General features: G+C 45.1%; 1 long non-coding RNA gene across 2 annotated transcripts; it reads right to left on the bottom strand.

Moving 5' to 3' along the window:
- Positions 1–19340: 19340 nt before the first annotated feature.
- Positions 19341–47713, bottom strand: LOC120931605. 2 transcript variants are annotated; one of them, XR_005747879.1, is made up of 5 exons: positions 47463–47713; positions 47250–47354; positions 29267–29342; positions 21740–21803; positions 19341–19766 (listed from the first exon to the last, which is right to left on the bottom strand). It is a non-coding gene; the product is annotated as an uncharacterized LOC120931605 (long non-coding RNA). The 2 variants fall into 2 exon arrangements; XR_005747878.1 differs by having other exon boundaries at positions 47250–47713.
- Positions 47714–72089: the final 24376 nt, after the last annotated feature.

Genomic DNA, 72089 nt, shown 5'->3' with positions numbered 1-72089 from the left:
TTTGTGAATCTGGGCAAAGGTACTTAGTGCCATTTCTTCTTGCATAATTAAAACATGACATATCCCAAATTAATAAAAAGGAGAGATTCTCAACTCTTTACCCCTGTTGAAAGCCCCTCCTAAAAAGTACTTATTTCAGTAAAAAAAAAAAAAAACATACTCCCACCTGTTCCCCTCAGGAGTTTTGTCTTTGTGCTTGTAATAGGTGCTCTAGTCCCCTTCCTATAAAATTAAAGCGGGGGTTCACCCCAAAAAAAAATTTCAACATTACATCCAGCATACTGCGCCCGCCGTGTAGAGCTGACTGCGCAGGCGCCGTATAGTGCCGACTCGCAGCTCGGCTATTTCCGGAAATCTGGTGACGCGCATTGTGCGACAGGGGAACTGTTTCACAAGCCGTCAATCATGTAATCCAAGGATAGGAACGCCCAGTCCCGCAGTCATCAGAACCCGGAAGCCCTGGACAAAATCAGAATATAACGGTATGTAAGGAGTAAAAAAAAAAAAGACCTGCATACAGTTAATGTCCTTAGTATGCTGGCTCTAATGTTAGAAATTTGTTTTTAGGGTGAACCCCCGCTTTAAGTATTCAGTGCCATTTCTTCTTGCATAATTAGAACGTGACATATCCCATTTCTTTATTAATTAATAATAAGAAGGAGGGATTCTCAACTCTTTACCCCTGTTGATAGTCCCTCCAAAAAGGTGCTCATTTCTGTGAAAGAAAAATAAGAAGAAAAAAAAGGAGGGGGGACACAAAATCAACCATTTCATAATATCCTTACCCATTAACTATAGTGTTTAATTTTCTCAGTGACTTCCTTCGCAAAAAAAAGAAAAGGAAAAAAAAAGGGGGGGGGCATTGATGCGGAGCGGCGGATCACCTAGTTACTTCCCATACAGTTCACATAAACCTGGGTTTGTCTAAATTCCAACCAACTCCTCCAAGTACTAGCAAATTCTATTTCTGAGTTATTTTGCATATGTATTACCTCTTCCATTAACCTAATTTTGTCTACGTCCCTAAAACAATCCTTTATCGTCGGGACTGCACTTGCCTTCCATTGTTTCGGGATTAATGCCTTTGCTGCATTCAGCAAAAATGTAATAATTGTTGCTCTATATTTCTTCCTTGGCATCCCCGTTCCACGGAACAGGCATTGCCAGGGATCAAGTCCAATTTCATTCCCGCTAATCTTCTTTATCCAGTCAAATACTTCCCTCCAATAAGGTTGTTTTAGGGGACACTGCCACCATATGTGTGCATGCGTTCCGATCTCTCCACATTCCCTCAGGATTGAAGAATGCTAGATCTGTGAAAGTAGTGAGTTTAATATAGTTAACCAAATGTCTAATTGTTTTTTTTTTTATAATGGACAGAACTTAGAAGATAGCGTAACTAAATGTAAATGAGCAGTAAAAACCATCAAGACATATAAGCCCCAGGTGATTGTTCAAAAGCCACAAAATGAACTGAAGGAAAAAAGAACAGACATTTTTATGAATGCAGTGTGAGATAGGAGATGGATGGTATTACAGAAGGTTAAAATTACAGAAGTTATAGGCAGGTGCAATCAATTTTCTTCACTGCAGGTGGCGCTCATCCGCAGCAGCAATGCAGATGGAGGAAGTCAAGAGGAACCTAGTTCCTCTATGGTTTCCTTGGTCACAGGGAGGCAGCTGAAAAAGGGACAAAAAGTAAAAAAAAAAAGAAGCAACGCTTGTGTGGATTCCCTGAGAAGGCAAGTCAGCAGTGCTCTGGCTATTGATGTCTTCCCAACACCCTAACACAGCACGGAGTTGGAGAATATAGTCGGCAACACACTGTCCAAGACAAATACATGATTAAATTTTTCAGCTACATGGCCTTAATCATAGTCTTGACTAGCTATGTTTAAGGGGATATAATTAAAGCTCTGTAGGTGAAATGCGTGAGCCATTGTACATCTGTACTCACCTGAATCAATAAAATTCATTGTGTTGCCAGCTGTATTCTTCAACACAGGGAGGCAACTGAGCTATCCAAAAGAGGGACACCTGCGAGTATGTAGACAAAGGACATACCCCTCCCATCCACATTACTTGGAGAATTAATACGTCAAAAATTATTGGGTAAACTCACAAGTGTTTTTTACCACTACTATTCTTATATATGTAGCACTGGTATTTTTTCTAAAGATTGCATACCACTAGAGGGCGCCAAATACCAATGTGAACAAGGGGCCAGATTCACAGAAGAGATACGATGGAGTATCTCAGATACACCATCGTATCTCTGATTTTTACTGGTCCTATCTATGCACCTGATTCATAGAATCAGATACGCATAGATAGGTCTGAGATCCGACAGTGTCACACTGTGTTACACTGTCGGATCTTTTTTTGGATTTAAAAATGGCGCCGGGGGCGTTCCCGCTGATTTACACTGAATAATATGTAAATCAGCGAGATACGCGAAATTCACGAACGTACGCGGACCCGACGCTGTGTTCTTACGTCGTTTCCGTAGCGCGGTACCCGTCGTATACTTACCCCTGCTAAAAGCAGGGGTAAGTATTGTTAAGTATGGCCGTCGTTCCCGCGTCGATTTTGAAATTTCCTACGTCGTTTGCGTACGCCGATTCACGAACACGCGCGTCGCAAGTCCCGCTCACGTCGCAACCACTGACGTCCTATTGACGTCAGTGGGAGCAATGCACGCCGGGAAATTCCCCGGACGGCGCATGCGTATTTAAATCGGCGCGGGAGCGCGCCTGATTTAAATAGTACACTCCCCCAGCCGTGGAATTAGAATTCCGCCGGGGGAGTTAGGATCCGCCGTCGCAAGTTTGGAGGTAAGTGTGTTGTGAATTTGACACTTTCCTCACAAACTTGCGAGGGCGGATCTTAAAACACATAGGTTACACGGATCTAAAGATCCGCTAACCTTTGTGAATCTGGCCCAAGATCTATATTAACTTACACATGCAGAGCAGAAAATGTTTATTTTGTGAAGAGACTCACTTACCCATAATGCTCACTCACTTACCCATGAACACTAGGTGGCTGAACTGCATGCTGGGTGGGTAATAAAAGGCAGAGTGCAGCCATTTTCTGTCTCTTCTGGATGCATGGTCTGCCTGCAAGGATCTGTGAAGGAGTGTTCAGAAGAGGGCCTACATCGTGCAGAGCAGAACAACATCCATTGACTCTGCCTTACCACAGTGTGCTGGAGAGGCAGTGTGATCGGGTCTGAGGACCCAGGACCCTTGACAGAGCCAAGTGGATGTCCGGTTTGCTTGCGGAGCGGAGCAGCGTGACAGTGCTGACTGGCAGCAGGACTGAGACAGCTGGAGCGGAGGTTCACAACTTTCCAGACCTGGTGTGGTGAGGGGGCTGTCGCCCAGAAGTTATTTAACACCCTTAACACACTTAGACTCATTTCACAGTGTTGCTGGGACCTGTAGTCCTACGGGGAGGTCTCATTCAAATAGACTGAGTTCAATCAGGTTTAAAAGCCTATGCTTCATTGAGGGCTGACTGACAATTAAGGTATACCTACCCCGAAGGCATCTACAAGTGTGCTGTATAGCAGGAATTGTTATCACTCTTCAGTCATGTTACTTCATTACTTGTTAAACCATTGGATTACAAACACTGCAGTATAATCGCTAGCCGAAGAAAAAGAAGACCAGAGACTACACTTCTCACTGGGAGGGTTTGTGCTTTGGATACAGTAAGACAAAAGGCTACCTTATACCTCAGGGGAAGCTCTTGAGAAATTGTATTGTGCTGTGTTGATATCTTTGCATTGGTATGTTTGGCGCGGCCGTACTGGAAGTGGGAAGGTGACCAGTGTCAAGGCATTGTCACTCTGAGCACTAGTCCCACTTGGAGACGCGCCGCAGTAGAGGTTAAAGGGACCTTTAAGTGTTAATAATTTGTGTACACTCTTTGCACTATTGTAGTAAGTTTGTATGTTGATACAGTTATTATAAAACTACTGTCTTTATACTAGTTCCAGTAAACTTACATTTTGGTTGATCACAATTGGTGTGAGGCTTGTTCATTATTCTAACAGGTGGAACGACGGATGCCCAGATAACGGTAAAGGTACACTATATACACATTGTTATGTGGGATTGTTCCGTTTAGTGAAAGCTTCACATCCACACTGTTACACAGCTGTGTCAAGCGGGTTGAGACAAATTATTTGGGGGTAGGAGAGCAGAGTACAGGCCCAATCAATTACCAGCAGCTCCTTCGGGGGTAAGTGCTACATATAATTTAAAAAAATGCAACAATCTAGAGACTGGATGAGGTTTAGTGAATTTTTTAAAGGTATATACATAGCTGAGCCATAAGATATCAGACATGTTTTTTTCAGCACATCCTTGTGCTCCTCAAACCAATCTTGATGTCATGAGACCAGGTCATCTTCTTCCAATGCTCCATGGAGCAGTTTTGATGCTCACGTTCCCATTGTAGCCACTTTTGTCTGTGAACACGGGTCATCATGGGCAGCCAGACTGGTCTGCAACCATACAGCCCCATATGCAACAAACTGAGATGCACGGTGTGTTCTGACACCTTTCTATTGGAACCAGCTATAACGTTTTAAGCATACTGAGCTACAGTCACTCTTCTATTGGATTGGACTACACAGGCCAGCCTTCGATGCCCACGTTCATCAATGAGCCTTGAGCCAATTTCCGGTTCTCCTGTTTTCCGTCCATTGGACCACCTTTGATAGGTCCTGACCACTACAGACCAGGAACATTCGACAAGATGCAAAAAAGGAAGCACTTCTCCAGGTTGGTCTGTCTTTACAGCCCAACTCCCCAGTAACTGCAGGTCCAGCTCATGTCTGTATGCATACAAAGAGAGAAAGTCGAATGACTACACACCAATGTCATATAAAAATCATCTTCTTTTTTAAAACTGTTAAAAGCATTATAATGTTAAACTACATCACAAAAAACTCAGGGAAGTCTATTGACGCATTTCATTCCTCCAGGTGTGTAATCATCAGGGCTCAAGTCCTGCGGGAAGGCGTGGGAACGGAGTCCCTGCACTTTTTTTCACAGCAGGAACGCAGTTCCCTTTGCAGGACTAGAGCAGCCGAGAGCAGCCGAGCCGCCCGAGCCAATCCTTCACTAAGCGGCGATGCCCAGCTCGAGTCACTGTCAGGGGCAGGCGAACCTTAGTAATCCTTTATGTTACTGGCCGCTTCCTGTATATGGATTCATCGGGTACTTGCTTAAAGTTCTTTCTAAATCCCAAGATAACTCACGGCAGACCTCCGCAATGTCTCCTGGGAACAATGACAAAAGCTCCCAGGAGACATTGCGGCATCGAGGAAGTGACGGAATACCCGCACACTACCCGATGAATTCATATACAGGAAGCGGCCAGTAACATAAAGGATTACTAAGGTACAGTGGATCGAAAAAAACATGCGGTTTAGTAATTATGCATATGAGCGTATAATATTTTTTTTTTTGGTGGGGGAGTGGATCTTGGGTGGGAGTTCCCACACTTTTTTCCCCAGGACTTGACCCCTGGTAATCATAACCTATGGTAATGAGTAAGCTCCCTAAAGGAACGGAATAGGCTTCCCTGGGTTTTTTTTGCGATGTGGTCTAATATTATAATGCTTTTAACAGTTTGAATAAAGAAGATGTTTTTTATACGACAATGTGTGGCCATCCCACTTTCTCTCTTTGTCAACATTCCACAAGAGCTGGAGTTTTAGAGATGAAATGACCCAGTTGTCTAGCCATTACAATTTGGTCCTTGTAAAAGTCCCTCAAATCCTTATGCTTGACCATTTTTTATGCTTTCAACAGACCAACTTCAGGACAACATGCTCACTTGCTGCCTAATATATCTCACCCAATTTCAGATGCCATTGTCACAAGATAATCAATGTAATTCACTTTACATGTCAGTGGTCAAAATATTATGGCTGATTGGAGTACATCAGAACAAAATAACGAACAAATGAGTAAAATAAGGACAGAAGGGCTTGGTTCCAAAACAGGAAATGTCTCTCCAAAACAGGGACAGCTGGGAGCTACACTACAGTACTAGAGTAGTTTAAAAATGTTAATAGTTTTGGATAAAATGGAGAAAAGTGTAAGGCCCTGTACACACGATCAGTCCAAACTGATGAAAACGGACTGAAGTTCAGTTTCATCGGTCCAAACCGACCTTGTGTGGGCCCCATCAGTCTGTTATCCTTCGGTCCAGAAATTTAGAACTTGCTTTAAAATTGAACTGATGGACTGGTAACCGATAGGTCAAAACTGATGGTTAGTACGCAAAAGCATCTGTTCCAAACCCGGGCATGCTCAGAATCAAGTCGACGCATGCTTGGAAGCATTGAACTTCGTTTTTCTCAGCACGTCATTGTGTTTTACGCCACCGCGTTGGGCTCGATCGTTTTTTGAACTGATGGTGTGTACGCACATCAGACCATCAGTCAGCTTCATCGGTGGACCGATGGAACTGAACCTCAGTCCGTTTTCATCAGTTTGGACTGATCGTGTGTACAGGGCCTAAGAGAAGCTCAGTACCTGTTAAAATAAGAAGGCGATTACATGCTGATGCTCATAATTCTAAACAAAGGCTCACTGCAGAACGGGCATTAGCACGCAGGCACAAATGTATTAGTGTGTGCACAAAACAGAATGTGTATATTGTATGCACACTCGCGTGCACACACACATCCGGTATGGGGGGACAAACGGCCTATTTAAACTAGACTGTGGCATAAACAGATTGGTGAGTGGTCTTTAGCTATAGTTCCTGTTTAACTTGCATCTTGATCTGCTATATCTACCTAGTGCCTACCTGTGCACGACCCCCTTGCTCTTGACCAGTCTCTGGATTCCTGTCTGCTTGCTGTAACCTCAGCTTGTACTCTGAATGTGCTCCTGTCTTGTGCTCCTGTACCTCGCTTCTTGACTGTGTACCGACCTTAGCCTGATGTTCCTGAGCTTTGCTGCTCGGCTGTTGATGATATTTTGGCTTGTGTCCTGGCTACGCTCCTGCCTGCTGATCAAGTGTCACAGTGCTTAATGCCCAATTGAACTCTCAGCAAATTTTTTTTTTATTTCAGTAAAAATGATGCATACTCTAATGTTCTTTATAATAGAGCCCCCTACATGCCCTCACATACTTCCAGCTGAGTGACAGTTAGTTCTGCAATTAGTAAAGCTCACACTCCCATCTGATTGTAGAGCTGTAGCTGTCACTCAGTTGAGGGCATGTCAGATTTGAAGCCCAATTTTTCAGCTTGACGTGTATCAGTTTTCATTGTTATTAAAATATGCATACAATTAAAAATATATATATATTTTCGTTAGCGGATCAGTTTAATTGATTAATTAATTTAACTTCTGTACACCCATAAAATGTCACTAATGAAAGCAAAGAAATGTGTCTAAAGAAATGATTCCTGGGGTAACCCACTTCTTCAACATTTTGGATTTTACGCTACAATCTCTCAGTGATTTACAGTATCTTTCAAACCATATTATATTTGCTGTGACCCAAATAAATTGAAACACTAAAATCATCAATATAATAGGCAGCAGTAAGAAGACTAGCCTCTCCAGGACATTCAATGAGCTGCAAAAAGTAAAACTGCCACTTTTTGCTATTCTATTACTGAAGATAAAATGGGACTAAATAAAAAGACATTACCTTACTAACCTAACCATCAAAAGTACACACACATTTTCCAACTTGTTGGGAAATATTAGTACAGCTAGGTGCCAATCCTGTTTTCTTTTGAGTATTTTGGTGCATACTGTAAGTAACAAAAAGCTGTCACCTGAGTTTCAAAGCAGATCACAGCGGGTCCTGGCAGAGCAATGACAGGTTGGCAGATAAACAGATGTCTCTCCACCTGCTGTTCTCAGCAAGTCATCTGCTGCCCATGCCCGGCCTAAAGCTGTATATGGCCTAGCAAGTGATTTGAGCTTCATTTGAGACAGCATTGCCTTATAAATGTGGAGTAATTGATACTTCCAGTCATCATAAGCAATATTTAATGCATTGTTAGTCAACTGTATCCTTTCCAGTATAGCAAAATGTACAGAATTTCCATCCTCTGTGCATAGCATGTACCTTCTGAATGAAAAAAAAAACTAAATCAAGGAGTCATGGAGGTATGTGAGTTATTTAAGGATAGGTAAAAGTTTCACTGCCCACTTTTTTTCATAATACATAGTCATCTGATGATTAGACCATGGCATTCACAGGAAAGAGCCATTTTTTAACTGTATACACCAAGCTAACACATACACTATATCAGGGCTCAAAATGTAAACTCCTGAGCCACTAGCCAGACCTTAAGAGTTACTCGCCACCAGTTGCCCCACCCAACCTCTCCCCTGCCCCACCCCTAAGTCCGCCCCTAAACACGCCCTTGTAAATTATCTCATGAAATTACACTGTTAAATGTTTTCAGCAGAATTAAGTTCCAAAAATAAATAACAACGACTTTATTAACATCAAGCATATCAGTACCCATCAAATGCAGCCTCACTGTGCCCATCAAATGTAGCCTCACTGTGCCCATCAAATGCAGCCTCACTGTGCCCATGAATGAACACTCACTGCACCCATCAATGCAGCCTCACTGTGCCCATCAAATGCAGCTTTATGGTGCCAATGATTGCAGCCTCACTATGCCTATAAATGCAGCCTCACTGTGTCCATCAATGCAGCCTCACTGCCCATCCAATGTAGCTTTATGGTGCCAATGAATGCAACCTCACTGTGCCCATCAATGCACTCTCACTGTGCCCATCATTGCAGTCTCACTGCCCGTTAATGCAGCCTCCCTGTGCCTGAACGCAGCCTCACTGTGCCTGCAGCCACTCTGTGCCTGTGAACGCAGCCTCTCTATGCCTGTGAATGCAACCTCTCTGTGCCTGTGAACGCAGCCTCTCTGTGCCTGTGAACGCAGCCTATCTTTGCCTGTAAACACAGCCTCTATTTTCCTGTGAACCCAGCCTCTCTGTGCCTGTGAACGCAGTCTTACTGTGCCCGCAGCCTCTCTGTGCCCTAATAATGCAGCTTGACTGTGAGCCATTAATGCAGCTTTACTGTGCCCCATCAATGCAGCTGTTCTGTGTCCCATCAATGTAGCTTTTTGGTGCCCCATTAATGCAGCTTTACTATGCCCCAACATCAATAGAGACTTATCTTTCTGTGCAAGCCAGTCAAGTTCCTCCACCCCAAACTCACTCATCCATGTCTTTATGGACCTTGCTTTGTGCACTGGTCCAAATCATTTGGTGGAGGGGGGATTATGGTGTGGGGTTGTTTTTCAGATGTTGGTCTTGGCCCAATAGATCCAGTGAGAGGAATTCTTAAGGCGTCAGCATACCAAGACATTTTGGACAATTTCATGCTCCCAAATTTGTGGGAACAGTTTGGGGATGGCCCCTTCCTGTTCCAACATGACTGCACACCGGTGCACAAAGCAAGGTCCATAAAAACACAGATGAGCGAGTTTGGGGTGGAGCAACCTGACTGGCCTGCACAGAGTCCTGACCTCAATCCAATAGAACACCTTTGGGATGAATTAGAGAGGAGACTGCGAGCCGGGCCTTCTAGTCCACATCAGTGTCGGACCTCACAAATGCACATCTAGAAGAATGGTCAAACATTCCCATAGACACGGTCCTAAACCTTGTGGACAGCCTTCCCAGAAGAGCTGAAACTGTTATAGCTACAAAGGGTGGGCCAACTCAATATTGAACCCTACAGACTAAGACTGGGATGTCATTAAGTTTATGTGCGTGTAAAGGAAGGCACCACAATACTTTTGGTAATATAGTGTATATGCAACATCACAGAAGTGGACCTTCTGCTGAGGTACCACATATATGCGCTCAGCTTTGTGCTGATAGTGAGCTCCATAGCATGCTCCCAGCTCGGAGAACTAGCTGTCGCTAACAGCTCTAGGTCTCGTATTAACAATTGGGAACAAAGCAGACTTGTTCTCGGTCACGATTGCTGTGATAGCCTGTCAATAGCACAGTGAGCACTCAATAAATCTTCCCCATACAATTTTTCTCCTCTAAATGGAAGAAAAAGATACAATGTATCTTTTTCTCTTAGTAACAGGAGAATAGTGTAAACAAAAAAGTATATAAAAAATGTAATACCTAAATTTTCAAAGATTAACGGGTTCCCGTCTGGCCTATAGTAGATTGACGGGCAGGTAGGCGGGGCTTTTTGCATTCTGGGTGGATATCATATGACGTCCTCCCAGTCACACCACTCGTGCACACCCCCAGGGGGCATGCAGCGCAGAGATCGGTGGTGAGCTCTGTCCCTTGGACACAGCGCATCACCGAGCAGGGTAAAGAGCCAATGACATTGGCTCTTTACCACTTGATCGGCTGTGTCCAAACGCAGCCCATTACAAATGTAAACAGACAGCGCTAACTTCCTGTTACCGGCTTTTCCTCCTCAAACACCGATCCTGTGTGAGGAGGAGAACCCGGGAGCAGTGAGTTACCGGTTAACCCCTTCAGTACTGTGCACCACACTTCCCTGAATAAAGAGTACGTGTCAGAGCATCCATCAGTGTACCTGTGAGTGCAGATCAACAGTGTACCTGTCAGTGCAGCCTATCATTGCAACCATCGGTGTACCTTTCGGTGCAGCCATTAGTGCACCGGTCAGTGCAGCCCATCAGTGTATCTGTCAGAGCATCCATCAGTGTACTTGTGAGTGCAGCTCAGCAGTGTACCTGTCAATAAAGCCAATCAGTGCAGACAACAGTGTACCTGTCAGTGCAGTCATTAGGGTGCCTGTCAGTGCAGTCATTAGTGTGCCTGTCAGCGCATCCATCAGTGTACCTGTCAGTGTATCCATCAGTGCAGTTGATCTGTGTACCTGTCAGTGCATCCATCAGTGCAACTCATCAATAAACCTGCCAGCGCATCCATCAGTGTAGCCCATCAGTGTACCTGTACCACACCTATTAGTGCAATCCATCAGTGTAGCTGTCAGTGCATCAATCAGTGCAGTTGATCGGTGTACCTGTCAGCGCATCCATCAGTGAAGCCCATCAGTGTACTTGTCAGCGCATCCATCAGTGCAGCCCATCAGTGTACTTGTCAGCGCATCTATCAGTGCAGACCATCAGTGTACCTGTCAGGTCATCCATCAGTGCAGCCTATCAGTGTACATGTTACCACAGCCATCAGCACAGCCTATCAGTGTACCTGTCATAAGTGCAGCCTGATCAGTGTACCTGTCACAGAGCTGACAACGATACCGCCCATCACAGCCGCCCATCGGCAGTTTACCCATCATACAAAATCACAAGAGCCAACACGTCCAAAAAATATACCAGTGAGGAGCCATATCAAAGCTTCAGTATGACGGAAAGCAGAGGGGAGCTCTCACTGTCCTCTTTATATTTGGAATTCAAACCCATCTAAAGTAGTGGATCGGTGACCGAATCGGAGGAAGAATCAGTTCCCCTAAAAAAAATAAGACACTCTGAAGACCAGGCAACCGCCAGCAGTGCCAGACACCCCAATAGTCAATCAGCATACACCAACAGCGCTAGTCACCAGGTTAAAAAACTCAGTACAAGCACTGGGAAATCACACCAGACCCCAAGAATCAGGGCCAAAACATATTTTTCAGACTCTTTGGCGAACCCATTATGTCTGCCTTCCAGCTCAGGGTCAGCTACAATCCCACCTTTCACTGCACAGCTAGGTGTGCAGGCCAACACTGAAAATTGTTTAGAAATAGATTTTTAAAATGTATTTTTCGCTGACAATTTATTTCAATTCATCGTGGACCAGACTAACCTTTTTGCCCAGGAAAATATTGGAAACAACCCCAATTCATCCAATGCTCATCCATTTGAATAGCAACATCTCATCACAGTGGAGGAGTTTAAATTGTTTTTGGGCCTTCCGATTAACATGGGGCTTACAAAAAAATGAATTACATGCTCACTGGTCCACCCACCCCATTACATGGCAATTTATTTTGTTGTAAGGTCCAGGTCATGCTATGAGATGATCGAGCGATTCCTGCATTTCAATGATAATTCATCTGCCATTTTCCCGTTTTTTTTTTGTTTCCTAAAGTTTTTTCTCCATTTCTAATATCTGTGCTGATCATTTGCTTGCTGCCGGAATTGACCATGCCTCTGCCTTCCACTTTAACGATGATGCCTTTGCCTGCCATCTGGATTGTTTCTATACCACATTTCTGCCTTCCACCCAGGGATGGACTGGCCATTGGGACTACAGGGAGTTTTCCGGTGGGCCGATGGCTTAGTGGGCCGGCTTCAGTGACAGTGGACCGCCGCTCCCCTCCGTTCCTCTGTCTCTCCCCCTGCAGCGCTCACCTCCTCTCCCTCCCCGCAGTGCTTACCTGGGGGGAAACAGAGAAGCAGGGGGAGGACCAGAGGAGCAGGGGGGATGACAGAGGAGCATGGGGAAGGGGACAGACAGCTGACTCAACAGCTATGGCCTGGGAGTTTCTCACTTCTGTCTAATCTTGTCCATGGGGGGGCACCGAACTGATTCTTTGCCCGGGAAAATAATGTCTAGCTTCCCCACTGGTACTGCCTAAAAGAGTACCAGTCCCAGACGTTTTACTCTAATAAAGTAGAACGGCCAGTGGCTAGTGAAGGGGGAGAGGGGGCATGGGTGGCTGAGGGGGCATGGGTGGCTGGGGGGGGGGCTGGAGTTGTCCGGCCGCCATAGGAGAGACCTGTCAAAGTGGGCCAGTCTGCATGAAGTCCAGGGACAAATTTATGTCCCAGTTCAGCCCTGCTTCCACCTTAACTGATCCTGGACTGTTTATTGCCGATGCCTCTACCTGCCGTCTGGATTGTTTTTAAACCACATTTCTGCCTTCCACCTGAACTGACCCTGGCCTGTTTACCGACGATGGCTCTGCCTGTCATTTGGATTGTTTCTAAACCACTTTTCTGCCTTCCACCTGCACTGATCTCGGCTTGTTAATCGACCATGTTTTCTGCCTGCCGCTTGGACTGATCTTCTGCCCTGCTACTGTAGTAGTGAGATTAAAGATAGCACAGGGGTCTCACATATGTGGGGGGGCTTCAAAATAGAGAAAACAAGTTTTTGATTTTCTCTGGGTTTTGTAATTCCCATATTGAAGAGGTTGGGTGGGAAGAAGCCTCCTGTGCCAAGATCTTACCTAATCGAGGCCCTAAGTCTGATGTTTCTGCCTGCTCCCTGGACCAATACTTAGACTATGCTGACCATATCTCTGCCTGCTACCTGTAATGACCTAGGACATTTTTTTGGACCATGTTCCTGTCTTCTGCCTGGACCAAAAATTTGGTTGTGCTGACCATATCTCTGCTTGCTGCCTGTATCGATCCCAGGACTTTTTATGGCCCATGTTATTGCCTGTGGCCTGGACAAATACTTTGGCTGTGCTGACCATATATCTGTATGCTGCCTGTACTGACCTAGGACTTGCTCCTGCCTGCTGCCTGGATGTCAGCCTGCTGCCTGTTGTCGCCCTGGGTCATTTATCAACCACATTTCTGCCTGCTGCCTGGATAATTACCTTGACTGTTGCTGATTACATTTATGCCTGCTTCCTGGACCAATGCTCTCCTCTGCAGACAACTGCTCTACAAAAACCACAGGTAATCATTTGTTTAGCCTTTGTTCAGCTAGGCTTTGAAAAAGTCTCACACGTGGGATTGCCATGCTCAGGAGGAGTATTACAAATTACATGCCTCATAGTATATATGCTGGGGTATTTACTTTCCAAAACATGGTCATTTTGTGGGTTTTTCCATTGTCCTGGTGCTCCAGGGTCTTCAAAGGTGTGATAGTGGTAGTCAGGAAATTAGATGCGTAATTTATGTCCCTAGAACACCTGAAGGTGCTACTTGGATGTTGCTCCTCTCTATGTGACTAGGCCGTGAAAAAGTCTCACACATGTTGTATTGCCCTACTCAGAAGAAGTAGCAGAATGTATGGCTATGCCGTGTAAGAGAAATTATGAATTTTGTTTAATTTCTTCATTAATTGTGGGAAAAAATTACAACTTCAAAAAACTCACCATGCCTCTTACTAAATGCCTTAGACTGTTTACTTTCCCAAATGGGGTTATTTGTAAGGTATTTGTACTGTCCTGGCATGTTAGGGCTGTTATTTAGCCGTACATTTCTTGCAATTTCTATGACCTACCACAAAAAACCCCCCCAAAAAAACACTAAAATTAATTGTCCTACATATGTTCATGGCAATACTATACAGTACACAGTATATTGTATGTGTATATTATTTATATTATTATATTATTTATTGCTAGAGGCTGTAGTAAACACAATGATTGTGATCTTTGGCCCCAATCGTAAAACCTCTGACCCTGACTTTTGACCTTGACTCTGGCACTAACCTAGATCAAGCTCTGATCTACTTAAAGCGAGAGTTCCCCCGAAAAAAATTGTTTAACATTAGATTGATGCTTATTTTGGCAAGGGGAATCGGGTAGTTTTTTTAAAATTGAAGCAGTACTTACTGTTGTAGAGAGCGATCTTCCCTGCCGCTTCCGGGTATGGTCTTCGGGACTGGGCGTTCCTATTTGATTGACAGGCTTCCGACGGTCACATACATCGCGTCACGAGTAGCCGAAAGAAGCTGAACGTCGGTGCAGCTCTATACGGCGCCTGCGCACCGACGTTCGGCTACTTTTGGAAAATCGTGCCTCGATGTATGCGACCGTCGGAAGCCTGTCGGAAGCCTGTCAATCAAATAGGAACGCCCAGTCCAGCAGCCCATACCCGGAAGCGGCGGAGAAGATCGCTCTCTAAAACGGTAAGTAGTGCTTCGATTTTAAAAAAACTACCCGATTCCCCTTGACAAAATGAGCATCAATCTAATGTTAAAAATTAACTTTTCGGGTGAACCTCCACTTTAACTACTTCAATACAAGGCATTTTACCCCCTTCCTGCTCAGGCCAATTTTCAGCTTTCAGCACTGTTGTATTTTGAATGACCATTGCGCAGTCATGCAACACTGCACCCATATGGATTTTTATAATTTTTTTCACACAAATAGAGCTTTCTTTTGGTGGCATTTAATCACCACTAGGTTTATAATTTTTTTGCGATATGATAAATACTGAATGTTTTGGGGAAAAAAACATGTTTTTCTTAGTTTCTATTATAAAATTTTGCAAATAAGTCGTATTTCTTCATTAATTTAGGCCAACATTGCTCTTGCTACATTTCTTTGGTAAAAATAGCCCAAATCAGTGTATTATATTAAAGCGGAGGTTCACCCGATTAGGCCACTCAGTTTGATTTACTAGTCCCCCCGATGTTAGGAACGATTTCGCAGTTCAAAAAAAATGTAAAAATCTACATACCGTGTTAGTAGTGTCTCGACCAGGCACTTCCTGGTTAATGGTTTGCGGGACTGGGCGTGTCGATTAGCTCCGCAAAGCATTTTGGGAGCTATCACGTGTGCCTCACAATATGCTAGTCACAGCGGGAAGTGTCCTTTTCAGGACGCTGCCGGCCGTTGTCCTAGCAACTCTGCAGTGTTGACGGCGCACCTCGCCGTCACACTGCGCATGCGCGGGATAGAGCGGTGAATGCCGGGAGAGCATTCACCGCCTCCCGGAAGATCATACAGGAGGGCTTCAGAGTGCCCGTAGTAAAGATGGCAATGTCCATCAGAAAATGTTATAAAATATCTTTCTGGGCGATATCGTAGTGCTAGCGGCAGCGAGGATGAGACTGGTGAGTACTATTTTCTATGTACCACCAGCGTGACAAAAAGCTCTTTAAAAAAAACTGTTTTCCCGCGGAACTCCCGCTTTAAGTCTATGTGAAAGTTATAGAGTCTATAAACGATGGTACCAATCATTGATAATTGATCAGCCCTGATGCTCATCCTTGCCATGCTATGCTAGGTCTGCATTTGGACGTATTTGTGAGACCTTTAATGCTATTGGCCGCACTGCACTCAGGGCACCTGTATCTTCCTTGTCCCTGACCTGACTGTAGGCCAGGTAGGAATTTTTGAGAGCTGCTCGGAGAGCTTAGCTGTCACTTGTAAACACAGAAGCCGTAGTGTTGAGCAGAGAGCAAAAGATTAGCGAGAGGTAGGGGAACTGAGTTCCACCGTGTTATGGCTGAAAAAAAAAGCATGGATAATACCATGGGATCGTACACCCCATATGCTCTCTCATTTACCCAACCACATACTAATATAATAAATAAATCAAAACACAAACCAGAATGTGGAGATAGTTAGGCCACAGCCTCTTATTGGGTTTACATATTAATAATTACTTTATTTATGTTAAAAAAAAGGAAACCTTACAAAGAAGAATTGGTTCAACCAATAACACCCAACTGCTTAGTCTCTACGACTCAAGCTGACCAAGTCTGCAATACCAAACATACTGTTACAGTCAGTGTCCACCCTCAAAATGGGTGACATTACCCCATAGAGTTCTACTGCAACTAAGAAAAACAAGAAAACAGGAAGGGTTGGTTAGAGAAAGCGATTTGGTGGTCAGATGAAGCTGTAGGAAGATCCAGAGGTAACTGCTGATAACTGCTTTAGGGTCAAGACATATAAAGAGTAAAGGTCTCAGATTGAACAGATATTTTTCTGCCAAGTCATCAATCCACTGGTCAGCGTATTAGCTCTGCTTAGTGATAGCCCGCAATCTGCAACAACACTTTTGCCCAGCAACTTGCATGTACCTTGGATGTGGTTTTCATATTCTATGGTAGTCAAATTCACACTGGAATCAAACACAATAGTACAGGGTTCCAAAATCGCACCAAGCTGAGTCGCATTCATGTGAACTGGCATAATTGAAAACAATGTGATTTCCATTGTCATGTGATTCTGTGTTTCTGTGATTCTGTGATTCTGTTGCATCTGAAATTACACATGTGTGAACTAAGCCTAAATGGATCATATATTACTTTAAACTACTGTACTTCTGGGTAATACTCTGTCAGAGAAATACACCAAAAGAGCACAAAAATATATTCAAGAAAGTGTGTCACATGATAGTAATCTAATGTGTTCAATTGTATAACTTATCTCAAATCATTAGAATAAACTCCAAAAAAGTTGTCCACTTCTTGGTCTTAAAGCGAAGTTCTACTCAAAAATTGGATTTCCGTTTATCCGGTTCCTCCCCCCCTCTGGTGTCACATTTGGCACCTTTCAGGGAGGAGGGGGGAGCAGATACCTGTCTAATACAGGTATTTTCTCCCATATCCACAGTGATCTACGCCATGTCGGGCCCCTCCTCTGCCACCCCATTGTATTCCCAGAAGACAGCAGGGACCAGTCAGAACGTGCAGCGTGACTCGCGCATGCACAGTAGGGAAAGGCTTTACTTCCTGATCCCCTTTCTTAAGATGCTGGCTCCTCCACCCGGAGCTTCAGGTGAGGACATCGATGGCACCCTGGACAGGTAAGTGTCCTTATTATAAAAGTCAGCAGCTACGGTATTTGTAGCTGTTGACTTTAAAAAAAAAAATAATTGCTGGCTGAACTCCACTTAAGTTAAAAAAAATCAGCTAAAAAAAAACATTAGGGAGACATGCATGGGGCAGACACACTAGTTTATTTTCAACAAAATTATTCAAATAAAAGGATTTAAAGGCAATTAGCACAAATAACAACAAACTTTTTAAAAAGTGTTATCTTTTTTATTACAAAAATTTAAAATAAATAAAACTATTGTAACATATACAAGTGTTCTATGTTATATTATTGTTGTAATTTAGTCAGTAATATTATTATATACCTGCTAGCCTACAGTCCTAAAGTGACACTAAATCATATCCTTAATCATATACTTAAGCTGGCCATACACAGAGCAAATATATTTTCTTCAACCATGGGCTGCAGGAAAGAAATTTGCTCGATTCCCACATCAACACAGTCCCTCTTGCCGAGCCACTGTCTTCTCATACAATACCTGTCGCCGAGAATGTGTTTCCAGCACGACGGCATCGTGCTGATTCTCGGCGACATGGTGCCGACATCTCGCACTCGCTGGAATAGAAAAAGCACATTCCAGCGAGTGCGTCATAGAAGCAGTTGGATTTCCGCCAATTCTAGCCGCGGCGTTTGGTATGAATCATGAGGGGGAACTCCACGCCAAATTTTAAATAAAAAAACGTCATGGGTTCCCCCCCAAGGGCATACCAGGTCCTTAGGTCTGGTATGGATTGGAAGGAGAACCCCCTACACCGAAAAAACGGCGTGGGGGTCCCCCCACAGTCTATACCAGACCCGTATCCAAGCACGCCCAGGCCGGTCAGGAAAGGAGTGGGGATGAGCAAGCGCCCCCCCCCCTGAGCCGTACCAGGCCGCATGCCCTCAACATGGGGGGGTTGGGTGCTTTGGGGCAGGGGGGGCGCCCTGCGGTCCCCCACCCCAAAGTACCCTGTCCCCATGTTGATGAGGACAGGGCCTCTACCCGACAACACTGGCTATTGGTTGTCGGGGTCTGCGGGCAGGGGGTCTTATCGGAATCTGGGAGCCCCCTTTAATAAGGCGGCCCCCAGATACCGGCCCCCCACCCTAGGTGAATGAATATGGGGTACCCCATTTACCGGAGCATGATGGGACTGTAACGTCATAAGAGGCCTATATAAATCATCACGCAACGGACACCCGGCATTACAGCGGGAAGAAGTGTCGCGTCAACATAAGAAGAAAAGAAGAAGGCAGAAGATGGCAAAGAAGAGCAGGCTGCGCTGCCGCTAGTAAGAGAGCTAAAAAGAAGATATCGGTGGCCAGCCCCGAAGAAGGCACTGGAGAGCGAGCGGGAGAAGAACCGGCGAGCGCCGAGACGACAGCGGAGAGCGGAGAAGACGGAAGAAGACCCCCCTGAGAGTGGAGAAGACCCCCGGAGCTGACTAATAAATTATTTTAAAACCCTGTGTTGTGTGTTTATTTTCTTTTACACTTTTCCTCCAGGTGAATGGGTAGGGGTACGATGTACCCCATATTCATTCACCCCCACCCCAAAGTACCCTGTCCCTTATCAACATTGGATTCCATCAGATATCTGATCGTGTGTACAGGGCTTAAGGGCCCTCTTACACGTACGGACAGTATGTCCGTATTTCATCCATCGGTTTATGGATGAAATACGGACATACATTAATCTCTATGGGATAGCAGGTGTCAGCGGATGAACATCGGTCCCCGCTATGGTCCGATTCTGCAGACGGAGGAAAATCCTATTTTTTCATCCGTCTGCAGAGCAGATTGGATGAACACGGACGGTCCGTGTTCATCCGATCCCCCCATAGGGGAGAGCGACGATCTGACAGGGCGGTCCCTGCACAGTGTGCGGGGACCACCCTGTCATCTGCCGGCTCAGCGGGGATCAACAGAACGATTCCCTCTGAGCAAGCAGATAAGAAAGGTACGGATCCTCACGGGACCCGTACGAGGGAAAGGGCCCTAAATCTAAAACAAATCTGAAGCTGTTATATTATTGGTGCACACTGAGCCTAAATACTTATCCTTTATTGACAGAGTAATTATAGATATCATAGAACTACATTGCTTTAGCTTCCAGCTTCACTGTATTTGAAGATATTCCTCCCTCGCAAATTCTTTTTGGGATAAGGGCTTCCTGGCTACTGTGATTAAGAACAGCAAGCCCAGACCGCAAAAAGCTTTGAGAGCGACAAAGAAGTGATGATGGTGTAAAGATGTCCTCTGTGTTTTAAACCTTGTACCTGTAAAGACAATATAAATTATATATATACCTGTATATATGTATACAGTGACAACATGTCAACATGTGACAACACTGCAGAAATGACACTTTGCTACAATGTAAAGTAGTGACTGTACAGCTTTTATAACAGTGTAGACCAGGGGTGCCCAAACTTTTGAAGAGCGAGGGTCACTTAAGCGACTTGGTAATCGCTCGCGGGCCACAATGAGCGGAGCGGGTGGATAGCATGTTCATGTCTGCTCTGCATATGCAGAGCGGACACTGACATCGCCCACTATACTTTTTAGCAGATAGTATTGGTGGTGGGACACGTTTGTTTATGTCCATAACAAATTCTAGGATATTGCAGATACTTCACATTAGGAAGCACAAAAAAGACACAACTGTCCTTTGGCAAGACTTAAAGTGGTAGAAAACTCTGTTTTATTATTTTTACCTACAGGTACAAGCTTACCTGTAGGGAAAATTAATATCTCCTAAACGTGTACCGTTTAGGAGATATTCTAGCAAGCAGAAGACGGTGACGTCACCATTGCATGCACTCTGAAGGAACTGAACTGAAGGCTGAATTTTGATCCATGTGTAACTGTTCTTGTTTGATTGACACTTCTGCTGAACAGGAATGATGGAAAACTTGTTGATCAGTGGTTTTAGTCACTGATTAGTGTATTCTGACAGCATAGAGTCCCGATATCACAACACATAGGGGTTGATTTACTAAAAGTCTGTGCACTTTGCAAATTGCAGTTGCTCCAGAGCTTAGCAAATGATGTAAAGCTCCAGTTTGCAAAGAATACCCAATCACATGCAAGGAAAAAAAAATTGCATTTTGCTTGCACATGATTGGATGATGGAAGTCAGCAGACCTTCTGCTCATTTATTAAAGTGGTGCTCCACCCAAATAAGGAAGCTCCGCTTATTTGCCTCCTCCCTCCCTCTGCTGCCACATTTTGCACCTTTCGGGATGGGGGAGCTCCCACTTCCAGATAACTTAGCCACGGCAAGGACATCTGGAAGTTCGCCCTCCTCCTTCACCCGCCGCTGAGCCATTCACAAAGTGCTGCGTGCTTCACGCATGTGCAGTAGGGAACTGGCTGTGAAGCCCCAAGGCTTCCTTTACCCCAGATGGCCGCGGCAGCCCCCTAAAGCCTATTCATAAGTAGGCTCGGGTGCAGACACTGCTAGATTCGTGGACAGGTAAGCGACCTAATATTAAAAGTCTGCAGCTACAGTATTTTTCAGGAGGAGCCTGGAGCTCCGTTTTAAGCTCTGGAGCAACTGCACTTTGCAAAGCGCACAGTCTATTTGCCTTTAGTAAATCAACCCCATTGTCTTAATGCTTTTGCTTCCTCCATCTATCTTGCTTTTGTGGATGGAGGAATCTGCTCTTTGTTTTTCATTCAGCCAGTGAACAAATCATCTATGGCTAGCCTCACACTTCCAATTTGTTTCCAAAGTGCATGGATGGTTCAGGACCACTGCACTAATTCTATATCTTGTTTTCATATATATACGTTTGCTGCATAATGTTAATTGCAGAAACCCATTTCTCTCTTTTATTTACTGTTTAAGGTGATCGCTTAAAAGTATTGTTTTCAGACTGTGTTTCTTTCTGTCCTCAATGGTTTTTCTGCTGGTACTCATGTGTGTCTTTGAGACAGATTCTACAACAATATCCACCCATTATTTATCACATTGGATTACTGATACATGTTACCTTCTCCTACCCTTCAGCGTAACCACAAAAATGATGGGGTCTAGTCGTGTCTGGAAGCTCTGGTCAGAAGCATGTAAGGGCTATCCAGGATACATGAAGAGCCTTTTTCCTTCTGTATTAGATAACTAAATCATTCTTCACACTTGTCTGCTGCTCTATACGAAGATGTCATCACCATTCACTATAATCAGTATTTATCTTTTAGCACATTTTGTTCCAATCAATCAAATAACTGGGAGAGAAGATCACATTACCTGGATGTGAAATTTTGCCTTTTGGCTTTTCGACAATTGCACTCTGTACAGAAAGTGTCCATTCCTGCAGATAGTATAGGGCAATAAAACACCAGTTTTTTAAAGGTCAGTCAGTGAAGCAAAGAAACACAAATTATTAGTACAGATTAAGCAATAAAACATAACAAATTCTAGGATATTGCAGATACTTCACATGAAAAAGAACAAAAAGACACAACTGTCCTTTGGCAAGACTTAAATAGTAAACCTTGGAACATAAAATGCTTAACTAAAGCCAGCGCGCCATCTCTTGCCCAGAATTTATGGGGAAACCAGGGAATGGAAAAGCAAAACTCGAAAATACGTAACATCACATGAAAGCGTAAATATTCTGATATATTATTTGTTGTCTGGGTTAAAACTGAAAAAAGGTACAAGGAGCTGTTAACTTTAAGGCCCCTTTCACATGGTTGGGCCGTTCAGGTCCGCCTGTCAGTTTTTTCGGCAGACCTGAACGGCCGCTCCATACATCTCTATGAAGCGTCGGATGTCAGCAGTGGCATGTCCGCTGACATGTCACTGATGTACTGTTTTCATCGGACAAACCGATCGTGTGTGGGCCCCATCGGTCTTTTTCCCATCGGTGAAAAGAAATAGAACATGTTTTAAATTTTTCCTATGAATAAAAAGCGATAGAAAAATCCGATCGTCTGCGTGGAACTTCATCGGACAAAAATCCATGAATGCTCAGAATCAAGTCGACGCATGCTCGGAAGCAATGAACTTCATTTTTTTCGGCTTGTCGTAGTGTTGTACGTCACCGCGTTTTGGCACGGTCGGATTTTTGACTGATGGTGTGTAGGCAAGACTGATGAAAGTCAGATTCATCTGATATACAATGAAAAAATCCATCGGATTAGATTCCATCAGATATCCGATCGTGTGTACAGGGCTTTAGAGCCTCTAAGGGATCAAAAACAGGCATCAGCACCAGTGGAAGTCTAAGGCCCCGTACACACGACCGAGTTTCTCGGCAGAATTCTGACAGAAACTCGATCAGAGCCGTATTCTGCAGAGAAACCCGGTCATCTGTACACTTTCGGCCGAGGAAACCGATGAGGATCTCGTCGGGCCAAATAGAGAACATATTCTCTATTTCCTTGTTAGTGAGTGAGTGAGTGAAAAACTTATATAGCGCTGCACATGCAAACTGAATCGCCTCTGGGCGCTTGTTTGACCATTTCTCCATTGATCTCAGAAGAGATGGGTTTTGATCTTTCTCCTAAAGGCCAAGTGATTCTCCTCCAACCGAATAGAGGTTAGTAAAGTGTTCCAAAGTCGAGGGCCTTGGACCGCAAATCTCCTTTCTCCTTTGGACTTGTATCTTGTTTTAGGGATCTGGAGTAGATTTTGGTTGGAGGATCGCAGCGTGCAACTGGGGTTGTATGCCTTTAATTTTTCGCACAAATACTTGGGTGCATTACCCAAGATACATTTGTGCGTCAGGCAGAGTGCTTTAAAGGCGATTCTGTCTTTCACTGGGAGCCAGTGGAGGCTTCTCATTGAGGGGGAAATAGATTCCCAAGGTTTTTTCCCAGTCACAAGCCGCGCGGCTGTATTCTGAACGACTTGCAGGCGGGTGATTTGGTACTTTGGGAGTCCGAGGTACAGGGCATTTGCATAGTCAAGTCTGGAGTTGACAATTGTTCCCACCACGACTGCTATGTCTTCTTTGGGGATAAATGGAATAAGTCTGCGTAGTAGGCGCAGCAGATGGTGTGATCCGCTGACTACTGACCCTATTTGTGCATCCATTGTCATGTAGGTGTCAAAAATGACTCCAAGACTTTTGACTTTGGCGCTAGGGGTGATGATTTTTCCCAGAATGGGTGGGGGTGTTAGTCAATGAGGAAACTTGGCTCGCCGAGATCCTCGGCGGCTTCATAAGGAACTCGACGAGCAAAACAATGTGTTTTGCCCGTCGAGTTTCTCGGACGTGTGTACGGGGCCTTAGACAGGCTGTTCCTCATCATTAGGTTAGTATATACTACATCAATAAGAGCCATCATCTGGCAAGGATTTGTGTGACTCTTCAACAGATAGAGTCTTCATAGCCAAAGGCTCAGAGGTGGCTAAATCTGCAGGCAATTCACATAATGATTCTGCAGCAGAATGTGTTATCTTACGCTTATGTGTACCAAAAATTCGCACTGAATGTCATCAGAGCGAGCAATCAAAATTTTTGTGCTTTCCTCCGGGGTTTACACTGAATATGGGTCTACACACAATGGAGCTAAGGAAGACTCAGAGGAATATAGGGACTACGTTGGAAGGGTGTACTGCAAGCCTCTCTGGAATAGATAGTGGATCGTGGGCCAAAACGATTTAATACAGTCTGCTCCCTACGTGTTTGAGATCTAACATGTTCCACTGCAAGCAAGGACATCCATGGGTATTCACAAATTATCTTTTGGAAGCAGAAGAGGTAACTAGGTCACTGTAGGTTTCAGCGAGGGCCACTCCACCTCTTCTCTATACCGAGACTGTCATCACAGGCACAGAACCTCGGGCAAATTCAATCTGAATGGTAGGTCCACATTAAAGGCTAATCCCTCTGCTATGGGCCTGCTATACCAGCGTCCTTTGAGATGGGGGGTTGACTCTTTAGATATTGATCAGTAAACTCATAATATCCATTGTGTGTTACAGATACCTCTTCTGGAACGCTCTTTTCTGAACAAATGAAAACCTGTAGTGTGATTGTCCCTAACTACTTTATAAACCTTATCAGAATCGTCCAGCATTAGGCTGTTTCCTGTTTTCCTTTTCTTTTGCAAGGTTCCTGTTACTATCCTAATTAAGGACTCTTTGAGAGCTTGCACTTATAGGTAAGCAGCACAGTATTAGCCCTACCTATCTTTGTCCCAGACTCTCGAATTTTCCTCCTTTTCTTATTGATCTCTTGTTGATTTATATATTTACTATGCTAAACAAACGGCTTCTATATACCGATTGTTTTTTGCAAAGCAACCGGAGTACAAATTCTTGTGAATTTGCTTGTGCCCCTGATCATGATTATATTCTCTGTCTATTCTCCCATCTTCTACCTTTAAAATGTAAGTTACTTGCAATGCCCATATCAGTCTTTTCCAATTGTCCCCTCTCCCCCTTCCCATTAGATCTTTATGGGGGTCACATTATGGTTATAATACCCCATTGTTGTTGGCATAGACACGTTCTATGTTATTCTATTATGCTAAGGGGTGGGGCCAACTTTGGTGGGCTGTGGGAGGCTCTGCAGCAATATCAAATACATTAAGGGAAAATAAAAATGTTGGCCCAGATCCACAAAGATCTGCCTATCTTTAGGCAGGCGTAGCGTATCTCAGATACACTATGCCGCCGTAACTTACAGCGTACTTTCCGTATCCAGAAAGAATTTGCGCTGTAAATTACGGCGGCATAGTGTAAATGTGTCGGCGTAAGGGCGCGCAATTCAAATGACTAACATGTGGGCGTGTTTTATGTTAATTCAACTTGACCCCGCGTAAATGACGTTTTTTTTAAACAGCGCATGCACTGTCCGTGGGGGTATCCCAGTGCGCATGCTCGTAATCACGTCGCAAATAGTCAATGGTTTTGACGTGAACGTAATTTATGCAAATCCCTATTCGTGAACGTCTTACGCAAACGACGACGTCCATACTTAACATTGCGTACGCCTCATAGACCCAGGGGTAAAGTTACGACGAAAAAAGCCTTATGTAAACAACGAAAAAAAAATGCGCCGGGCGGATGTACGTTTGAGGATCGGTGTATCTAGCTAATTTGCATACTCTACGCGGAAATCAACGGAAGCGCCGCCTAGCGGCCAGCGAAAATATGCACCTAAGATCCGACAGCGTACTAAGACGTACATCAGTCGAATCGAGCCAAAACATACATGGATACAAAACAATGATACAACGGGGCATCTTAGAACTTACGCGGCGTATCAATAGATACGCCGGTGTAAGTTCTTTGTGGATCTGGGCCTCTATGTTTATCTATTTGGTTTTTATAAAGTGATTTGTAAACCTTCTCATTTATAGAACACGCCATCACTCCTGAAGAAGCGTCTTTTCAATACGAGCAACATGTCGAGCTAAGCTGTACGTGATACATTGCCTTCCATAAATTATACGTCTATATATATACCAGTAGGAAGTGACCCTGGCGTCCTTCTCTCCAATATATTGTACTTTTCTGGTTTGTAGGTGATGTGTTATTAATTTCTGTGTTCTTAGGTCCTTCTATGAACGGCCATTTTGTTATTTATGTTTTCAATTATTTTGTATGTTTCTCTTCTAATAAATGTACATATTTTTTAATCCTATTATGCCTATAAAGTCCATCATCTGCCAACCTACTCTTATATAACCTAATCTATCGGGACGTGCCATTGTTTTATTTTGTTTTCATATCCACAGCTCCACTCTGTGATGATATGTTTTTTTAATTTTACGCGCTCCACCTAGTGACCTCAGTGTTTAAACCTTTTTTGTGGAAAATCAACTGAAAATTAGGATAATAATGGGATAATAATGGTTCCTAATGGTTCTAATAAACAGAGTAGATTCCAATTCTCAGCCCGCATTACCTACTCACAGAGTGAGTCTTTAGAGATTGTGTTACACCAGAGGCTGTGCCACAGCTCTGGACCTGGAAAATGCTCCATGGCTAACTAACACAGTACAGAGGTCTGGAATGTTCCACAATGCAGAATCCAGTGCCTGGAGGTAATTTTCCAGATAGGCATTGCAAGTTTCTAAAGATATTGTTGAGGATACGCCAATCCAGACAGCTGCATAAAGTGCACAGTTTAGGTAGCATTTAGAGAAGTCGACTTAAGAAAAAATATTCTTGGCTAGGAAAAATGGTTAAACTTTTCTCAAATGAGAAAAGGCATCATTCCTCCTAGACACTAGCAAAACACTGATGCCGCGTACACACCATCACTTTATGCGATGGAAAAAAACAACGTTTTCTGTGAAGTAAAAAACTACGTTTTTGAAACTTCAATTTTCAAAAACGACGTTGCCTACACACCATCGTTTTTTTCGCAAAGCGAGGTTACGTTCACCACTTTTTTCCATTGAAGCTCGCTTCATAACTAGCTTCTGGGCATGCGTGGGTTTAAAAACGTTGTTTTTTGCTACACACGGTCAATTTCTGTGACACAAAAAACAACGTTTTGAAAAACGACACATAAAATTGAAGCATGCTTCAATTTTTTTTTGTCGTTTTTCACAAGACATAAAACAACGTTTTCCCCCACACACGGTCATTTAAATTTACGTTTTTAAAAATGTCGTTTTTTTTCATCACATAAAGTGATGGTGTGTATGCGGCATGAGACATGCTGGGAGCAGAAGGTCTTATACCAGACTGGTCACTGTTTTTATTTTTGCAGTGCCCAGATCCTTCTGCAATCTGCAGTATATCCCAATTGTCTCTGAATCCTGCATGCCTCAATGTACAAGAAATAAATTACATTTATGAATTTACGTACAATTATTTTATTACATAATTTTACAGCATTATTGTGCTTGTGTAAAAGTATTTAATATTTAATTAGCTGATTATCCAAGAAATAAATATTCCAGTCTATTTTCTGCTATCAAATTATTTCTGCAACCCTAAAGTGATTTTCAAAGCCAAATGATTTCACTGTTTAATATACTTAGATACAAAATTACGGTAATTATTTACGTAACACAAAATTATTTCAGAAAGTTTACTCAAGTTGTAATTAGGAATAAAGTATAGGTTCACTACTACCAAGGATTCTGCGAATCCTGTGTGTTCAAAATGTATGATTTCAGCATAATAATTACAGGACTTTGCCAGATCAAATTATTTACAACTGTACTGCCTAGCTTTAAACTTAGGTCAGCCGGCTTACAAGGGCCAATATGGAGACTTAGAGAGTGAGATGACAACAGTCATACTTACTATATATTTTAGCTGTGATAGGGAAAACATAAGGAGGGCTGCTGATAATGTGCATAGGGAAAAAATTAGTGGAGGGCTTGTAGGTCTGGCAGGTCTGTTAATGCAGATGTAAACCCCTTACTGAGTGTCAGGTAGCAAAATGCTGGGTATATGAGGAAATTTGGGGGTGGGTTAGGGAAGGGTTTTAACAAATTGTCATCCTTTACTACATCTCAATGCTGTCATGTCGCCTCTGCCTGTCCACATGCACCACAGTGATAGCAGGCTACATGTGCTTATTCACAGGGCAAATTTCCTAGTTGTTGCTGACACTACCTGCCTGCAAAGACTATTTAAAATAAAAGTACTACTGTATGTCATATATCAGCAACCACAGGGGGGTTACGCACACTGTTGTAGCTGACTGTTGGCTAATAGACCCCTGATGTGTCAGTAAAGAGAACATATCATCACATAGGGATGTGCACATGCTTCCCATTGTTATTCAGCGGTGCGTTGACGTGTGATGTTGGAAAAAGTTAATCTCTGTTTTTGATCTGTTGATGCTTGCTGTAGGGGCTATGTACCTGCCCAAAGCAATAAAAAATTGCCAGAAGATGCAAACGCACATCTGTGAAGCCAGCCTAAAGGAGATGAATACTGATAAAAATACAGAGGATGCCATCTCTGACCTTCCTATGTAAATGACCTGGAACAAGCATTTAGTAAGAGAAGTCACTGTAAGATCAGAAGGCCTCTTTTGTTTACTTTAGCCCAGATAGCAAGGATAAGGCCCCGTACACACGACCGAGTTTCTCGGCAGAATTCAGCCAGAAACTCGATCGGAGCTGAATTCTGGAAACCCGGCCGTGTGTACAGTTTCGGCCCGAGGAAGCCGACGAGTTCCTCGTCGAGCCAAATAGAGAACATGTTCTCTATTTCCTCGTTGTTCAATGAGGAAAGTTGGCTCGCCGAGATTCTCGGCGGCTTCACACAGAACTCAACGAGCAAAACGATGAGTTTTGCCCGTCGAGTTCCTCGGACGTGTGTACGGGGCCTAACTTGTTGATTTTCAAGTCTTGTTAACTTGCTGAACATTTTCACTGGCAAGTTGTACACTTGCAGAGCACTTGAAGCACACGTTCTAGTTGACACGTTTTCAAATTCAGTCACAGTGACCCCTGTGGTTGGATGACTATTGCACAACATAACTGAGCCAGAACTTGCAGCAGACTTGCAGAATGTTTGCAAAAAAGGTTTGATCTGGAGTCATGCAATGCGGACTTGCTGCAATTGTGCAACAAACTTGTGAAGTCTAGCACTAGCATAGCAAGTCATTTTTAAACTTGCAGCTCAATTGCTTGGGGGAACAGCGTAATCTATATTTGTTTGGTACAAGCTTCCTTTAATATATTCTAATGTAGTTTATAACCAATCCCTGAAAAAATATTCATTTTTATCTAGAGACAGGCTCTATAGAGGACATCTATAACTGGGTGGCATATGTACTGTATAGATATAGCTGGGACATCTGTTTACAGCAGCCTCCTGGAGGATTTAAACCCTTGTACTTACCATACTGAGATTAGAAAAGCTGCAGGGGAATTGGCAGGTTGGTGGATTGATGAATGACTCCACCTTATCCATTCATCTATAACAACAAGATAACATAATAAAACATAACAGGCATTTGAATCCTGCACTTTAGTGATTACAATCTAATATGAAAGCCAACAGATAACCAATTATTATGCAGTTAAAGTAGAACTATAGGCAACACTTTTTTGTTTGTTTTGGATAGAGTAAGGGTTGGTTATAACCCATGTCAGATTTTTGTTTTCCATTAAAAATCAAGAGGGGTTGTAAAGGTTCGTTTTTTATTATCTAAAAAGGTTCCTTTAAGCTAGTGCATTGTTTTTTCACTTACCCTTTCCTTTGATTTCCGTTCGAAATGTTTTTTTTCTTTGTTTGAATTTCTCACTTCCTGTTTCTCCTCAGTAAGCTTTTCAACATCATCCGAGCAGTGGAAAGTCACTTAGAACAGCTTACTGAACACCTAACTGAGGAGGAACAGGAAGTGAGAAATTCAGACAAAGAAAACAAAGAAAAAAAACATTTAGTAGGGAAATTGAAGGAAAAGGTAAGTGAACCAACAATGCACTAGCTTAAAGGAACCTATTTAGAAAATAAAAAACAAACCTTTACAACCCCTTTAAGTGATCGCTATCGTTATTGCTCAGCAGTTTTTCAAACACAATTGTTTTGGAATGTAATAGGACCTCTTTATGGAAAGATCTGGGATCTATTAGACCCCAGATCTCTCCTCTGCGCTCCAAAGCATCTTCTCAAACCAAGATCGGCTTGATCAGATGCTTGTTCAAGCCATGAGAACAGAAGTGGCAACATCTTTGCAGGTCCTGGTTTCGAACAACACGCAGTGGCAGGAACAACATCAGTTCCTCTCACTGTGTCCCAGGAACCAGTTGCCGCCATTCACATTCTTGGCCTGTTAAAGGTGGTGGTGGGAGAAGGGTGTTCGTAACTCTGGGACTGCCTTTATTGCCAGTGCCACAAACATTGGAGTAAAAACAATAATTCTAGTGCCATACCTCATGGTTAACTTTAAACTGATAACTTGCAAAGGCTTTTTAAAATGTTACATATAGATCATTTTGGGTAAAAATTTTAAGGCTTGATGTGTTTGGTATATATTACCTTGATAAAAAACCCATATTTTGCATTTAACCAAAAATATATATATATATTTGTGTGCAGTAAAGTTCAATGAAGTATATTTTCCTGAAATATACACAATGTATGTACAATGCTTAGCATATGCTTTTGTTGGGTCCCTTTTCTCAGGTAAATTATGCAGAATGACTGCTACTATCATTCTAGAACCCCACATCAATGAGCATTAGAACTGTTTACCTCCTGATACAAGTCTATAGAAATGCAAAAGCACATGAAGCAGGTCACAGGAGGTCAGGAGGAAGTCAGCTGCAGTACAAATGCACCGGCCAATGAGTCCTAAAAATCACAAAAGCATTTTAAATTGATATCTAAAGCAAGCAGCATATGCCAATTTGCCCATCAACAGAATGCTAGTGATCCTGTTTATGGGCAAAAGCATTTACAGCATTTGTAATGAAACCTGCAATACAGATTTAGACCCTTTTTTGCAATTAAAATTGAAACAAACTTTAAGGCCCAGATTCTCGGAGGAGATACGACGGCGTATCTCCAGATACGCCGTTGTATCTCTGAGTCTGAGCCGTCGTATCTTGGCGCCTGATTCAAAGAATCAGATACGCCAGAATTTGTATAAGATACGACCAGCGGTCTCCTACGCCGTCGTATCTTATCTGCATATTTATGCTGGCCGCTAGGGGCGTGTACGCTGATTTACTCCTAGAAATATGTAAATCAGCTAGATACGCCAATTCACGAATGTACACCCGGCCGACACAGTACAGATACGCCGTTTACGTTAGGCTTTTCCTGGCGTAAAGTTACCCCTACTATATGAGGCGTAGATGAGGCGTAGCAATGTTAAGTATGGACGTCGGAACAGCGTACAATTTTTCACGTTTTACGTCGTTTGCGTAAGTCGTTAGCGAATAGGGCTGTGCGTCATTTACGTTCACGTCGAAAGCATTGGCTTCTTGCGGGTTAATTTGGAGCATGCGCACTGGGATACTTTCACTGACGGCGCATGCGCCGTTCGTAAAAAGCATCATTTACGTGGGGTCACATTAAATTTACATAACACACGCCCACATCTTCCACATTTGAATTACTACTTTGGTTTGAGAATACTGCACTTGCCTGACAAAGTTGCGGAGGCGTAACGTAAATAGGATACGTTACGCCCGCACAAAGATGCGCGCTTCTACGTGAATCCGGGCCTAAATGTTGTTTCCAAAAGTTTACAAATTTTTTTTCTAGTTCAAGAAATTAACTCATATGAAATAATGATGCACATACATGCATTCTATGATTTCTGTTTTTAATGGCTATTATTTTTATTATAGGCATTTATATAGCACAAACAATTTACGCAGTTGCATATATATATATTGTACGTTTACATCAGTCACTGCCCTCAAGGCGCTTACAATCTAAGGTTCTTAACTCACATTTATACACATGTAGCACCCTCTACCTAGGTAGGTGCTAGAGGTTAGGATTTTTATAGTGCAGGTAAATTTAGGCAGGACTAGCTGGAAACTAGGCCTGTTTGTTTTGATCCGTGTGGGCTGGGAGTGGCTCAGAGTAGCAGCTGTAACTCACAGACAGCATCACTCAACAATTACTTCCCTCTTGCTTCTAGAGGATTCTAGAAGAAGACGAAGAAAGAAAGGTGGAGGTGTTTGGGGTGTTTGGCAGACCTCCTTGAAATACCCAGGGTCAGCCCAGCTGGGGAGGAGTTGTCTTGTGGAAGAACTGAGAATGGAGTACTAGGCTGTCGGGAGGAAACCCACACAAGCACAGGGAGAACAAACTAACTACAGTATATACAGATAGTGTCATGGTTGGGATTCAATCTGACCACCCTAGTGCTGCTAGCCACTGTGTTCCTTGGCTAAATCGTATCCTTGCCATTTAAGCAGGTCCTCTTCTACATGGCATGTTAGGGGCAAAATACAATGGCCCAGATTCTCAAAGGACTTACGACGGCGCAGCGCCATGTACGCTGTCGTAAGTCCTAATCTGACCCGTCGTATCTATGCGACTGATTCTTAGAATCAGTTACGCATAGATATCCATTATATCCGACAGGCTTAAGTCTCTTACGCCGTCGGATCTAAACTGCATTTTTTTTTTACCGCTAGGTGGCCCTTCATCGAATTCCGCGTTGAGTATGCAAATTAGCTAGATACGCGAATTCCCGAACGTACGTGCGGCCGACGCAGTAAAGTTACGACGTTTATGTTAGGCTTTTCCCGGCGTATAGTTGCCCCTGCTATATGAGGCATAAGTGCGGCGTAACAATGTTAAGTATGGCCGTCGTTCTCGCGTCGAAATTTGAAAAAGTTACGTCGTTTGCGTAAGTCGTCCGTGAATGGGGCTGGACGTCATTTACGTTCACATCGAAACCAATGACGTCCTTGCGGCGTACTTTGGAGCAATGCACACTGGGAAATTCCACGAACGGCGAATGCGCCATTCCAAAAAAACGTCAATCACGTCGGGTCACAGTCGTTTTGCATAAAACACGCCCCCCTGATCCAAATTTGAATTAGGCGGGCTTACGCCGGCCGAATTACGCTACGCCGCCGCAACTTACGGAGCAAGTGCTTTGAGAATACAGCACTTGCCCGTCTAAGTTGCGGAGGCGTAGCGTAAATCAGATACATTACGCCGCCGCAAGGATACGCTGTTCTACAAGAATCTGGCCCAATGTGTGCATGCTGTTCCGCTGCATAAGAACCCACTGGGACTACAGGGGCCCATTTTTACTGATTATGGGCCAGGTTGTTGATTGCATCCACTCTCTCTGTTGCATAGACCTGAATACTGCTCACTTTTAAACTAGGTGAGAAACTGGAGACATTATTCATCATGCCTTAAAAGTGTTTTTGGTTTGTAATGTCCAAGTGTTGTTGGGGGAGAGCACCTACATGAATTCTTACATGACTGACACTAACGAATGCGAAATGTGTCTACCATATCCTAATGACGTGATTTGGATTGGAAGTAAATAGGGTGTTTGCTGTCTAATCTCAGTTGGAGAGTTCATGTTATAATAAAGGTTACTACTCTTCATCTGCATCTACCTATCTATCCAAGTATTTGCACTTTGGGCAGTAGTTTAATAAGAAGCCCAAAAATTGTTCTAACACAGGGGCTATTTGTTACTATGTTTACCATTGTGGTATACTGGTATTTTAACTGAACTGAAACAGACAATTAACTCATGTTGTACGTTAGTGCAGCATTTTAGCTTCAGCAAGGGATTTGTTAAAAAGCTTATATACTCTGGCACATGCACCCATGAATTGTCCTCCCTATGCAATGCACAGGTGGACCAGATCACAGTATAATAATTAGTTTAGCAAGTACAGAGCCTGTATAAATGTGGAGGATCTTGCCATCATGCCCTGCTTCTGCTTAACTGCCCTGTGCTTATAATGTCAAAGGTTAGGCTATCTCTATACATTCTACTGTGCTCTAGTCTCCATGTAGACCACAGAAGATCCCAAACTGGGACCATTTAAAAGTATCCTATGTACGATATCTTATGTACAATTCAAAACTCCCTTTCATGTAGTTTGCTCAAAGATTTTTTTGTTTTAACACACTGAATCTTTATTGAGTGTTTTTCCAAGTTTAAAAAGATAGAACGTTTTGAAACAGGTAAAGTTGTAGCCAGGAAAAGGGGGTAATTGGCATATACAAAAACACCTTTCACATACTGAGTAGAAGTGTGGTATTAACACAGCGAACATTGGTTTATAAAATAAGAAGGGGAGTGGATTGGGCACAAAAGGTTGAGAGAGACAAGAAAAGGGTATAAAATGCTGGCTCATCCAATGTGCTGAAATAAATTGAGCATACTAAGAGGAGTATCTCAAGAGAAGTTGCTTCTTGGACAGAAAATCTGTGTCTCATCCTTTAAAAATAAAAAATAAATCCAGTATTGAAAACGCATGCAAACCTTATATTGTTGGTATTACATGCCAGCCAGGTCCGCTTTATACCCATTTACCCCTTTACATGTAATCTTCAAGGCTGTCCCCAGAAGGGTGCTATGACACATATTTGGGCAAATTGTGGATCTGGTTTTGCAATCTCCACTGTACACTACTTCACTCTAATATAAAGAAGAATCACTATGAGGCTTTACTCCTAAACCTATTGTGGCACTCATTTATTCTGAATGTAGGCTAGTCACCCGTGTCTTTAAAACTACTATGCTTACTACTGGAAATCTCCCATGCTTAGTGTTGAAGCAGTGGAAAATCGAGTAATGATATTATAGTTAACAAAATATTTATGGCTATAATGATGGACTTTCATGACATATTCTTTAAATCTGTCACATGGCTGGATCTAGGGTTGTGCTGGGGTGGGCTTTGCCCCCCCCCACATCTTAGTTGCACCCCCCAAAGCCCACTGACCACCCCCCTTAACCCTGGATGCTCTGCCTGGCTGCTGAACTTCTTTCCCTTCCTAGCACTGTAAACAGTTCCTCTTCCCCACAATACACAGAGCTGAAATCACATTCTTTTACTTAAAGCCACAATCTTCACAGGGTATATCTGGCTACTGCAGCTACACTGCCATTCCGACCAGGGAATTTCACAGGTCAAAACTGCAGCATAGCAGCTAGCTACACCCTGTGAAGATCGTGGCTGTAAGTAAATGAATATGATTTCAGCTCTGTGTAGTGTGGGGAGGAGGAGCTGTGTACAGTGCTGGGATGGGAAAGGAGCTCTGCCAAGTTCCACCCATGTCAGAGGTGGTCCCTGTCCTCTAACATTTTAATAGTGATCCCTGTCCCCTGACATTTCATTGGTGATCCCTGTCCTCTGTCTCTCCAGCCATGATCCCTGTCCTCTGACATTCCAATGGTGATCCCTGTCCTCTGACTTTCCAGCAATAATCACTGTCCTCTCACATTCCAATGGTGATCCCTGTCCTCTGACTCTCTGGCCATGATTCCTGTCCTCTGACATTCCAGTGGTGATCCCTGTCCTCTGACCCTTCAGCTGTGATCCCTGTCCTCTGACTCTCCAGCCATGATCACTGTCCTATGACTTTCCAGCCGTGATCGCTGTTCTCCATCTATCTAGCCATGATCCATGCCCTCTGCCTCTGCAGTAGTGATACCTGTTCTCTGAATTTCCAGCTGTGATCCCTATCCTCTGACTCTCCAGCCGTGATTCCTGTCCTCTCCCTCTCCAGCCATGATCCCTGTCCTCTGACTCTCCAGAGGTAATCCCTGTCCTCTAACTTTCCAGCATTGATTCCTGATCTCTCCCTCTCCAGTGTTGATGTATGTCCTCTGCCTCCCCAGCTGTGATCCCTGTCCTCTGACTCTCCAGAGGTAATCCCTGTCCTCTAACTTTCCAACATTGATTCCTGATCTCTCCCTCTCCAGTGTTGATGTATGTCCTCTGCCTCCCCAGCTGTGATCCCTGTCCTCTGACTCTCCAGCAGTGATCCCTGTTTTCTCCCTCTCTAGTGGTGATCCATGTACTCTTCCTCTCTCCCTCTCTATTAGTGATCCCTGTCCTCTCTCTCTTTAGTGGCAAGCTCTCTTCTTTGCCTCCCAAGAGGTGATCCCTGTCCTCTGCCCTGCCAACAATGATCCCCATCCTCTGCCTCTCCAGTGGAGATCCATGTCCTCTGCCTTTCCAGCAGTGATCCCTGTCCTCTTTCCTGCCAGCGGTGTTCCCTGTCCTCTGCCTCTTCTGTGGTGACCCCTGTCCCCTGTCTTGCCAGTGGTGGTTCCTGTCGTCTGTCCTGGAAATGGTAATCCATGACCTTTGCTTCTCCAGCAGTGATTCCTGTCATCTGCCTCTCCAGCAGAGACATCTGTTTTCTGCCCTGTCAGCCATGACCCTGTCTTCTGCTCTGCCAACCTTCATCCCTATCCTCCACCCTGCTTACCCCTGTCCTCAGTTTGTCCCCTGCTGACCATTCATCATTTGCCCTGCTGACTCACTGTACACTGCCCTGCTCCCTCATGTCCTCTGCCCTGCTGACCCCTGTACACTGTTCTAAAAACCAATTGCCTCTGTACACTGCCCTACAAACCGCTGATCCTATCCTCTGCCCTGCTGACACCCTGTACACTGCCCTCCCATCCTTTGCCCCCCTGACATTTTTTACCCCACTCCCACATCAAACAGGCTAGATCCGGCCCTGGTCTGCCATCTTTGGAAATGCTATGCTAGCCCGCCCAGATTTGACAATCTTATACTTACCATTTATCGTAATTGGTGCTATGATCCCCTGAAGCGCCTCCTTTTTTTCCCTGCTCCTTTGCTCCTTTTTTTCCTTCAATTTTTTTCTGCTTCTCCCTTTTCCATTCTCTTCTTTGTCTCCTCTTCAGCTCTTCATTCCTCTTTTGAATACTTCCTTTTCTACAGCAGCTTTAGTCCACCCCAAGATTAACACGCGGGTACTCTTCGTTATGCCATATTGATCACTGGGCTGTATTAAGAGACCACAGCTTTATTGCTGCCTATTAGCTATTCTCTTTGGCCTTATTATTGTATATCTCCCAACAGACTACATGTGTTCTACATTGATGCAACCAATGATTTCTCCATCCAGAATCTGCTTCACTTATGTTATGCTTCACTTATGTTTCACTTATGTTACAGCCCGTTGCGCTTTTTTTGTACCCATTTACTGTATATTGACTGTTTCCATTCTGTACAATACTGCTAATAAACCCTTTGTTAAAATAAATTTCCAGTGATCCTGTTTTGTATGCTAAAACTCTTTAAAAATTGCCTTGTGAATTGATACTGTAGATTAGTTCATGTATGTGTTTTTTTTGTTTGTTTCATAAATGTTTTATTGGAGAATCAGCAAAGACAGATTGAGCAGGACACAGATATAAGCAGATAAACATGTATTCAAAACAGTACGAACATTCATATTTTTGGTTGTCTTTCAAGAACAAAATCAACAGAAAACATAAAGAAACAAAAAGAACAAAAGAATACGAAATGATGCCTGTTCAGAAGCCGATCTTCACACTCAATAAAATATCAAGCATTTATATGGATTCGGGATCGGCTGAAGGTTCAGAAAATAAAAGGGGGAGGGGGGGGAGTGGGAGGGAAGGAAGCAAAGGAGGCAGGGAGGGTAACGGTAGGAATAGGATATCCAGTCGCTCAATACTACACCTTCACCCCCCCCCCTCCTTCATTATGTTCCAGAGATCACCTCCATAATACAGCCCTTAAAGGGGTTGTAAAGGGAAAAAAAAATTCCCCCTAAATAGCTTCCTTTACCTTAGTGCAGTCCTCCTTCACTTACCTCATTCTTCCATTTTGGTTTTAAATGTCCTTATTTCTTCTGAGAAATGCTCACTTCCTGTTCTTCTGTCTGTAACTCAACACCGTAATGCAAGGCTTTCTCCCTGGTGTGGAGAAAGCCTCTTTAAGGGGGGGGGGGGAGTCTTGGCTGTGCACACAGCTCTGTAGCAACAGCACAGGTATGCTTCAGAGCACACACCAGTGATGTCACTAGCTGCTGCTTGCAAGAACGGTACACATTTAGGAGACATTAATTTTACCTACAGGTATGCTTTATTATAAACTTACCTGTAGGTAAAAATGCAAATCCAGGGTTTACTACCACTGTAATAAATTAATGAAAGATGAATTCTGATTAGAAGGGGTAAACTTCGGGTTCAAGTCAAATGTCCGATGATGTTGACCCACCATACATGGTCAATTATTTCATCCAGGATCCCCAGCTGTATGCTTGCTGACATTCTAGCAGTGTCATGTATTCATTCATCTGTTATGGAAGTAGGGGCAGTAGGGGCAGGGCAACATTGCCACCTCCCCCATTTTTTTGAAGTGATACTAATGTCTTGTTTTTTTATTCTGTTTATAAAAAACAAACATGTTATACTTATCTGCTATGTGTAATTGTTTTGCACAGAGCAGCCCAGATCCTCCTTTTTTGGGTCCTTCGCTGGCACTCCTGGCCCATCCCTCCTGCCGAGTTCCCCCACAGAAACCAGCTTGCTATGGGGGCACCCGAGCCAAGCCGCTGCTCTGTTTGTCCATTCATGGACATGAAGCTGTGGCTTGGCCCACCCCCTCTCTCTCCTTATTTGCTCACTAATTGATTGACAGCAGCGGGAGCCAATAGTGCCCGCTGTGTGTCCCAGCCAATCAGGAGGGAGAGTCCTGGAAAACAGAGTCTCTCATGCAACATCACTGGATCGAGATGGAGCTCAGGTAAGGACTAGGGGGGCTGAAGAGGGCTGCTGCACACAGAAGGCTTTTTATATTAATGCATAGAATGCATTAAGATAAAAAAAACTTCTGCCTTTAGAACCACATTAAGGGACAGCAGTCAAGCCTTCCCCATTGCAAAGCATCTTTTATATATATTGAGGGACAAGGACCTCTACTCCCCATCCAGTCTCCCAAGAAGATGTGGGGGGGGGGGGCTTAAGAATAAAAGGGCTTCAAGATATCCACCCCCCAAGTAAATTAGTATGGGTACATTAGTATCTCGTTTTACTAATTTCCAAACAAAGTTAAAAAGTAAATAGACACCCACACGGTAAAAAGTAATTTATTTGAAAAAACAGAAAACTTTCAATTGTGCTCATAAGTTTACATACCCTGGCAGAATTTATGATTTCCTGACCATTTTTCAGAGAATATGAATGATATCACAAAAACATTTCCTTCACTCGTGGTTAGTGTTTGGCTGAAGCCATTTATTATCAATCAATTATGTTTACTCGTTTTAAATCATAATGGCAACAGAAACTACCCAAATGACCCTGATCAAAAGTTTACATACCCTGGTGATTTTGGCCTGATAACATGCACACAAGTTCACACAAAGGGGTTTGAATGGCTATTAACCTCCCTAGCGGTATGATTATTTCAGATTTTAGGTGCTGAAAGCGGTACCATTATTTGCAAGGAAATATGGCGTTTTATACTGTAGGCCTGTAATTTTTAGGAATTACTCACTTAAATCTGACCAAACAAGAGTCTAGTAGGCATCCTGGGTATGACATTTTTTTAAAAACAAAATTATAAATTATAATATAATAAATAATTATAAATAATTCTAACAAATAATAATATAATTATAATAAAAATTATTCAAAAATGTAATCAACTCAAAATCACTGAAATTTGCTCAGTTGCAGAATTGTCGCTGTCATTACTTTTATTTTTTTATGATGAATTTCCCCACAAATCGCTATTGCACAATTCTGCAAGTGATTATAATTTATTATCACTGTTTTCTAGCTGGTCTAAAACCATTTTTGACATAAAGGGACACTTTTTGGTTGCTATGGACAATCTACAGTTTGCAGGCAGAAAGAACATTTTTATTATATAAAAGAACATTTAGGGCACTGGACAGACCACTAGGGACAAGGGGGGTGTGTATTTTTTACATACAGTACTGTAATCTATAAGATTACTGTATGTAAGGTGTTTGTTTACCTTTTTGAATTTGGAGCCGTTCTCCGCCCCCGTGCGTCGTAACGTCGCAGGGAACGGAGATCGGCAGCACACAGAGGCACTGTGTGAATCGAGCGAGCACCCGCTCGCTCACACAGCGCGGTGGCATCGTTGGATCCAGGGACAAGGTAAGTAAACCATGCCTGTGGATTCAGCGAGGCGAGCCAGAGTCTGACTCGGGGTTACAGATCACAGCACAGAAATGTAACCCTGAGTCAGACTCGGGAATACCGCCAGGGGGGTTAAAGGCAACCATCCTTACTTGTGATCTGTTTGCTTGTAATTAGTGTGTGTATAAAAGGTCAATACGTTTCTGGACTCCTGACAGACCCTTGCATCTTTCATCCAGTGCTACACTGGCGTTTATGGATTCTGTTAATTGTCAAAGGATCTGCGGGAAATTGTAGTTGAACTGTATAAAACAGGAAAGAGATACAAAAAGATATCAAAGGAATTGAGAATGCCAATCAGCAGTGTTCAAACTCTAATCAAGAAGTGGAAAATGAGGGGTTCTGTTGAAACCAAACCACGGTCAGGTAGACCAACTAAAATTTCAGCCACAACTGCGAGGAAAATTGTTCGGGATGCAGAAATAATTTCAGATGAAATACAGGACTCTCTAAAAACATGTGGTGTGGCTGTTTCAAGATGCACAATAAGGAGGCACTTGAAGAAAGATGGGCTGCGTGGTCGAGTCGCCAGAAGAAAGCCATTACTATGCAAATGCCACAAAATATCCCGCTTACAATACGCCAAACAGCACAGAGAGATGCCTCAAACCTTCTGGCACAAAGTCATTTGGAGTGATGAGACCAAAATTGAGCTTTTTGGCCACAGTCATAAACACTACATTTGGAGAGGATTCAACAAGTCCTATGATGAAAGGTATGGAGGTGGATCGCTGATGTTTTGGGGAATTGTGAGCTACAAAGGCACAGGAGATTTGGTCAAAACTGTTGGCAAGATAAATGCAGTATGTTATCAAAAAATACTGGAGGAACATTTGCATTCATCAGCCAGGAAGCTGCGCATGGGACGTATTTGAATATTCCAACATGACAATGATCCAAAACACAAGGCCAAGTCGACCTGTCATTGGCTACAGCCGAATAAAGTGAAGGTTCTGGAGTGGACATCTCAGTCTCCTGACCTCAATATCATTGAGCCACTCTGGGGAAATCTCAAACGTGCAGTTCATGCAAGACAGCCGTCCAAGAATTTACAGGAACTGGAGGCTTTTTGCCAAGAGGAATGGGCAGATTTACCATCTGAGAAAAAAAAGAGCCTCATCCACAAATACCACAAAAGACTTCAAGCTGTCATTGATGGTAAAGGGAGCAATACACGGTATTAGGAACTGGGGTATGTAAACTTTTGATCAGGGTCATTTGAGTAGTTTCTGTTGCCATTATGATTTAAAAAGAGTAAACACAGTTGATTGATAATAAATGGCTTCAGCCAAACACTAACCAAGAGTGAAAGAAAAGTTTTTGTGTTATCATTCATATTCTCTGAAAAATGGGCAAGAAATCATAAATTCTGCCAGGGTATGTAAACTTATGAGCACAACTGTAAGTAGTGTCCCCTGATGAAAATCTATTGTCAATTGGATTGGAATAAATGCTTATAGAGCGCCAAAGTTGTGAAACTCGCGTCTAAGCACTTACCAACAAGCTGGGGGTATCCAGTTCCCAGGAGCAAAGAGAGGAGACTAGGACATCTAAGTAAAAGAGGGGAACAAGCAAGAAGTAAACAGAAATATTAAAAGAAGGGAGGGGACCGTCAGCAATGTAGATCCATCATCAATCATGATGACCCATTACCACAATGTTTCTCTCTTGCAACAATGACTCGCCGCCCAATGATGTTGCCCTGACGTACTACTGTCGCCTTAATGACAGATCCCTGGTGCTGCTGGAAAGTAAACAGAGCGATTCTGATCCCTGGCATGTTTGTTTACAAGAGATCTGTCATTTAGTGGCAGTAGTGGAGGGGTAACATTTTTGGATAACAGGTAATCTTGGCAGTGGGGAAACTTCCTTGGGTGGCGGGTCATCATGGTGGCAGGGTAACTTTGTTGGGTGGTGGGTGATTGTGGTTGACGAAGGATCTACATTGCTGGATTACATGATTGTCTTGGTATTTGCATTGAAGAGCATTGTTTATTTTTTTTTGTTTAAATGTTATTAGCAACTTGAATTCCAGCCTGTAATACCCTTGCATTACCAGGCCATTTTTTAATTTTCAGTGCTGTGATAGTTGAACTGACAATTACTCCATCATACAACATTCTACCCAAATAAATGTTATAGTGTGTTTTATTTTGGTGCTATGTAATTACTACTCCTTTTTAAAACGTTTAATATATAAAGGAAAAAAAAGCCAAATAATTTATAAAAACAATCTGTTTCCCTTCATTTCTGTTATAAAATATATCAGAATAAAAATGCACACCTCCAAAATGTTCCTTTTTTGGAAAGTAGAAACACCAAGGTGATCTGTTTTTTTTTTGTTGCCATTTTTTTGGAAATGAAGAAACATGCTGGTACTGAAGTAGATAACACATTAGAGGGGGAGATTTACTAAAACACACATAATCTGGTGCAGCTGTGCATAGTACCGATCAGCTTCCAGGTTTTATTGTCAAAGCTTAACGAAACAATGCGAATTTAGAAGCTGATTAGTTACTCTGCACAACTTCTCCAAATTCCATGTGCACCAGTTTTAGTAAAGGCAAATAAACTGTGCACTTTGCAAGTGCAGTTGCACTCTTTTCCCCCCAAGATCCTAGTAAATGCTGATTTCCATCATCCAATCATGTGCAAGCAAAAAAAAATTTTTCCTTGCATCTGATTGGGTATTCGTTATAATGTGAAACTGCACCACATTTACATTTACTAAGGAAAAGAAGTGCAACTGCACTTGCAAAGTTCACAGTCTATTTGCCTTTAGTAAATGCACCCCATTGTGTTTGCTTACATTTTCTTTTGTTGGGAACAAGCGGTAATAATGTACCCTGTACTCATTCCCATGGTTCAAGATATCCGGGGACCCCTTCGTTATAAAGGGGACCTCTAGAAGTCCCCCCACAAACCCCCTTTTGGGGGACAGGATGTGGGGAAGAAGCCCTTTTCCCTCAAACCTAGGAAAAGGGGTCTTGCAGGGAAGAAAAGGTTGGTCGCACACCCAGCCACATATTGAAAGGCATGTGGCCTGTTGTGGTTCCAGGAAGGGCGGGGACATGCTTGCTGACCTCTCTTTCCTGGTCACCCAAGCTGCATTCCTGGATAAGGGCCTGATAGAAATTTGAAGGCAAACCCCACACCATTTTTTTTTCTTTTGTAAATGTCAATTAAAAAGGACTACTGTGTATTGTTCCATAACTTCAAGTGCAGCTTTAACCGGTTCCCGACCGGCTCACGCATATATACTGCGGCACAATGGCTCTCCTGGGCAAAATCCCATACGGGTACGTCCTTCCCTCTTTTGGCCACCAGAGGCACACCCACTGCATGGAGGGGGACCTGCCACACAAATCCCTGTGCTGTCAGAGGAGAGGAGACATGTAGTTTGTTCCTAGCAAGTAGGAACAGCGATATGTCTCCTCTCCTACTCAGTCCTATCCACATACAGTTAGAACACACTGAGGGAACACACATTTAACCCCTTGATCGCCCCCCTAGTTTTAACCCTTTCACTACCAATGACATTTACACAGTAATCAGTGCAATTTTATAGCACTGATCGCTGTATAAATGTCAATGGTCACAAAAATGTGTCAAAAGTTGCTCTTTTTTTTAATTAGCTTGCAAATTTTCCAGAAAAAAATTACAAGATTCGGCTCCCATAGGCTTGAATAGTTTGGCACTATGTTTGGGAACTTTCCACTGGATTTTTAAACCTACTGCAGACCAAATTTAGCTTGCTTCACTCATCCCTACTGAATAGTTTCAATATACTATATTGATGAACTATGCATAGGGAAGGGGCAGCACTGCAAGCCTATAAGGGTTTACTACACTATGCAGTTCATAGGGAGCTGGCTGAATGGAGGGGAGGGCACAGGGCTGATCTCATTGTTGTGTTGATCCCCATTCGCGATCCAATCGCAGACTGTCCTTGACCAAGCTGAATTAATTTTGTTGAAGAAGAATAAAGAGAATCCAGATCTTGATAGTGGTGTCTGACCGGGATGTATGAATTAGAAACCTAGCCAAACAAAATTACATTTGTTTGGTAGGTAAGGGACTTTCTATTTAATGTTGCTTATTGCAATCAAATTTTTCTTTTTTGTTATTCCAAACCACAAAAAATCATACTAGCTGCTATGGGCAGAGGAAATAATCCTCAGGGTACCTGCACATATTGTGGCAAGTACTTACCTTGAGCATCAGAGCCAAGGTTTTTCTCATCCCCTGCTCTGCATGCAGGGGAGGCTGGCACCTTCTTCTCATTAGTCAGTAGTGGGAGGGTCAAGTCTTTAAGGGTAGAAGTCTTTAAGGGTACAGCCCTGCTCTTCCTTGTGGGCTATTAGCAGCAAGCACCTGAAGGTTGGATCATCTTCCCCTATCACTGCTGCAAATGTACATCTGGAGCAAAGGTTCGAAGCAATGAATGACTTTCTTCTAGGACTCATAGGCATTCAGGAGGAAATAAGCCAGACAAGATCTGTGCAAATAAAACATGCCTTTGACAAGGTGGGTGGTGGAATCTGCCATGCTGTGTGACAGGTAGTTGTGTATTGTGAATGATAGTCTGATACCTAAAGAAATTTTGTTTTATTTCACTGTTACATTTTTTTTTGCATTTCTTTTGGTGTGCTCTGCAGTCTTCAAGTTTGACATCTAAATTCATCACAACCTGGAAAGGTCACTTGATTTATTTGTAACCCCCGGTACTGTCACTTACTTCCCCCATATTACGAATCCATTCTTTCATAACAAAAGTGTGACTCTTAAAGTGTTCCACTGATAGCCAGAGCAGAAAATGCTTGAACAGTAGGGAGTGAAGAATCCTCAAAATTGTCTAAATGATGTCATTTGTATATGGGGTGCCCAGGTATGGGGCATCCAGAAACTCTTATATTACTGGACCAGCATCTCTAGGCACCTTGAGGTGCCTACTCTCAGTAAAACAGGACTGATTAAGCAGTAAGGAAAGGCACACAGGACGACATCCAAAAAATAGTATTCCTTTATTGAATGTAAAAACAGCCTATGCGTTTCGGATGTTAGTCCTTAGTCATGGCTAAGGACTAATGTCTGAAACACGTAGGCTGCTTTTACAGCATTGTACATGTCTTTTCAATAAAGGAATACTATTTTTTCAATGTCATCCTAAGTGCCGACCATTCTTTTCCTAAATCTGGTGCATTGGAGGTGTCGGCAGGCTCGAGGTCTGAGCACCGGGTAGAGCTGTTATGTGGGCATGTTGTTGTGCCTACACTCCTGTTTTCCCTTGAATAAACAGTAACTTGGAGATGTAAGGTTTATTAAAAGATCTTTATCCAAATAAGCTCGGCCTTCCCAAAGAAGGTATATCTTTAGGTTTCTGGGGAAATGGACATTTTGGGAGAACTTGGGAATTTGCATATAAATAAATATTTGGTGATCACCACCCCGACTAATTTGTATGGCAAAGCAGACTTGACATATGAATTGGTCTACCTCTGCCCTTTTCTGTTATAAAAACCAATACATCAATCAATCAATCGATCAATCAATCGTTCTGATACGCTGTATAATACTGTATATATGTGGTTATAAACAACTTACTACAAGGGAAACATCTGAACATAAATACATACATGGTGTAGGCTTTATATGTGATTTACTAATTGAGTTCCATGTACTCTTGGTGTCGCAGACCAATGTTTGTCCCCAACATCCAATTAAGTGCATAAAAAGTTCTCTTTTTTCTTTTAGTTGCCACCTTACATGATTAAGTGCATAACGCATTCATTGCTAAAGTGACAATTACTTTCTCAGAAAATCAACAGTATATATCAACTGCAAGTTTCAGAAGTAAAATGGTTTAACATTGTCATTAGACAGAGGTTGGAGACTAATTGCCTTAAAAATATAAAGATATGACTTAGGCAAGTAAATGTCTTTATAATAATCTAAATGACAGACAACAGGCTGTAAAACACATTAGCTTTTATGCAAGAGATTACAAACCAGCATATTTCCAGAGTGTAGAATGAATAATTTTTTATCAGGGTGATGGCTGTGTCATAATCTGTCATGAGCAGAAGATAATTAGCTAAAAGAACTACCCAGGGTTTGTGGATGCAGGCGTATAGCAGAAAACCCAGCTGTTCATTCAGCACAGTGTTGCCTGGGAAAACCAACAGACCTTCTATTGCGTCTGTGAATACGAGACATACGATGTGGCATTTTGCTGTACATATGGGATTACCCAGCAGAGCAGCAATGATGTGCAAAGTGTATCAGCCCATAGCCACCAATGAAATCTTACCTTTCATAAATTTAGAGCAATCGTGACAAAAAAAGAGGAGCAATGATTGGTTGCTATGTGCTCCAACACTTTGAACATTGCTTTCACCCATTGCTCTGTATCTGGTGCAGCAATGTCACTTTGAAACAGTATGGCACACATCTATATGCTTGCTCTTTCTTTTGCAGATGCTGTGCTGTACAAGGACTTTAAAAGAAAATTACATTCCTCGCCCCCCATTTTTTTTGTCTACTAATATCAATACCAAAACACCCAAACTAGAGACATTTGATGTCATCATCAGCCTTTCTTAATCGGCATACTGTTTATGGTGTATGTTTACTGCATGTTTTTTTCCATTATGGCCGGTAGCAGATATCTTGTATGTGATGGGAGCTTCAGTGAATGTCTCATACAAACTGCCTCCGATTTATCAAAGAGAACTATTCCTTTGGAAGCAATGTGAATTCTGTATTGTACAGAATCAGAGCAGATGGGTTAAAAGCTCCGGTGATGTTTGCTTTTTTTTTTTTTTTTTAATCAAGCTGTTAGGATCATTCATGAACCAGGATGGCAACTGGTGGGAAACTGGAGTACCAAAGCCAACAGGTCCACATTAAAATCAGAAAATCAAGATTTTCATTGGAATCATATTTAATCATATTTAATCTAGTAATATAATTACAAGTGGCTTGCAAATCGAATGAATTGCAGCACTGTCATTGAAAGCAGCATCTTCATGGTTGAGGATGTACACATATGTGTCAAGTTTAGAAATCACTGCGATGAATCACAGTATCCTCATACGTGGAAGGACCAGCAGTTGCTAGGCATGGGATGCAATGATCCTACATGTATGTTCTATTGATAGATTAAATGTTTTAAAGAAAGTAAAAGACACATACCTCATAACAAATTCCAGCTCAGAAGGCAAAGTCTAGATGTGGATTTCTCTTTTTCTTCCCCGTTTTCAGGCTCTTGTATCCAATTATATGAGCTATATGACTAATCTAGGGATAGTAGAAGAGAGTCTGTAAATAAACTGAATGTGACTGCAAAGCATTGCATAGAAAAGCTGCCCTTTTCTTGGTGTAGAGACTGTGATTCCCTGCTTGTACCTTCCAATCCTGCTAATATTCTGCAGCCAGATGCATGCAACTGACTTCCACCAGTCTGGAGCTGACCTGCAGTGACGTCATTGCATCATTAAGTTTCCCCCTAGGAACACTAGGCTTCTATATATAGCAGCACATTAATTCTGCCAGTGAAGGATCTATCTGAAGCTCAGCATTAAACTCTGATTTTAACGCCCCCCTCTTCCACTTCCCTGCCAGGAACTGCTTTATCTTCTCTGTGCAGGCTATTCTCAGAACAAAGCAACATCAAAATCAAGCATTATATATATACATATATATCTATATATATACATACATTAGATTATCTGGATATTTGATGTAACATATACGTATACACATACATTGTGCTCTACCTCCCTCCTCTACTCCAGACTGTTGTCTAACGCTGTATAGGAACAGCACTATAGAGCTATAAATAGAAAATGCTTAACGGTTAGCTGTCAGGGAAAAGGCAAATAAAATAAAGAGATGCTTCGAGCTTCATGGAGCTTTTAAGATAGGAATTTCCCTAACATCATCATGTTTTCAGAATCATATCGTATTAATAGATTTTCCAACCTCATGAATACTGGGAAAGGAGAAGCAATTTAACATCATTTAAAAATAGGATATTTGCGTAAATGTTTTTTTTTTATACTGAATTTTTCGAAATAATGAAGCAGTGAAAGGCTATACGCCTTATGCCGAATTAGGAGACTATATGGTTTGTATGTTAGAAGGTCATTGGCTGTAGATATTTTACTTAACTCAATGTGAGTATATCTTGTAGGATGTAACCTTTTGCAATCTTCCTAAAAAGGCTTGGGGGGGATCTACACACAGTGTGAAAAAAAAAAGAAAAAACTGTAGTGAGATAAATATGTAGGCTGCCATTGCCGACCTCTTTCTGAGTCACCAAGCCAGAAAATGCAGACGGCCAGTGAAATCAGAACACCTGATTTTCCCCTAAGCTCCAGGTCAGTGAGTTAGTCGTATTGATACGATAATCTATAGCTAAAATACAAATTTCATAACAGGAAGTCTGCATTGGCAGCACAGCTAATAGTTTTCCTTTAAAATACTATACCAAGATGATGGACAGTCAAACAACTGCCTCTTCTTGATCTGTTGAGGACTTGCTTTGATATTCTGCAGAACTCCACTGTAGAGTCAAGCCTCGTACACACGATAGGTTAACCAGAGGACAACGTTCTGAAGGACCGTTGTCCTAGGTTAACCGATGAAGCTGACTGATGGTCCATCACGCCTACACACCATAGGCTAAATAACCGATCGTGTCAGAACGCGGTGACGTAAAACACAACAACGTGCTGAAAAAAACGAAGTTCAATGCTTCCAAGCATGCGTCGGCTTGATTCTGAGCATGCGTGGATTTTTAACTGATGGTTGTGCCTACTAACGATCGGTTTTGACCTATCGGTTAGGAATCCATAGGTTAATTTTAAAGCAAGTTGGCTTTTTTTTAACCTATGGTTAAATAACCTATGGGGCCCACACACGATCGGTTTTGACTGATGAAAACGGTCCTTCAGACCGTTGTCCTCTGGTTAACCTATCGTGTGTACGAGGCCTAACAGTGGACGTGTGCTAAAAGGGGAAGGATCAGACCACTCACATGTAGATTCTGCAGCAAGTTGGTAAAACATCACAAACAACAACAACAACGGTTTCCATTGATTAGAAATTATCATTATCACCCCCTATAAGGGATGTTCTAAAAAGTCATATCCTTGTCTGATCATGGCAGATAATGCTCAGCCTGGGCTAGGATTGAGCTGCGTATGGACTACTTTCGGAATTTTTTTGCATGGACTATCGTATTTATCGGGGTATTGCGCGCTCCGGCGTATAGCGCGCACCCTTAATTTTGACCCTAAAATCCTGTAAAAAAAAACATTTTATTACATTTTACTACTTACAATTTTGGTGTTTTGCCCGGCGTCCATCGGCGGGCTCGTCCGGTCCGGCGTCCGTCTGCGGCCTCGGTGGTGTCCTCCCGGCTTCTCCAGTCTTCATGTCGAATCCCCGCTTCCCGCTCTCAGTTTGAAGCCTCTGCCGACGTATACCAAGCGCAGTACACTGGGGTATATTCGGCCAGGCTCGGCTTCTCACGCATAAACGTCACAGAGCGTGACTACGAGCGAAGCCGAGCCTGGCCGAATGTACCCGAGTGTACTGCGCTCGGTATATGTCGGCGCATGCATTCAAACACGGCGCGGGAAGCGGGTATCGGCGTATATCACGCACCCATGATTTTGCCCCGATTTTCAGGGCAAAAAAAGTGCGCGGTATACGCCGATAAATACGGTAAATAGATTATAACTAAAGTTTTTACTTTATTTTTTTGTTTTGGATATAGTGGAGAGGGATTCGAACACTTGCTAGGTTTCTTTGCTGTCTGTGTCCCCATTAGAGAAATTCACTCTCTTTGTTTGTCCTGTTTACAATTATCACCAAGTGTTAAAGTGGAAGGAATCCCAAATTTTAGAGTAGAAATACAGGTGAAATCTTTCAATGGAGATGCTACTCCTGGTAATCCTGGTGACAACTAGAGATTCCCACACGGAGGGATTCCCTCTTGTTTCTCATTTTGGCTGTGGGGTAGTGAAGGGAAATCTGGAAATCTCCCCAATAGGAGATGGCAAAAAAAGAAATTGACCCTTCATTACTGTATTTAAAAAACAAAAAGTTTTGCCTTTACAGCACCTGCCACCGATATTGTGTTTCCAGTGCAATAGGATCGCTCTGGAAATCAGCGCTGCAAGGATGTGCTTCTCGTCCTCGCTGCCCCCATGAGATGCTGCGCATCCATAGGAATCCATTGGGGGTGGCGAGCGAGAGGAGCGACAGTGCCCAGCGCTTGCTCCAGCCACATGGCTCGCAGGTGTCAATCTCGCCGATAACAGCGGCGGCAGGTACTGTAGTTTTACTTTAAAATTTTGAAAATATGGTACTGTGCAAAAGTTTTAGGTGTGAAAAAAATTCTGTAAATTAAGAATGCTTTCAGAAATAGAAGTATTAGTAGTTTATTTGTATCAATTAACAAAATGGAAAGTAAATGAACAGAAGAGAAATCCAAATTAAATCAATATTTGGTGCCGCCACTCTTTGCCTTCAAAACAGCATCAAATCTTCTGGGTACATTATCCAGCCCTTTGGCAAACAAACTGCATCCTACTACAGTCAACTATTTCATAATTTACTCATCAGACCAGAGCACCTGCTGCCATTTTTCTGCACCCCAGTTCCTATTTGTTGTGCATAGTTGAGTCATTTAGCCTTGTTCTCACAACAGAGATATATCTTTTTGGGCGCAATTCTTCCATAAACTCGAGTTCTCCAGACAGTAAATGAGTGTACATGGGTCCCGCTGGCTTCTGCCAGTTCTGGGCTGATGGCTTTGCTGGACATCTTCAAATGTCGAAGGAAAGTAAGCATGATGGGCCAGATTCATGTACAATTCCGGCGGCGTAACGTATCCCATTTACGTTACACCGCCGCAAGTTTTCAGCGCAAGTGCTTGATTCACAAAGCACTTGCCTGTAAACTTGCGGCAGCGTAGCGTAAATCCGTCCGGCGCAAGCCCGCCTAATTCAAATGGGGTGTGTATCATTTAAATTAGGCGCGTTCCCGCGCCAAACGTACTGCGCATGCTCTGTTTTGTAATTTCCCGCCGTGCTTTGCGCGAAATGACCTTGCACCGACGTAATTTTTTGAACGACGACGGGAAAAGCCGACTAGCGACGACGTAAGAGAATGCGACGGGCGTGCGTAGCTTTGTGGATTGCCGTAAACAGCTAATTAGCATACCCGATGCGGAAAATTACGCAAACTCCACCCAGCGGGCGCCGAAGTATTACACCTACGATCCGAAGGCGTACGAAGCCGTACGCCTGTCAGATCGAAGCCAGAAGCCGTCGTATCTTGGTTTGAGAATTCAAACTAAAGATACGACGTGGCAAATTTGAAAATACGCCGGAGTATCAGTAGATACGCCGGCGTATTTCGACTGTGAATCTGGCCCGATGTGTCTTTCATCTGCTGCCTTATGTTTCCTTGGCCGACTGCTGCATCTACGGTCCTTAATGTTACCCGATTAATGACTGTGATTGGATGCTGTAAGCAAAAAGATATTTGTTTTTTTTGTACATATCTTCTACATCAGCCCCATAGATGACGGAGGCCAATCAGATCTATTTAAATCTCCCAAGAAGCATACTTATCAGTATGTGAAAAGGAGGGACAAAGGCAAGCACAAGGAGACTCTCACTGGAATATTATGTTAGAGAAGTCAATAACAATTAAAAAAAAACCTGCAATGGTTGATCCCCTTTTCCAGGTGAATAGAATTCTTCTATTCTCATAGACATAGGGATTCATTCCTCATAATACAGACATTGCCCATATCAAGGGATGGTATTCATCTATCTATGGATACTGTTATACTGTCATGGTCTTACCTCTCTCCTGTCTCCTTCGTTTGACATGTGCTGGCGGCCATCTTGGTTTCCAGGTCTCTTGTAGCCTCCCACCCTGCGGCTCCTCCTTCCCACTGGGAGGAGCTGGATGCCTGGCTCATATATATAGGAGTTCTGTGGCTTCAGTTCCTTGCTTGGTCCTCCTGTGTTCACATGCTTCTAAGACTGCTGCTGCTTCTGGTTCCGATCCTGGATTCGTCTGACTTCCCTGCTGGTTCCTGATCCTGGCTTCGTCTGACATCCCTGCTGGTTCCTGATCCTGGCTTCGTCTGACTACCCTTCTGGTTCCTGACCTCTGGCTTCGCAAGACTCTGATTCGGGTTCACCATCTGTTTTGGACTTTTGCTTTAATGCTTGATATTCAATAAAGCCTTCTTATTTTTCACTTATCTCTTGTTGTACGTCTGGTTCATGGTTCCGTAACATTAGGACCAAGCCATGAATTTTGACGGTACAGAGCCATCCTTGCTACCCACGCTGGTTGCCAGACTTGATCAGCTGGAGTCCCTGTTGGGTCAGTTCGCCGTGGCGTTGCAAACCCTGCTTGAACGCACGGCTCATTTCGCTCCCGTTGCCGATGGGTCGGTCGTCGCTCCTGGGCCCGCTCCTACGGCCGATCCGACTGTTGCGCCAGAGTCTACCTCGACACCTGTTGTTGCGCCTGCGGTGTTTCGGGGTATGTCCGGTTCTGCCCCCCTTCCACAGCGATTTGGGGGAGAGCCAACTCAGTGCCGAGGTTTCCTTAACCAAGTGGGCATTTATTTCGAGTTGCTGCCACATGCCTTTCCCACTGAGAGATCAAAGGTGGGGTTCTTGATCTCGCTGCTCTCGGACAAGGCCTTGGCCTGGGCCAGTCCTTTATGGGAGAACAACAATCTGGTGGTTGCCGAGTTTTCCGGTTTTGTTGCTTCTCTTCGGAAGGTATTCGATGTGCCGGCTCGCGCCGCCTCTGCTGCGAAGCTCCTTATGTTCGTCAGACAGGGTTCACGATCCGTAGCCGAATACGCCATTGAGTTTCGTACCCTGGCAGCAGAGGTAGGTTGGAATAATGAGGCCCTGGTCGCTGCTTTCTCTCATGGTCTCTCGGATGCCTTGAAGGATGAGGTTGCAGCTAAGGACCTACCAGTGGAGCTCGAGGCTCTTATTTCTTTCCTGATTTTGATTGACACCAGACTCAGGGAGAGACCTTCCTTTAAGGTGAGCCTGCGGAGGCCTCCTAACAGTTTGGCGCCTACGTTTGCTGTCCCACCCGTGCCTCCCTCTCCTCCCACGCCTCCTGGTGTTGACTTGTCTGGGGGTGAACCCTCGCAGCTGGGGTTTGCTCGCTTGTCCGAGGGGGAGAGGGTACTCCGGAGACGCGAGGGCCGATGCATGTACTGTGGTCTCGATGGGCATTTTCGGTTGGCATGTCCGAACCGTCCGGGAAACGCTCGCACCTGAGATCCTGTTGGGGGCAGATCTTGGGTGGAGTCTCCTCGTCCCCGGTTTCCCGTGTTGATAAACCACTGATCACTGTTGTCCTCTCCTGGGTCGGGGGCTCGGTGACGACCCAGGCGTTGGTGGACTCTGGTGCTGGTGGTTTTTTCATTGATAGTGAGTTCGCTGCCGCCAATTCCATTCCTCTACAGGCTCGAGGTTCCCCGCTGGCTCTAGAGGCGATAGACGGCAGACCCCTCCAACCGTCACACGTGACTCATGAGACCCTTCCAGTGGGGGTAGCCATTGGTGCCGCTCACAGAGAGTCGGTCTGCTTCCAAGTTATTTCGTCTCCACACTACTCGGTGGTCTTGGGGTACCCCTGGCTCCAGAAGCATAATCCGACTTTTGACTGGAGATCGGCCGAGATCCTCTCATGGTCACCACAGTGTGGGGCTAAGTGCATCCATGGGCCTGTCAAGTTGCTGTGTACTTCCTCGGACTCTCTGTTGCCTCCTGAATACGAGGAGTACCGGGATGTATTCGATAAGGTACGCGCAGTTGCCCTACCTCCGCACCGCCCATATGATTGTGCCATTGAGCTACAACCTGGTGCCGTTCCTCCTCGCGGCAAGGTCTATCCACTGTCGGTTGCGGAGAATGAGGCCATGGAGGAGTACGTGATGGAGGCGCTGTTCCGTGGTCACATTCGCAAATCCTCGTCCCCGGCAGGGGCTGGATTTTTCTTTGTGAAAAAGAAGGGCGGTGAGTTGAGGCCTTGCATCGATTACAGGGGTCTCAATCGCATCACGATCAAGAACGCTTACCCGATACCCTTGATTTCCGAGCTGTTCGATCGCCTTAAAGGGGCCACGGTCTTTACCAAACTCGACCTGAGGGCGGCATATAACCTGGTAAGGATCAAGGCGGGCGATGAGTGGAAGACCGCCTTTAACACCAGGACCGGTCATTATGAATCCTTGGTTATGCCCTTTGGGTTGTGCAATGCGCCCGCAGTCTTTCATGAATTTATCAACGATGTTTTCCGTGACCTGTTGCAGCAGTGTGTGGTGGTCTATTTGGATGACATCTTGGTATATTCTGAATCCAGGGAGGCCCACATTCTGGATGTCAAACGAGTGTTGCAACGGTTACGAGAGAACAAGCTGTTCGGTAAGCTTGAGAAATGCGAATTTCACCGATCCCAGGTAACCTTCCTAGGTTACATCATTTCCGCTGAGGGGTTCTCCATGGATCCTGAGAAGGTTTCGGCTGTCTTACAGTGGCCTCAGCCCAGTGGTCTTCGTTCCTTGCAGCGTTTTTTGGGCTTCGCCAATTATTATCGGAAGTTCATCAGGGACTTCTCCATGCTGGCCAAGCCTCTCACGGATCTGACCAGGAAGGGCAGTAATTCCCAGGTCTGGCCGCTCGAGGCCATCCGGGCTTTTGAGGCCCTAAAATCCGCCTTTGTGTCAGCTCCGATTCTGTCTCATCCCAACCCTGGGTTGCCCTTTGTCCTCGAGGTGGACGCGTCCGAGACGGGAGTAGGCGCCCTTCTGTCTCAGCGTAGGACACCAGAGGGTCCGCTGCTTCCTTGTGGGTTTTACTCCCGGAAACTGTCACCCGCGGAGTGCAACTATCAGATTGGTGACAGGGAGTTATTGGCCATAGTACAGGCTCTCAAAGAGTGGAGGCACTTGCTCGAGGGCTCGGTGGTTCCGGTTCTCATCCTGACGGACCACAAGAATCTGACCTACCTTTCTGAGGCCAAGAGATTGACACCACGTCAGGCCAGATGGGCTCTGTTCTTGTCACGTTTTAATTACGTGGTCTCCTACCTACCTGGTTCCAAGAACATCAGGGCGGATGCCTTATCACGGCAGTACTCCGAGCTGTCCAGGGAGGAATCTATACCGACTTCGGTCATACCTCCGAATCAGATCCTGGCCGCCATTCGCACCAGCCTGACCTCTCCCCTTGGTGAGCAGATTTTGGCGGCTCAGTCTGGTGCTCCCTCTGGGACACCCAACGGCAGATGTTTTGTGCCTGAGGAGTTGCGCACTCGGTTGTTGCAAACCTACCATAACTCCAAGACCGCGGGGCATCCTGGTAAGAATCAGCTGTCCTGGGCTGTTTCACGTCTGTTCTGGTGGCCTTCCCTACGTTCCGACATCGCCGCATATGTAGCGGCATGCTCCGTTTGTGCCCAAAGTAAGTCCCCTCGGCACCTTCCATTGGGCCTGCTGCAACCCATAGCCACCGGGGAGCGCCCATGGTCACACCTGGGGATGGATTTCATTGTGGACCTCCCTGCATCCCGAGGCCATACGGTCATTCTCATGATTGTGGATCGGTTTTCCAAAATGTGCCACTGTGTTCCTCTCAAGAAGTTACCCTCTGCACAAGAGTTGGCCACGATTTTTGCCCGGGAGGTCTTCCGGTTGCACGGTTTGCCCAAAGAGATAGTGTCGGATCGGGGGAGTCAGTTTGTGTCCAGGTTCTGGCGCGCCTTTTGCTCCCAGTTGGGGATTCATCTCTCCTTCTCCTCGGCCTACCACCCTCAGTCCAATGGGGCCGCAGAACGATCCAATCAGGCCTTGGAGCAATTCCTTCGTTGCTATGTCTCCGATCACCAGGACAATTGGGTTGACCTCCTGCCTTGGGCTGAGTTTGCCAGGAACACGGCTGTGAACTCTTCCTCTGGGACGTCTCCCTTCATGGCCAATTATGGGTTCCAACCTGCCGTGTTACCGGAGGCATTCTCTCCCCAGGATATTCCGGCTGTGGAGGATCACCTTTCTGCTCTACGTGCTTCTTGGGTACAGATCCAGAGGTCCCTTGAGGTCTCTGCGCAGCGCCAGAAACTCCAGGCTGATCGCAGACGAGCGCCTGCTCCTTCCTACCAGGTCGGAGACCGTGTATGGTTGTCCACTCGCAACCTCAACCTTCGAGTGCCCACTCCCAAGCTGGCTCCTCGCTTTGTTGGTCCCTTTGTAAACCCGGTAGCCTATGCCCTTGCGCTTCCTCCTGGCATGCGGATCTCCAACGTGTTTCATGTCTCCCTGTTGAAGCCACTGGTGTGCAATCGCTTCACTTCCTCGGTTCCTCGGCCTCGTCCGGTCCAAGTGGGCAATCATGAGGAGTATGAGGTGAGCAATATCCTGGACTCACGCCTGGTCCGCGGTCGGGTGCAGTTTTTGGTCCACTGGCGTGGTTATGGTCCAGAGGAGCGTTCCTGGGTTCCCTCCGCAGATGTCCATGCTCCTGCCTTGCTCCGAGCCTTCCACGCACGCTTCCCTCAGAAACCGTTTTTTGCACCGCGGAGGAGGGGCCCTTGAGGGGGAGGTACTGTCATGGTCTTACCTCTCTCCTGTCTCCTTCGTTTGACATGTGCTGGCGGCCATCTTGGTTTCCAGGTCTCTTGTAGCCTCCCACCCTGCGGCTCCTCCTTCCCACTGGGAGGAGCTGGATGCCTGGCTCATATATATAGGAGTTCTGTGGCTTCAGTTCCTTGCTTGGTCCTCCTGTGTTCACATGCTTCTAAGACTGCTGCTGCTTCTGGTTCCGATCCTGGATTCGTCTGACTTCCCTGCTGGTTCCTGATCCTGGCTTCGTCTGACATCCCTGCTGGTTCCTGATCCTGGCTTCGTCTGACTACCCTTCTGGTTCCTGACCTCTGGCTTCGCAAGACTCTGATTCGGGTTCACCATCTGTTTTGGACTTTTGCTTTAATGCTTGATATTCAATAAAGCCTTCTTATTTTTCACTTATCTCTTGTTGTACGTCTGGTTCATGGTTCCGTAACATATACATACTATTGATAGGACCTGGGCTTGAACCTGGGACCTCTGCTGTGTCTGGCGGTGACATGAACTTTCTGATTTAGCCTCTTTACATCCCGCCCATAGTCATATGACGTCCACAGATGGGATCTCCCATCCTGGGTGGATGTCATATGACGTCCTGGGCTTCCCGGCCATGTATGGGGCGTGCAACATCTCTCAGGACCTGGTGCACATGCCTGCCGGCCGGGATATCCCCCGGGCAACCGCGATTGCCCGCAATCATGGCAGGACTGTGGATCTGTGTGCGGTGAGGAGACCGATGTGTGTTCCCAGTACAGAGGAACACACATCGGTCTCCTCCCCTTGTGAGTCCCTTTCAAATTTCAAATAAAAAAAATGGCATGGGTTCCCCTTCCAAGAGCATACCAGGCCCTTGGGTCTGCTATGGATTTTAAGGGGAACCCCTGTACGCCGAAAAAATGCCGTGGGGGTCCCCCCAAAATCCATACCAGACCCGTATCCGAGCAGCAGCCCGGCGGGTGGGGACGAGCGCCCCCCCCTCCTTAACCGTGCCAGGCCGCATGCCCTTAACATGGGGGGTAGGTGCTTTGGGGCAGGGGGGTGCCCTGCGGCCCTTCCACCCCAAAGCACCCTGTCCCTATGTTGATGAGGACAGGGCCTCCTCCCGACAACCCTGGCCGTTGGTTGTCGGGGTCTGCGGGCAGGGAGCTTATCGGAATCCTTAATAAGGGGGCCGCCAGTTCCCGGCCCCCCACCCTAGATGAATGAGAATGATGTACCCCTACCCATTCACCTGGTAAGATTTTTTTTTTTTTTTAAACCCACTACACAGGGTTTTTAAACTAATTTATTAGTCAGCCCTGGGGGCGTTCTGCCGGCCCCCCTCTTCATTAGCTCTTTTACGAGGGGGGCCTGGGCTTCTTCGATGTCTTCTGCGGGGGGTGCGTTCTTCTTTAGCTCTTTTGCGAGCGCCCCCCGTCCCGGGCATCTTCAACGTCTTCTGCCGGGGGGGGATCCCACCGTCTTCACCGTCGTGTGGTACTCTTCCGCCGGGGGGGGGATGTTTTCTTCTTTAGCTCTTTTACGAGCGGCCTCCCGTCCCGGGCTTCTTTGACGTCTTCTGCCAGCTCTTTTACGAGAGGAGGTCAGGCTTCTGTCGCCTTCTTCTCTTCTTCCTGCCGCTGTAATGCCGTGTGCGCGGCTCGCACCGCTTTATATAGGCCTTTTATGACATCACAGTTCCATCATGCTCCGGGTGGTGACGACATAAAGAGGCCCCCCTTATTAAAAGGGGCTCCTGGATTCCGATAAGCTCCCCGCCCGCAGACCCGTCACAACCAACAGCCAGGGTTGTCGGGAAGAGGCCTTGTCCTCATCAACATGGGGACAGGGTGCTTTGGAATGGGGGGGCCGCATTTTTAGGGTGGAACATATAACCTGTTTCCACTCTTGCAGTGGCTTGGTGATCTGAGCCCTCTATTTGACAGCAGTATGAGGAGAAGTTCCCCATACCAGATGTCACTTTTTGAAAAAAGTACAGCTGTGTGGGCAGAGTTCCTGTGAATGAACTACAAGTACCAACATCCTTTGTGGTTCTCAATGAACTATCACTGCGCTGTTGAGCACCGTGGTAGTTCATTGATTCTTCCTGTCAATGTGAAACTGCCTGCAAATACGATGTATGGGCAGACAGCTTACACTAACGGTCTGCAGGAGTCTTGTATGGTACCAGCAATCTGCTGATTGCTGTTGCAATACTTTCCAGGTAAAAAAAAAAAAATGTAAATGCTATTTTTTTTACCGGCAAAAATTGAGCATTTATCATTTTTTTTCTTTTTTTTTAAAGGTGAACCTATATTTCATTTACAGTAAAAATAGCATATTTTGGTAGCTGATGCTACACCTGCTGAAAGAGTGCAAACTCACTGAACTTTAGATGACAAGTCATTTATACACTGTTTGCTGTATAAATGACAATGGTTCCAAAAATGTGTCAAAAGTGTCCGATGTGTCAGCCATAATGTCGCAGACCCAATAAAAATCGCTGATCGCCGCCATTACTAGTAAAAAAAAATGAATAATCAAAATGCCATAAAACTATCCCCTATTATGTAGACGCTATAACCAATCAATATTCGCTTATTGCGATTTTTTTTTACCAAAAATATGTAGAAGAATACGTATCCGCCTAAACTGAGAAAAAAAATGCTTTTTTTAAAAAAAATGGAGATATTTATTATAGCAACAAGTACAAAATATATATATTTTTTTTTTCAAAATTGTCGCTCTATTTTTGTTTATAGCGCAAAAAATAAAAAACGCAGAGGTGATCAAATACCACCAAAATAAATCTCTATTTGTGGGAGAAAAAGAACGTCAATTTTGTTTAGGAGCCACGTCGCACGACCACGCAATTGTCAGTTAAAACGACGCAGTGCCGAATCGCAAAAAGTGGCCCAGTCATTTGGCAGCCAAATGGTCCGGGGCTGAAGTGGTTAAAACACTGCAAGGATTACAAAAGTATCTGGTAGCGCTGCACAGAAATAAATGATAAATGATAAACTCACTCATTTGCTGCTGTCCATTTCTTGATCAAGTACTAGGCGAGCACAGGGAGAAAGGGGCAGGAGGAGGCAGAGATGATCCACCCTCTCCTATTTGTGTGGAGGAGGCTGTGATCTGTACGGAACTCATTCAGACTCTCAGCCCTGTGACAGGTGCAGCCAACATCCCTGTCCCAGAACACATTGCTGGCTTACAGGACCAATGTTCCTGCAGAGCACCTGGGCTGTTAATCCATCCCTGCCAGCCCCCCCCTCTGGAGCCCCCCTCAGATGGACTTTCCACCGAACAGCTATCCCGCTTGGGATCTTCAGAATCGGGAACCCAGTCAACCACTGGGCTCCCTGCCACAGCTCAAATGTTCCGGACCAACATGGTCCTGGAACCAGGAATACCGCGTGGCACACACACCCCGGCCTGGAAGGCCATTTCGTCGGGGCGCCGTGATGCGCAGTCACCCTAAAGGTGGGTGCCGCACTCCGAAGAAGAACCCAGACTAATGGCGTCTGCCCCATAAATACCCTCCCCCAGCATGCACAGCGATGCTCAACCCTCCTGATTGGCTGCTGGGGAAGAGCACCCAAATCTTGACTCCACTGCTGCCACCCACTGTAGGAACTACACCCCAGTAACAATAGACAGCCCACAGTACAGCCAAGCTGAGACAGAGACCAATTTAGAACATAGTAATTGGATCAGAGTCAGTTAACACTCTGATCCTCCCCTAAATTTTACTAGCACCGGTACCTTTTAAGTAACCAGGCGCTACACAAGCTTAACAGCAAACACAAAGAAGTGCACCATAGGGTTAGAAGAGGCCTGACATCTGGAATGCACTATTTGACGAGACTAGACTGCTCTCACCACTAAGGGTACACACGGGCAAACATGTACGATAAAACCGGTCCGTCGGACCGTTTTCACCGTACATGTCTGCCCGGGGACTTCTGTACGATGGCTGTACTAACCATCGTACAGAAGTCCGCGCGTAAACAATACGCGGGGCGTGTCCGCGACGTCGCCGCGATGATGACGCAGCGACGACGCGGCGACGTGGGCGGGCCTGCCTTTTAAATGCTTCCACGCATGCGTCAAAGTCATTCGACGCATGCGAGGGACGGCGGGCGCTCGGACATGTACGGTAGGTCTGTACAGACGACCATACATGTCCGAGCGGGCAGGATTCCAGCGGACGGTTTTAAAACAAGTCCAGGAATATTTGCCTGCTGGGAAAAGGCCCAGCGGGCAAATGTTTGATGGAATTCTGCCCACTCGCGCCTACATACGACCGAACATGTATGCTGAAACTGGTCCGCGGTCGTGTGTATGGGGCCTTAGAAACAAGTGAGGACCTTCCCAAACATTATTAGGTGTTATTGGTGGTCAATTCCAAACTTCAGCAATGACAGCATCCTTAACTGACCTGAACAAAAAGAAAAGGTTCCTCTATAGCGATCAAAGTGGTTGTACAGGCAGAAGGTATTTTTTCTTAATGCATTCTATGCATTAGGTTAAAAAACTTTTTTTGTGCAGAAGCCCCCCTCAGGCCCCCTAAGGGCCATCTAGATCCAGCGGTGTGGCACGAGAGACTTAGCTGTCCGGGATTCCCTTCCCCATTGGCTGAGACAGCAGCGCGGCACCATTGGCTTCCGCTGCTGTCAATCAAAGTCAGTGAGCCACTGAGTAGAGAAAAGGGGCGGGGCCACAGGGATCTGCGGCTCAGCTCAGGTGCCCCATAGCAAGCTACTTGCTGTGGTGGCACTCAACAGGAGGGAGGAGCCAGGAGCACCAAAGAAGAGAAGGATATGGGCTGCTCTGTGAAAAACCACTGCACAGAGCAGGTAAGTATAACATGTTTGTTATTTTTAACAACAAAAAATACTTTATAATTACTATGAGCAGGGCTTTTTTTCAGGGGGGACTTGGGGGAACTCAGTTCCACCACCTTTGGCTCAGACCTTTTGGTGCCTGCTCACCACAATCACTTGTAAACACATAAGTCTGGTTTCTGTGTTTACAAGTGACAGCTTTGTAACCCCCTGAACTCTGCACTCTGTATGTAATGCAATTCTGGTATTTAATGCCCCTTTAAGACCCTTCTACTGTTTGTGAAATCTGAACAGGTCGTGGTTGAGTTCCTGCACCTATTTTCTGAGAAAAAAAGCTCTGACTATGAGTGATATCCCAAGGCTGTAGAACCTTCCCAAAGTCTGATTCACAGACGTGTGAACGGCCTGTGGTGGTAGCCGCAGACCTTAGTAAAGAATTCATAAGTGATAAGGTGTTGAAGAACAACTAGTGGTCTACTTGAATTGGAAGCTTAGCCCGGCAGAAAGAAATTATACTATTGTGAAGCGAGAGTATTTGGCCATTTAATGGGCCCTGGAGGCTTTATGGTACTATTTGCCGCGGCATCACTTCTGACTCAGATCATGCTCCCTTAAAATGGATGGCCAAAGCTAAGGACCGTAATGCAAGGATATAAATAGAACACTGGGCTGGTCATAATCAGATAAATACAGATGCCCTTTCTACTACCCACTGTTTGGTCGCTGGTGTTCCAACCCTTGGGTTCAAACAGAGGGGGAGTGGTATATGACAAACGGCCCCTGTCAGTTGTGGATGGTGTATATCTGCTGCATAGGATTTTGCAGTTCATGAGGTAAATTGGTGGCAGTGGAAGGGGGTGTAGCAGGATGCAGGGGGTTAATCACTGACCACACCTTGTTCCCCACCTGGGGTATAATTTGTATTTCCCTGTGTTAATGGGTGGTTGCTGGGAAAGGATGCAAGCAGACTGTGAGGTAACTTAATAACCATCTCTGCTGGACTTTTCTTTTGGACTGTGATGCTTACGAATCTTCTTGTTTTGTTGTAAACATGAGTAGGAAACCATCTAAACCTACTTGGTGCATAGAATATCTCTCTGCGAACTCTCCACTTGAAGCTGGACCCCACAATATATACAGTTGTGCTCATAAGTTTATATACCCTAGCAGAATTTATGATTTCTTGCCCATTTTTCAGAGAATATGAATGATAACACAAAAACCTTTCTTTCACTCATGGTAAGTGTTTGGCTGAAGCCAATTTTTATCAACTGTGTTTTAGCCCTGGTTCACACTGGGCTCGCACGATTTCACTCCCGCTGGCAGTCCCGATTTCCGCCGCGATTTAAGAGACATATGTGCAGGTTTCTGCACAGATGTCTATGTAAATCGTGGCCCTAAATCGCAAAAAGTAGTACAGGAACTACTTTTTGAAATCGGTGCAGCGCCGCAGATGCGGCGTCGCACCGATTAGGACAGTGTCATTGCCGGCAAATGCCGCCGATTTGAGATGCGATTTCACAAGTGAAATCGCATCTCAAATCGAAGCAAATCGTACCCAGTGTGAACCTGGGCTTACTCTTCATCATAATAGCAACAGAAACTACTCAAATCACCCTGATCAAAAGTTTACACACCCAAGTTCGTGTATTGCCCCCTTTAACATCAATGACAGCTTGAAGTCTTTTGTGGTATTTGTGGATGAGGCTCTTTATCTTCTCCGCTGAAAAAGTCTCCAGTTCCTGTAAATTCCTGGGCACATTTGAGATTTCCCCAGAGTGACTCAGTGATATTGAGGCCAGGAGACTGAGATGACCACTTCAGAACCTTCACTTTATTCTGCTGTATCCAATGACCAGTCGACTTGGCCTTGTGTTTTGGATCATTGTCATGTTGAAATGTCCAAGTACGTCCCATGCGCATCTTCCTGGCTGGTGAATGCAAATGTTCCTCCAGTATTTTTTGATAACATACTGCATTCATCTTGCCAAAAATTTTTACCAAATTTCCTGTGCCTTTGTAGCTCACACATTCCCAAAACATCAGCGATCCAACTCTGTGTTTCACAGTAGGAATGGTGTACCTTTCATCATAGGCCTTGTTGAATCCTCTCCAAATGAAGGGCCAGATTCAGGTACATCTGCGGCGGCGTAACATATCGCATTTATGTTACGCCACCGCAAGTTTTACGGGCAAGTGCTTGATTCACAAAAAAAAAAAAATTTAAAATTCGACACGAGAACGACGGCCATACTTTAACATGGCAAGTCTAACTATAGGCCACAAAATAGCAGCTTTAACTATACGCCGGGAAAAGCCGACTAGCGACGACCGCGCGTACCTTCGTGGATCGACGGAAAATGCTAATTAGCATACCCGACGCGGAAAACGACGCAAACTCCACAAAGGCGTACGAAGCCGTACGCCTGTCGGATCGAAGCCAGAAGCCGTCGTATCTTGGTTTGAGGATTCAATCTAAAGATATGACGCGGCAAATTTGAAAGTACGCCGGTGTATCAGTAGATACGCCGGCGTACTTCTGTGAATCTGGCCCGAAGTGTTTATGGTTGTGGCTAGAGTTGGGTTTTTCCCGAATCCGAATAATTGGAAAAAGTTCGGGTCCGGGTTCGTTGTTCGGGAAAAAAAAAATGCGCGGAGGTCCCCGCAAATTCAACAACCAGACCCTTTAGGTCTGGTATGGATATTAAGGGGAACCCCGCCGTCAATTAAAAAAAAAAAAATGACGTGCGGTCCCCCTAAATATCCATGACCAGACCCGTTATCCGAGCGCGTTGACCTGGCCGGCCGCAGAAAAGAGGGGGGGACAGAGTGCGGCCCCCCCTCTCCTGAACCGCACCAGGCCACATGCCCTCAACATTGGGAGGGTGCTTTGGGGTGCATAAGGGTCTCATCCCCACAACCCTTGCCCGGTGGTTATGGGGGTACTCGGGCGGGAGGCTTATCAGAATCTGGAAGACCCCTTTAACAAAGGGGACCCCCAGATCCTGACCCCCCCCTGTGTGAAATGGTAATGGGGTAAACTGTACCCCTACCATTTCACGAAGGAAGTGTAAATTCTTGTAAAAAAAAAACACACACACACACTGTAGAATAAAGTCCTTTATTATTAAAAAAGAAAAAAACTCCAGCGGTGATAATCCACTTGTTCCTGGCTTCCTCCTCCAACGTTGTCCTGATCCAGCGACGGGTGCGGGTGATCTCCAGCGATGAGAAGATCTAGCGACGGGTGCGGGTGATCCAGTGACGGGTGCGAGTGATCTCCAGCGATGAGAAGATCCATCCATCCAGAGCGCAGCATCGCCGACCTCCTCTCACCGCTGGACACAGCCCAGCGAATGACGCGCTGAAGCTGTGACATTACTTATATAGGGGAGGTAGGGCCACCCGTCACGTGACCCCGCACCCTCTGACGCACCCTCTGCTACATCACTGGGTAAGCCCAGTCTTCCCTCTTAATATCCATACCAGACCTAAAGGGTCTGGTTATTGAAATTGCGGGGACCTCCGCGCATTTTTTTTCTAAAAGTCTGTGTCCCATTGACTACAATGGGGTTCGGAGTTCGGGTTCCCGAACCTGAACTTTTTTTTTAAAGTTCGGGTTCGGACCCGAACCCGAACATCCAGGTGTCCACTCAACTTTAGTTGTGGCCAAAAAGCAAAATTTTGGTCTATTCACTCCGAATGACTTTGTGCCAGAAGGTTTGAGGCTCCTCTATGTGCTGTTTGGTGTATTTTAATCAGGATACTTTGTGGCATTTGCATAATAATGGCTTTCTTCTGGCGACTCGCAGTTGTGGCTGAAATTGTAGTTGGTCTACCTGACCGTGGTTTGGTTTCAACAGAAGAACCCCTCATTTTCCACTTCTTGATTAGAGTTTGAACACTGCTGTTTGGCATTATCAATTCATTGGACATCTTTTTATATCGCTTTCCTGTTTTATACAGTTCAACTACTTTTTCCCACAGATCCTTTCACAATTGTTTTGCTTTCCCCATGAGTCAGAATCCAGAAACTTCAGTGCAGCACTGGATGAAAGATGCAAGGGTCTGTCAGGAGTCCAGAAACTCGTTGACCTTTTTACAAACACACTAATTACAAGCAAACAGATCACAGATAAGGATGGTTACCTTTAATAGCCATTCAAACATCTTTGTGTCAACTTGTGTGCATGTTATCAGGCCAAAATCACCAGGGTAGGTACATTTTTGATCAGGGTCTTTGGGTAGTTTTTGTTGCCATTATGATTTAAAGTAACACAGTTGATTTATAATAAATGGCTTCAGTCAAACACTAACCGTGAGTGGAAGAAAAGTTTTTGTGTTATCATTCATATTCTCTGAAAAATGGCCAAGAAATCATAAATTCTGCCAGGATTAGGGATGAGCCGAACACCCCCTCGTTCGGTTTGCACCAGAACTTTACTACCGCGGGCAAAGTACACACTTGTGCGACTTGAAGGTCACGTGATTTTGCCATGATTTTTGCCGCGACTTGAAGCAATGTCTGTGTAATCTTGAGGTCTCTGCCTCAAGTCGCATCAAAGTTGGACGAAAGTAGTACAGGGACTGCTTTGAGTGAGTGAAGAACTTATATAGCGCAACACATGCGAACTGAATCGCCTCTGGGCGCTTTGAAGTCTCACAGATATGAATTGAACTCGTTGGAAATCATGGGGTATGACTTGTCATGCGACCTTGCAGTCCCAAGTTGCAGGACAAGTTGCACGAATGTGAAAGGGCCTCAGGTTGTCTGTAGCATCTTTTCACTGCTGCTACCTGATCATTGATTTAGTCAGGACCGTCTTTAGCGCAGGGCAAACAGGGAACTTTCCCTGGGCCCAATCTTTGTAGGGGGCCTCACGTTACCTGTGAATTAGGGTCCCAATGCAGCTTTGCAGTAGTGCACAGAGGACACGGGAGTCTGTATTCCTGATCTATCTAGCAGTGAGGGGGCGGGGCCAGAAGCTCCACTGACACGATGACCCCGCCCCATGTAGCCTGTATGCAGAGCGGCTGTAGTAAGAGGCGAGCAGTGATCGGAGTGGGAGCATCAGTGGAGCTCCCGGCCCCGCCCCCTCTATACTGGTTGGGGAATACAGAGGTCCGGGGGTGGGGTGGGGCTGGGAGCTCCACTGATGTGCCCACTCTGATCACTGGCTCTCACTACAGCCGAGTGAAGCTCCTGGCCCCGCCCCCTCTCTGTTGGATAGCACGCAATTACAGCTTCCTGTTTCCTCTGTGCACTCTGCAAAGTCTGTCATCGGGGGCCCCAATTCACTGTGATCTAATGCAGTATGTCCACAGTATCTGGTAATCTAATGCAGTATGTCCACAGTATCTGGTAATCTCGTGCAGTATGTCCACAGTATCTGGTAATCTCGTGCAGTATGTCCGCAGTCTCTGGTAATCTCGTGCAGTATGTCCGCAGTCTCTGGTAATCTTGTGCAGTATGTCCGCAGTCTCTGGTAATCTTGTGCAGTATGTCCGCAGTCTCTGGTAATCTCGTGCAGTATGTCCGCAGTCTCTGGTAATCTCGTGCAGTATGTCCGCAGTTTCTGGTAATCTCGTGCAGTATGTCCGCAGTCTCTGGTAATCTTGTGCAGTATGTCCGCAGTCTCTGGTAATCTTGTGCAGTATGTCCGCAGTCTCTGGTAATCTTGTGCAGTATGTCCGCAGTCTCTGGTAATCTTGTGCAGTATGTCCGCAGTCTCTGGTAATCTTGTGCAGTATGTCCGCAGTCTCTGGTAATCTCGTGCAGTATGTCCGCAGTCTCTGGTAATCTCGTGCAGTATGTCCGCAGTTTCTGGTAATCTCATGCAGTATGTCCGCAGTCTCTGGCAATCTCGTGCAGTATGTCCGCAGTCTCTGGTAATCTCGTGCAGTATGTCCGCAGTGAAGGTCGCAAAGCCGTGGCCTCAATTACCGGCTTGCCCGCACAGGCTGGTAATTGAGGCCGCAGCTTTGCGGCCTTCACAGAAGGAAGCTGAGGTGTGCAGAAGGCCGCAAAGCCGCGGCCTCAATTACCGGCCGGTGTGGGCCAGCCGGTAATTGAGGCCGCGGCTTCGCGGCCTTTACAGAAGGAAGCTGAAGCCTGCAGAAGGAATCTAGGAGTGGCCATCTTGTGGTGACTGTTGGCATTACAGGTTACATTACATCACATTACAAGTAGCAAAAAACAGCAGTTCTAATGTGTTTTTTTCACTGCCATTTCCTTCCCTCTAAATATAACCCCCAAACATAAAATATATATATATATATTTTTTTATTCTAACACCCTAGAGAATAAAATGGCGGTCGTTGCAATACTTTCTGTCACACCGTATTTGCGCAGCGGTCTTACAAGCGCACCTTTTTGGGGAAAAAATAATTTTTTTTTAATTAAAAAATCAGACAATAGTAAAGTTGGCCCATTTTTTTTTTTTTTTATATTGAGAAAGATAATGTTATGCCGAGTAAATTGATACCCAACATGTCACGCTTCAAAATTGCGTCCGCTCGTGGAATGGCGACAAACTTTTACCCTTCAAAATCTCCATAGGCGACGTTTAAATTTTTTTACAGGTTGCATGTTTTGAGTTACAGAGGAGGTCTAGGGCTATAATTATTGCTCTTGCTCTACCAATCGCGGCGATACCTCACATGTGTGGTTTGAATACCGTTTACATATGCGGGCGTTACTCACGTATGCGTTCGCTCGAGCTCGGCGGGACGGGGTGCGTTTTTTGCCTCCTAACTTTTTTAGCTGGCTCCTATATTCCAAGCAAATTTGTCAAACCCTGTGGTATATGATGTACAGAGCCCTGTGTATAATGTGCAGCCTGGTATATGATGTACAGAGCCCTGTGTATAATGTGCAGCCCGGTATATGATGTGCAATGCCTTTAGTATAATGTGCAGCCTGCTATATGATGCAGACCGGGTAAAATCTTGTAGTGGGTCGGATGTGGTTCTCATGCCATAGTTTGGAGACCCCTAATCTTTACTTCCTTTCAAGTGTGCAATCTAAAGGGAAATACCCCAAAACAACAACTGATAGCTATTTTTTTTTAGAAGATAAACTGAAAATTCCTGGTTGTGTTTTTCAAATGGCAATGTTGAATAAACATGCATCCAGAACACCTTGAAAAATGTGGTGATCAGGTTGAACCTACATAATGTACCCTGTACACTTGTTCTCTGAAGTCTATTGCCAGTATAAAAGCCAGCCACAAACTCGGCACAGGGATGGTGGGAACCCCTCATAATGGGCACAGTGGGCCAGATTCAGAAAGAAGATACGCCGTCGTATCTCTGAGTCCGGCCGTCGTATCTATGCGCCTGATTCATAGAATCAGGTTACGCAAAGATATGCCTAAGATCCGACAGGTGTAAGTGACTTACACCGTCGGATTTTAGGCTACAAAATTCGAGGCCGGTCGCTAGGTGGCGCTTCCATATCTTTTACGTGTCAAATATGCAAATGAGCATTTACGCCGATTCAGAAACCAACGACCGCCCGGCGCTTTTTTTTTACGTTGTTTGCGTTCAGCTTTTACCGGCGGAAAGTTACCCCTGCTATAGCAGGGGTAAGTGCGGCGTATCCTATGTTAAGTATGGCCGTCGTTCCCGCGCCGAGTTTTTAATTTTTTACGTCGTTTGCGTAAGTCGTTCGCGAATACGGCGGACGTAATTTACGTTAACGTTGAAACCAATGATGTCCTTGCGACGTCGTTTGGCGCAATGCATGATGGGAAAATTTGCGGACGGCGCATGCGCTGTTCGATCGGCGCGGGGACGCGCCTGATTTAAATAGTACACTCCCCCTAGCCGCGGAATTTGAATTCCGCCTGGGGATTTACGTTACGCCGCTGCAACTTTAGAGGCAAGTGCTTTTTGAATAAAGCACTTGCCTCAAAAAATAGCGTCGGCGTAACGTAAATCAGATAGGTTAGCGGATCTAAAGATCCGCTAACCTATCTGAATCTAGCCCAGTGAGTCTACAATTAATGGGCACAGTGAGTCTGCATATGATGTGCACAGTGAGGCTACATTTGATGAAATAGACACTTGGATTTGGCAGCCATACCTATATTATAAACTTACCCTGATTCTCATTTGACTCATAGGTACTGATCATTGTGGAATTTGTTTTTCAAAATGAATGACAATTCAGTTCTATCTTTGAAGCAAGTGCCCTTCACAAGGCGTTCAGATGATGGAAAAAAAAGAGGATAAAGGAGCTTGGACCACATCCACCCAAATTGCAAATCCAGCAGACATCAAGTGATTGTGGTCGAGTTTACACTCAAAGCTTTTCCGCCACTTCATATAGCAAATGGAGTTGGCTAGCTGGATGTGATGTGACTAATGCCTATTATTGTTTTCCCTGTTTACTTTTTCGAAGTCATGGCACTGACAAGTTGTGGATATTAACAGGAATTTGCAACCTAAAGCATCTCACTGAAAAGTGCAAGTGGCATCAAATTACCCAAAGCCATCTTGACAACCTTGTGAGGCTCGAGTTTTTTTTGGAAGCGTAGCATTGCGAACAGCTAGATGCAGGCTACAGAATAGAAAAGCCCGGAGTAAAAGACAGAAAAAGAAATAACGCAGGGCTGGCATGACCAGGTGTTTGGGGACACAAAGGGTTAAGAGAGCTGGCTCAGTAAAGGGGGTGGTGCTGTTTGGAAGTTTTTCCCGGGCTGGGGGGGTGCTATTTAAGGGGTGGGCGGAGCTTCAGGAGCACAGCACACAAAGGAGATCAGGGGAAGGAGGCAGTTTTTGTCACTTCTCCTTCCATCAGCAATTATGGCACAGGTAGACAGGCTTTTGGCTAGGCTCAGGGCCAAGGCGGCGGAGCGGGGGCCCGAGTGGTTGGAGGCCAATGTGGGGGGCCTTGCGGAGGACCAGGCGGGGGGGGTCACAAGAGGAGACCACGCCACGCGCTCGGCGGTCGCCGCCGGTGCGCTACTCGCCGGATCCATCCGGGCGAACACAGAGGCATACACGGAGCCCGATGGCAGACCCGTCACCCCCACCGGCGTATCGGTCGCAGCCTTCGGCTGGGGGGGGGGGGAGTCCGGATGGCACCCTCGGGGACGGAGGAGTTCGGGGGGCGGAGCCAACGGCCGCGATGGCGCCCAGTCATCACCCACGAGGGGGGAGCGGAGAAAAGGCTGGTGACACCCAGCAATAGTGTGGGTCCCAGGGGAGAGGCCCGGCAGGGGGAGCAGCGGAGTTACAGCCGGCGGGCCGTCTATCCACGCGGCAGCGGTATCGGGGGTCGGGGGCGGCAGGCCCCAAGCCAGGAGGGGGATCGGCAGTTGGCAGGGTCTCGAGGCAGCTTGGGGCAGGGAGGTCAAGGCAGCAGCAGAGGGACGGCCTGGGGTCCACGGCTTCCAGATCACCATCGCCTGGAGGGCTACACACGCCGATCGGGGGGCGGCTGATGGTGATCGTTCGGAGGGAGAAGTGTCGGATGTCGAGGGAGAGAAGGACAGCATGCAGCAACCGGCGATAGATGTAGCGGCTACGGCTGGTGGTGGGGTTCCCAAGCAGCCAGGTAAGACAAACCCATTACCTAATGTTGATTTGTCTAATGCATTGTGTAGTTTGTTAGGGGTGGGGCTAGGGTGTGCTAATGTGGTTGGTGCCGCGGGGGTTGCGCATGGGTCGGGGGCACCCGGAGCTGCGGGAGGGTTACCCGCTGCGTCGGGGGCACCGGGTCAGCTGCAAGAAATGGAAAGGAAAGAAATGGGGGGGGGGGGGGTCTGCTGGCAATTTAACGAGGGATCCTGCAAGTTTGGAGGGTCCTGTCGTTTTAAGCACGAGTGCTCGGGTTGTGAGGGCAATCACCCCCTGTCCAAGTGCTTTAAAAAGGGCAAGCAGGGAGGAGATGTTGCGAACAAGGGGGGAGACGCCGGTGAAAGTGGAAAGGATGCAACCTTTTCTAGATAGATACCCAGACATGGCGGCCGCGCGTTTGTTGGCTTCGGGTTTTACAGAGGGGTTTCGCATACTGTGTGCATTGGCGGAGGTTCCCCTGCTGGCACGGAATTTGTGTTCCGCCTTGGAACACCCGAGGGTAGTTACGGAAAAATTGACAAAGGAGGTGGCGTTGGGGCGTATGGGGGGGACCATTTCGGGAGCGACTGCTATGTGATTTGGTGGTTTCTCCATTGGGGGTGGTACTCAAAAAAGAGCCGAACAAATTTCGCCTCATTCATCACCTCTCTTTTCCAAAGGGGGGATCGGTGAACGACGCCATCAATCCGGAATCATGTACAGTGTCATACACGCCGTCTGACGCAACGGTGAGCTGGGTGCGGCGTTATGGAAAGGGGGCGCTGATGGCAAAATCAGACATCGAGGCTGCTTTCCGATTGCTGCCGGTACACCCAGACAGTTTTCACCTGTTGGGTTGCTGTTGGCAGGAGGAGTTTTATGTGGATCGATGTCTGCCAATGGGCTGCTCCATTTCGTGTGCTTTTTTTGAGACGTTCAGCTCCTTTTTGGAAT

This window comes from Rana temporaria, chromosome 3, assembly GCF_905171775.1.
Source record: "Rana temporaria chromosome 3, aRanTem1.1, whole genome shotgun sequence".
NCBI classification, from domain to species: domain Eukaryota; kingdom Metazoa; phylum Chordata; class Amphibia; order Anura; family Ranidae; genus Rana; species Rana temporaria.
The sequence above is the reverse complement of the archived record's forward strand: the minus strand, read 5'-3'. Positions and strand labels throughout refer to the sequence as shown.